The 72,089-nt window shown below is 41.4% G+C and overlaps 2 protein-coding genes and 1 long non-coding RNA gene across 12 annotated transcripts; 2 read left to right on the forward strand and 1 right to left on the reverse strand.

Annotated features, from left to right (window-relative positions):
- Positions 1 to 2,321: 2,321 nt before the first annotated feature.
- Positions 2,322 to 36,894, reverse strand: ZC3H12B (zinc finger CCCH-type containing 12B). 10 transcript variants are annotated; one of them, XR_015702802.1, is made up of 7 exons: positions 36,513 to 36,894; positions 13,799 to 14,569; positions 10,085 to 10,224; positions 9,087 to 9,321; positions 8,890 to 8,996; positions 6,810 to 8,320; positions 2,322 to 6,164 (listed from the first exon to the last, which is right to left on the reverse strand). XR_015702802.1 is itself a non-coding variant. In XM_087749285.1 (7 exons), exons 2-7 carry the CDS (start codon positions 14,407 to 14,409, stop codon positions 4,153 to 4,155), a joined length of 1,200 nt encoding a protein of 399 aa, XP_087605411.1. In that variant the 5' UTR covers positions 14,410 to 14,569; positions 36,513 to 36,894; the 3' UTR covers positions 2,322 to 4,152. The 10 variants fall into 10 exon arrangements, 8 of the variants coding, with proteins under 8 accessions (XP_087605411.1, XP_087605407.1, XP_087605404.1 ...); XR_015702803.1 differs by having other exon boundaries at positions 2,322 to 4,192; positions 5,818 to 8,320; XM_087749285.1 differs by having other exon boundaries at positions 2,322 to 4,192; positions 8,254 to 8,320.
- A 194-nt stretch (positions 36,895 to 37,088) lies between these two features.
- LOC148056773 (uncharacterized) lies at positions 37,089 to 40,648 on the forward strand. Its single transcript, XR_015702679.1, has 3 exons — positions 37,089 to 37,464; positions 38,415 to 38,609; positions 39,479 to 40,648. It is a non-coding gene; the product is annotated as an uncharacterized LOC148056773 (long non-coding RNA).
- An 8,248-nt stretch (positions 40,649 to 48,896) lies between these two features.
- On the forward strand, positions 48,897 to 69,899 carry ZC4H2 (zinc finger C4H2-type containing). Its single transcript, XM_009465233.2, has 5 exons — positions 48,897 to 49,082; positions 54,950 to 55,121; positions 56,414 to 56,586; positions 57,745 to 57,907; positions 59,075 to 69,899. Exons 1-5 carry the CDS (start codon positions 49,030 to 49,032, stop codon positions 59,186 to 59,188), a joined length of 675 nt encoding a protein of 224 aa, XP_009463508.1. The 5' UTR covers positions 48,897 to 49,029; the 3' UTR covers positions 59,189 to 69,899.
- Positions 69,900 to 72,089: the final 2,190 nt, after the last annotated feature.

A 72,089-nucleotide genomic window follows, 5' to 3' on the forward strand; every position in this document is an offset into this window, starting at 1 on the left:
GGCTTAGCTAAATGTCCATAATGTAAGTATTACTTAGTTGTTCTAATTTTTGTCATCCTGTTCTGCTGCGGTTACTCTGTACCAGACAGCCAAAAGTTGTTTAAAATGGATGACACCTTGTACATTTCCTTCTCTAAAAACAAGCAGTGCTAATGCAAAAGAAAACAAACTTCTCTTTCCCTTAGGAGGGATTTTTCATGTAAGCCCTTCCCCTTTCTAGTATTTTTAGAAATTTCTCCTTTTACCCAGCAGTTCCTCAAGCTTATTTAGGAAATTTTGAGTGAAGAGGATTTGTTCTTTCATTAACGTATTTGGTAGAGTATGAAATTACTTAAATTATTGTATGCGGTACTTCTGAGGTCTGTCAGTGCAAGCAAGCGTAACAGTTCAAAAAGGAAAGTGTGATGCTGGCGAATACTGTGCTATATGTAACCTTTTTGCCCTTTGGTAAAGGTTTACGTGGTAGCATCGTGCTATTACAGTTTCTTCGTCAGCTGTAATTACTGCCCTGTGTATCTGCCATTACCCCACCTAGCAAATTATAGAATAAAAATCCTGATCTCTGATCTAATTGCAGAGTCAAATAAAATAGGTAAATCCAGTGCTATGGATGACTTGTAGAAAAGCACAAAACTGCCAGATGCTTTAAAAAAAGAATACCAAGACGTGAGGAGAAGCCATAGTAATGGCATGAATTTTAAACAAAGTGCTACTCGGGGTGGGCAGGCTTGAAAGGTAGCGGGGGGGGAAAGTTGGGAATGGCTGGAGAAAAGAAACATAAATGTTTTGATTTTTAAAAAGTGAAGAAGGGGCTTCTACTAAAACAACAGAAGTGTAAAACCTAGACAATTATGTACTGCTCTGTTCAGGATTACGAAACTTGGTGTTTGTTTGGTCTGGTTAATTCAGGGGAGGAACAATTTTGCAGCTGCTTTCCCAAGGACCTGGGAAATTACATCATCACTATGAATAATACATAATAAATGGATAGATAACCTTAACGTGTAAAGCCAGCCAATTCAAATGACTTAAAAAGCAAGTAAGTAAACACTTACTCTGTTTGGTACTTCTGAGGTCTGTCAACGCAAATGTAACAGTTCAAAAAGGAAAGGGTGATGCTGGCAAAATACTGTGCTACATATAATTTTTTTCCCCTTTGGTAAAAGTTTACTTGGTAAAATTTGTTTTCAACCTGCTACTTACTTTCTTCGCTAGAAGCATGTTCTGAGCGGGGATAGGAAAGGCAAGGGCGATGTATTCCTAAATTACTTGATTTTTCCTTTGCATTGGGCAGGCCTTCTTGAGGCTGCTTTCTCCCTGTGAATTAATCTCTCCAGACAGATCTTTACTGTCCGAAAAAACGTCTCCGAAGGGAAGCTGTAGACAGGATTGGAGATAGAAGCTGGGACTGTATGGAATACACCATGCAAATAGGAATTGCTGAGGAAGTTAAGGCCTGGGTCCGCTGCTTTTGTGGCCTTTTGGCTTTTCGAATTTCTTTTCAATGTAAGTAATTGGACAGAGTAGTGGAACCTTATTAGGATAATTTGCTCCTGGCTGTTCAAGTCTTTAATATTCTGTTTTCTCATTCCCAAAGGCAGCTACTTGGACAAGGACTTCAGCTCTACGCAGGGGTTACAGTTTGGGGGAGAAAACTGGCACAGTAGGAATATCCTGGGGAATCTAATTAGTACTTGTTTTCAGGAGTGGTATACTTGAGGATGCAAATAAAGCACAAAGGGCCTGGGATTAGGAACAAGCAACTTTGTAATACAGGTATTTTATTTGATCGGTTTTGTGCTGTCTTCTGAATCACCGGGTTCCTGGCCATTGTGAGAGCAGACATGGTAACGGTGAGAAGTTCAGGCAAATCCAGACAGAGATGATCTTTGTATGTCATTTTCCTTTCGTTAGCTTTACTCCCCCTCACCTCCCAACAAGTCAAAGCAGGTAGTAAATGACATTGTATCACCTCCCTCGTAGTAAGGGAAATGCTTAAGTGTTTAAATAGTGGAAGAAAACTTGTGTAATACAGAGATTGACAAAAGATGTTATTCTGACAAGACAGCAGGACGTAAATAGTACTTTTTCATCTGCTTTTTAAACAAAAGTAACACTCTTATCCTGTTCCTTCATAGATTTAAGCACAGATGGAAAATCTGAGCGTTACGTATGATGTCAGAATCTGGGTATTTTTCAGTAAATCAGCTAAAAATATTGAGAAATAATTTGGACAGCCTGCAACAGTTCTTTTGGACAAAACAGCTTTTTGGGGCTCTCACCTGAAGAGGGTTACAAAATAAAAAGCTAGAAACAAATAATCCAATGGCTCTCAGTTTTATTAAATAAGCAAATCTTTTTATATATATATATATAAAGTATAACGTTTCATATTATTAAATAATTGTGCAAACCTTTTATACAGAGCAGGGGGGGGGAAACGGGTAATAGCCTGTATTTCTTCTAGATTCTTCTCTCAGTTCTTCTAATACATTTACAAACTTTAAATACCACAGACCAAAATCATAGATATTGTATAATGGCTCTTCGAAGGCTAACCGAACACTGGCATGAGAATAATTTAAGTGACGGTGCACTTGTATTTTTCCAGTTGGAATATTGCAAGAAATACAGTTAACAAGAGCTCTGTCACACGGACAAGCTGTGGGTACGTAAGAAAGAGGAGTATTAAAGCTGAACACTCGCCATAGAAATAACAGTGACAGACCTAATGATCCGGCTACTGTGAGTCCTGCAGAGCAGAGTCTCACAGAAACGATGCATGTTCCTTCTCTTTACCGTGGGGTCTTAAAAATTACCTTAGTCAAAATACGTCCCTTGAAATGCTCCCGTTCGTCGCTTGGTATACATCACAGGTACACATGCATGTCACCAAGTATTTTTAACTGAATTATTTGGACAGATTCTTTGCATGTTCTGATTTTATCATTAAGAACTTCAAAATGCCAAAATTCATGATTTGAGGCAAACTGGCATTAAAAGTATGTAGGGGGAACTCGCCCAGATAGATGGTTTGGTTTTGTTTGGTTTTTTAATGAGGATCCTTCTGCTTGTTCTAAGCAACCATACCCACGCCTTCTGGTTTTAAGTTTACAGTTTAAAGCATTTTTACAGAAGCTAAACAGACTCACACCAGTGAATGAATTACATGCAGCAGCAACTAGAGCAGTGCAGGCTTATTACTAGAGATTTACGAATACCACATACTGGTTGAACATCCATTTTCACTCATTTTGTCATTAAGACTTACATTATATTTGGGTCACCCAAAAAAACCCAAAGAGATTTATAAAATTTTACAACAATTAAACAGTAATGTTTAATTCTACGAATGAATAAAGCCAACTACTGCAGCTCAGTACGACAACAACAGGACCAACAGTAGTGAAATCATGTATATGTACAATTTAATATATTCCTGACATGTAATTCTTACAAAAAACATTAAATAACTTAGACTGACATCCCATAAAGCATTTGATTTTTGATTCATGAATTTAAGGTTACACACTTTTAAGTGACAAATTATGTGAAAGTAATGTAGCTGAAGATGAAAGCCCAGTAAATCACAACGCCCAGAGACCGCTCTGGCCCCAGTAAAGCACTGAAGTCTACTGCTTCACTCTTGCTGATTGCAGTAGGCCAGGATTTTACCTTCCCACTTTTTTTCTTCTCATCTAGGATTGTAATTTCATGGGTTTTATTAAAATATAGTTTCTAGATCTGTTCTCTTACAGTCTTAAAAACATTTAAATACCATGCTCTCAAAAAGAGCATTTATACAAAGTCTTATATTTACAATATAGACAGTTATGATCGGGTGTCAATAAGATCAACTCTTCCACGTAAGAAGAAATCTAAGCTTATGCGCTGAAGATTAATGAATGTGTCAGTGTTTTGAATTGGCTTGTAAACATATCTGAAAACAGATGTGGATGACTGAATTACCACTTAAAGTAGTTGATTAGAAAAGACTACGTCACGTACAAAAGTTTCATTACCTCTAAGGAGGACTAAACAAGCACAAAATTTGCAGATTATTTCCACAAGGCCGCGCTGCGCGTTCTGTAACTCCGTGCATGATAGATGCTAACAGCTTCTTAGAAAAGGACAGTTTGCCTTCAAAGTGCCTTAGGGAAATAGTATGCTGGGCTGTATTGGCATCGCATTCCTGTTGTTTAAAAAGGAATTTTTCTATCAGTAAGACAAAAGTTAGTGAAAATTAAAATGACTAGACAAATCCTACAAAAATCGAGTATCTCCATAAACCACCCAACACTTCATACAGAAATTTCTGCTTAGTTTTCCACGTTAGAAAACATCAAAAACACCTACTAAACCTCTCTTAAAATAGCTTATCGTTATAACTGGAGAAAATGGGAACGAACATTTTTCTACATACAAATATTTAATTCCATGCAAGATGGAAAACATGAGTGCACAATAAACTTCATTTTATACCTAAATAATTCATAAATTAATCCGTTAAGAATAAAGCTGGGTCTATAGCAATTATAGTGTTACATTTTAAACACATGCAGATGAGTTAACAGCAACATTTTACATAAAGTTTAGTGCAAGAATGTATCTGCTTAATAAATAGAGTGAAGATAACTATGTAATGCTTTGAGGTGTACACACAGTATCTGTGCACGTAATAAACTGGTTCTGAAAAGTTGTCCTTGTTTGTCTATAAAGTGCCCACTTTAAATAAAAAAGATCCATAATTACTCATGGGCTACTTCCCTGTGACACATGGTGTCACAAACAGTGTGGTGAAAATGTAATACTGAAGTTAATCTAGAGATTTTTTTTTTATACACAGTTTTTATACAATCAAGAAAAAGAGATACAATTTGTATCAACAAACAAAAGGTCATTTCTGGTTATTTGAGGCATTGCTCTCAGCTGCTTATACCATGCAAGAGAAGAGAATAAGAATTAATTGCAAATTAAAAATATAAAATGCTGGTTAGCGAGAAATGCTTTTGAAAACTGATCAAGAGTTAAATCTGTTTTCCCCGCCTATTGTAAATGTCTGAAGATTTCTTTTTTCCCATTAACAGAAACGATAGCCAACTAATTAAAACGTAAGTTATTTTTAAACACCAAGTGTAAATACAGAATCGCCTTCAAGTTAACTCATTTTAAATACATAATGACATGGTCATTATATATGTTACTGTACCAACACAAGAATATTTATCCTGTGTGAAATGATACGGTTATCAAATACCAGTAAATTAACTGTAGTTGCACCTGTAATTGTGGTTTGTTGTCGGTTTGGTTGTTTGTTTTTTATGTGACAGGAACGTAGTTTGCACGTGATAAAGAGCGCACAAGGTATTTTGAATCAAACCAACCATTACAGTAACGCAAGCGGAGGAAATGATATAAAACTTTGTTCCTCAGACAAACAGATAACTAGAAAGCAGCATGCAAGCCATTATCAAACCACCAGAAACAACCCTGACTGCAGCCTCACGTTCCGTGTGTTTCACAGTAAGAAACATTTAGGCAGTGTCACACCTTCTCATGAAGAAACAAAAGGCCGTAAACCAGGCCTTCTCAACTTTCATGAAAAAAACTACAGTAGAAGTCAACAAGTCCTAGCTCGAGACGTATCGAGTTAGTAATGGTTTGAAATGCTGAAATATACAACGGATTCGAAAAAGGGCGTCCAGTCAGTGCAGCTTAAAAAACAATAAACGCCTCTTTTGGAGACATTTAGCTACAAAGGTTCCCACCCTGAGCAAGATACCATTGCGCAAACAATGCCACACAAAATTATCTCACCTGTTGAAACAGGAACTCTAAAAGCCTTCATGAGGCAAATGCACACCTTTGCGTGGATCTGAAGAGCAAAAACCAGGCCGGCTTTGCCACAAGCCCAAACTGTAGCCTCTCTTCTCAAGAAGCAGCCTTCCCCCTCCACCCCCTTCTCAAGCTGATCTTGTACAGGCTCCCGCAAACACCATCCTCGTCCCCAGAGGAAGGGCTGTAGTTACCGATGAACTTCCATCTTAACATCGTTTCTGCTGCTTCAGGTCGAGTAATCCAATTTACATAAAACTGACCGTTCACTTTCAGCTTGTCTACTCATCTGGGCCAGCAGCTGCTTGCTACACAGTTGAGAGGCGATTCTGAAGAGAGAGGCTACAGTTAAACAACTTCTGGTTTACTGGATGGCGCTCACGCCGTCACACTCCTTAATGTTTTGGTCCTTAATTTAATAAAGTACTTGGCTTCTGTTGGATTGAGCCAAAGTATTGGACAATGTAACAGATACTCAGACTCTTGGGGAACAGTTTTGAAATTTAAGTACCAACAACAATATTGACATTCGAAAGCTGAGCTCAGTTTTTCCTTTTACAAATGGAGTGTTTTAATTTTTGTCAAGTTTACTTTTTCTTCAATATTTAACATGCCAGTAGGCAGTGTCAAATGACAAAGCTGAAACCCTAGAAGTCATCCGGGTGTGTACAGAGCATACTTTTAAAGGCCGATTAGGTATTTATAAGCAAATTGAAAGTGTACACTAATACATGCAATATAATTGCTAATAATAATTTTGTAGTAACAGCTTTTGTAGACGCTGAATGTGCCACTGTAGTTCTTAATGAGCTATCCATGCAGCAAGGTATGCATTTCCTATAAAATACTATTAAAAATCCCTACATTTAAAATCTTAAAATTTACAATACAATCAACTCTTATGTAGTGCCTCAGCATATATGTGATTGCTACTGTGTACAGAATTTTATACTATCTTAGTAGAAATTATTTACAATAGCTTGGCCCCTTCCTTCTTCGTTTAAGCTTTCCTCCAGGTCCTATATGCTCTATAGTTTCAGTTATCCAAAAGAGGCTGTAATGCTTTAACGCCCTGTTCTTAATTTGGCAACAATCATAGCTGCCAGCTGTTGTGCATCTGTCATGTGGGGATTCTTTTCCATCACAGAGAGGACAATGCTTGGAGGGAAAATATTGCAGAGGTTCTTGTACGTTTGATACTGGTGTTCTGGGATGATATGTGGTTCCCGTGGCTCCCCACATATCCCAATCCAGGGATTCCTCCAGAGTTGCTCCATCTTCTCAGGCATGCTTCTTACCATTACAGGTTCATAACACGGCTGCATGAGGTTGTTACTCAGTGGATAGGAGTGATAAGTGTAAGAGTCTGACGCACATGGTAATGGGTCCCAACTAGCATGCTGCTCTCGACAGAGAGGTGGTCTCCTCTGCCTTGTAGGGTTACTTTCATAAAGCCGTGAGTCAGAAATACTGTCCATTCTCGTCATGACCAAGGCACGGCTTGGTTGTGCAGTTGATGGATCAACGTTTTGAGGCACAGGGTATTCGCCTGGACAACTGGACCGTGCTCCAACAACGGGATGCTGGGCATGTAGGCCTAAGTGGGAAACTGACTGTTTGCGAAGGGATTGCTTAGGCTCTTCAGTTCCGTAACTCTGAACTCTATTTAAGGCTTCATGGTAACCATGGGAAAAAGGCTGAAGACGATTTTGCGATGGCAGTCTGTGGATCTTCACATTGTCTTCTGGACTGGCATCTGCTACACCCAGATACAAGTCATTGTAAGAGGAATAAGAATCATTACTTGTATGGCTTAAGCAATTGTCAGGACAGGGGCTTGAGTTTCTAGAATACATCCCCTGGTCCATATCAGCCCCGTAATAATCTGTGTTACGGATACTACTTATGCTCAGGTTGGAGAAATCACTGAGTAAGGAATAATAGCCATGGTCCCCCAATGATTCATATTTGGGATACTGGTCAGTATAGCTAACTGAGGTGCCGTGGCTATTGGTGACTAGTATAGGAGGATATTGCACACTGGACATATGTTCCAGTGAGGATTTCTGATGCATGAACTGTGAGGAACCTGGCACCGGACTGCTTGCAGAACGAGTATTTAATGCACCAGCTGCATGGCTTTTTGGTGGAGGGAGCGTTGGTACACTTAATGCAGAAACCAGAGACGGGACAGAGCTGGCCTCGGCCTTCCGGGCTACTGATAACTTTTCCTCAGGCTCCACAGCTACTGATCTAATGCTTGGATCTGACTGGCGTTTTGGGGCAATGCGTTTCACTTCAGAACTGATTTCTCCTTTGGAGCTGGATGGCCCTGTGCCACATTTGGCCAAGGCTCCCTCACTCATAGTTTTCACAGCAGATAATTTGGCACTTATTCGAAGCTCATCCGCTACTGACCTTTGAGGCTGGTTTGCCCGTTCTGGGTGGTAATATTTACATTTGTGCCCATAGGTGCACTTTTTACCTGGAAAAAAAGTGTTTTCAGGTTAAATAAACCAAAAACTAATCAATACCACCAGTTGCTATCTTTTTCTTCTTTAATATCTTTCACCACTCCTCAACAGTAATCTTTCTGTATTAACCCCCTAAGGAATAATTATATATATTGTATATACAGGCAGCCACAGACTCTGCTACCTGTATCCACATACATAGCTGCGTCAAGGACAAGACACATCACTTCTCTTCCTACTGGCTCATGATTCCAATATTGAGAATAATCAATGCTTTATAAAACAAAACAGCTCTAACACAGTTCGTATAGTTATGACTCTCCTTCCTTGAATACAAACCAGAAGAAAATAGCAAAAAGCTGTGTTATCCACATGCTATATCTGGTAATCCTTAATTTTCTGCTACATCGCTGTTATTAATATGTGTATGAAGGGTATAAAAATGGACATGGTGCTTGGATGGCAACACGAAAAATGGCCCTTTTTTCCGCCCCCTCCAGTAATGACAGGATGTTAATTAATTGCTTGCTCCACCTACCTTTGGATACAACTAATCAATCTGACTTACTTAAGCACTTACCATAAGGACACGGTTGTTTCTTATGTTCAGGAATAACTGGCCTTTTCCTTAAGAAATTTTCAAGGCTTGGACCGTGGCGCCCTAAGGGATCATCAGGAGGCATAAACCTAAGGGGAAAGAAATGAAATGTGTATTTCGGTTTTTACTGAGGATTCCGAATTAGCAAATTCCCTTACTTTTGAAGAAAAAAACCATACTTGTCATTCACAAAAGAATACATCAGCAGCCGCTCCTCTATGAACTTCTTCCACTCTGGTTTTTCATTTTGAAGATCCCGATAGTTGTCGTTTGATACAATGATGCCATCTGAGTCGAAAGCAAGTTTTACTATGAATCGATCATCATAGCAAACTACTCTTCTTCCCTGAACTCTTCGAGACGGGGTGAAAACGAGAATTTTTTCTTTCTCCAATTTGCGTAAGATTTCTTGATCTGTAAAATAATTTTAGTTGAGCAGCTTTTTAAAACATTTTAAAAAAAAAAAAAGAAATGCAGCCTTTGAAATATGAAACTTCTTGCCCTCTTTTCTGACAAAGTGTTTTGCAGTTATGTTCATATACAGTCCCTGTTATCGTTACAAAATACCTAGATGCAGAGTGCCATTTTATTTCTGAGGTTTCACAGCACCGGGTCAGTACTCGATATTTAAGCTTCATAACCACTCTACTCCTCTGTAAACAACCATGTACCTTTATTCAGTCTTCCCGAACACGTCAAGAACTTGGTTGTTACAGTGTTACAACAGCCTTCTTGTTAGCCTAGATTAAAACAGAAGTACTTTCTAGGGGTCAAAACACATGCTGCCTCTTCAGTGTTCAAGATAATCCTACAAAATGAGTCCCTGCCCCGATACCACTTACTTTATACTCCCCCGGCAACTAAGAATCGGTTCCTATATGCTTAACAGTGTTTGCTAATGGGAAAACTATGACTACTACTTCTTAAAAGCGTTGAAATGATCCAGCAATGTTACAAAAAACCAGCGTTGTTTACAGGTGCAGATACTTAAATGCTGGTTTCCTCACCAGTGAAAGTGGTGTGTTTTCAAACGAACAGTTGAGTGCAACGTCATCATGCAACATCTCATCGACAGCCCAGTAGGTAGTATTCATCAGAAGGATGACATGGCTGTGTCTTAATGCAATACTTTTTTTTCTTTTTAACCAAGGGGTCAAAGAAAATCTTGATCTGTTACCTGTAATAGGTGCATCAGGTCGAGACTGTTCTTTTCTCCATGCAGGTACAAACACAGTGATATCTTTATGTCCTTTTTCCAGAAACCAATCAACAGCTAGTTGAATTCCCCGACAGGAAAATCCTTCTTTATTCCCATGGCTGAAGAACATGCAAAGGTTTTAGAAACAGCAAGGACAACAATTACATTTGGTTTTGGGTTTTGTTGTGGTGGTGGTTTTGTGTTTGGTTCCCCCCCCTTCTCAAGCTGCCATAGTCTAAGGACATAAGGGAAACAAAGCCTGTAAAGACAGGTAAACCTTGTATTAGACCAGCTTACAGAAGTGGAAGAAGCCAATTGTCCAGAGCTATTCAGCCATCAGATTACAGCAACGCTGCTACTTAAAACTCGAGAAATGGTGAAATTTCACTATCCCACAAACAAAGTTTTTCCACTTTTTCATTTTATTACTTGAGCTAATGAAAAATATCACTTTCCCCAAAAAAATGAGCTTACTATTTAAATAGTACCATCAAAAGTTATGAATAACAAAAAAGGAATGAACCAATGATGCTGGTTGTCATGGGTGACAGGTGCTTTTAAACATCTAGATTAAAAAAATATGTGTCTCTAATACTAGATGTTCTGCATTTTTCATTAGGACTTTCCAAGGGAAAGAAATAACTCTCTCAAAGTTGTTTAAGCCCTGCCCCCATCAAAAATTTGTTTTCTGGAACACACAGGAGTCTCTAAAACAGCACAGAATTCAGATAAAGGGGTTTAATGTTTAAAATGGCCTAAGAAGTTTCTGCAAAGGAAAAAGGAAATTCTTTAGAGGTTTAACAGAAACTAAGTAGAATCTTAATTATCAGCCCTATTCAGCCTACTTCACGGGGGCACCTGTCTTGATTTGCTAAACAGAGGGTGAACTAAAGAATCAGGTTTTAAATCCTCTCAGGAAATAGTTTAGGAATGCCTGAATAATACATAAGCACATATGTAAGAGAAGAAGGTGACATTTAATTATAATATCCTTAGTAGTTAGCCTACACAGGTAAGAAGCAGACACAGATCTTTGCTTTACGGATGGATTTCATATTTAGAGTCAAGCCAACATTTTCTTTGTCTGAATAACAGAGCGCATATATTACTGCTACACCATATAATTGAATAACAAAAACTAAGGGTTCTGGTTCTTTTCAATTAATGTTGTAATTACTTAAGAAAAAAAAAATGGTCTGCCCTTTTTACTAAAAACCAACCAACCAAACAAAACCAAACAAAAAACCCAAAAGCAACCCTCTTTGTTACACTTCAGTTTGGCTAGCAAAGTGAACTACTTCCAAAATTGCATTTGAAAAGGGTGGACTAGTAAGCCAGTGCTATGCTCCCTTATACACACACTCTTCAAAATGTATTAATTCCATTTCCCCCACCCCTTTCTCAACACAGCTGCAATTTTTCATCAATTGCGGTAGGAGCGATCCTGCCCAGTTAGTTTGGCACCTACCAGTCATTATTTCTGAGGAGACTTGTCTATTAATTTGTGAAGAAAAGTAATTAATTTCTCAAAATCATTCCATCCATTGCGAAAGGTGCTAACTGAATCACATCAGTGACGCCGTATTGAGGAGCGAGATCCTCCCCACGAAGAAGTGGCTGAGCGGCCAGGCCAGGGAGGGTTACAGAGAGCTGTAAGGGCAGGGGAGGCCACGCGCGCCAGTGACGCTCCCTGTTAGAAAAAAACCACAAGGGGCCTAGGTAGCAATGCTGGGCAGAAAGCCAGGAGAGGCCTCTGCTATAGCAGCCCTGAAGTGCGCGGGCCGTCCACGCAGCTGGCTGTGATTAAGGAGGCTTTGTGGCACTGTGCGACACTAGGAACACCTCCCAGTACTTAAAGCAGCTGGCATTTGACTGTACACAAAGTGGCATCCAGGAGCTGCACCATCCTGTTCCAAGGTGTTAGTTCTGTGTAGCATCCCGCAGAACTGTTTACTTGAAGAAAATTTCAATACTGAAAATGGAAATGGTTCCATTTTCCAAGAACATATACATCTTACCGTAAAGGCAAGGCCTCCATTTCATCAATAATGCCAGTATTTTTAAGCATGAGAAGTGTATAACCCTTGCACTTTTCAGATATTCTCAGGCTGTAGAGCAGATGCTGCATAATTAAGAGACTTGCATCTCATTCAAATTGTCTTTAGCATTATTCTATGGATTATCATTCAAAATTTTACTTCAATGTCGTTGTTATTATTATTATTATAGAACAACATCACAGATTACTGGACCCTAGCAGGATGCATGCTCTTCCTGGGCTCAAAATGTTGCATAAAGCAGCACTGTAACAGACCAAAGGCAGACAGATCTAATACCATCTGTTTAACTAAGGCCTAGGGATCACCAGCATAGTCCAAATCCTTGCAACTTAAATAACGAATACAGAAGCCACAATGTTGCCAAAGCATTTTGCTTTAGATTTTTGTACACTTCAGATTTGACAGAATTTAATATCCTTTTAAATTTTCAGATGCATATGCATTTTGTTATGAGTTGGACTCGATAATCCCGATGGGTCCCTTCCAACTTGAGATATTCTACGATTCTATAAAGAGAGCATCAGTTCTAAGCTATGCAATAGTAAGAGCACACACACACACTTTTCTCCAGTTGCTGCCACATTACGCTCGGGCGTAACTCAAGCACTACAGAGACTGCAAATGCAACAGGCACAGAAAAAAAAGGAAAGGAAAAAGTTAAATCCAATATTGGTGATGTTGCTTTACAGCAACATCTTTTGGATTGATGTAACCACAACTTGGGACTGGAAAATCCTGTATATAAAATATTCTTATAGGATTTGGGCAGCTTATGTATTTAAAAACTCAGAGTACTCGACACACCTATAAAAATCTGCATTTTCTTAATACATTGAAAAAAAAATTCAGATCACACATTCTCTTAGAGCAGAAAGCTGATACTAAAGGAAATCTATTGTGCAAACACTACCTGAAGAAATCTTGGTATCACTGATCACTAAACAGACCGTTTAAAGAAATCCCTCATAGAAAATCATACTTTCTCAACGATAAACAAATCATCGGCTAGCTGAACTGCGTACTCCACAGACATGCTCGAAAGCAGCATGGGACAGATACCTCTCGAGTTAACATTGAGCCAAGCGCACGTGTGTACGCACGTCTGAACGTACAAGCACCGTAGCTGTGTGAGTCGGCACGTTTAGCTCGTGCATGTCCCTGTACCGACACAGCTAAATTGCTTTGACTTCTGAGCAGGCTTCATCAGCAGGAGCTCAAACACCCTGAAGCCCACTGAGTATCATCAGCATACGCTGCATGTCATTTTAGAAAGAACCAAGTTTTCCTCCCCTATTTGGTGGCCTCTGGACATTAAAGAAAAATAATTTTCGACATTGTTCAAGGACTTGAAAAAATTAAACCCATCCACACAAAAGCACACTCCAGCTAGATTGCTAGAACAAAAGATCCGAGGGAGAACTTGCTTTGAAAAGGGGAGGAGGGGAACTGGAATACAGATTACATATAAAGGAGTAACAGCATAATTAAAAGCCTGGACTAGAGTCCATAAAAAAGATGTGTTATCACTGTAAATATACTACATGACTTAAAATGATTTTGCCATCAATACTGATTTTTCTCATAAATATTTTAGTGATGAATTCTTTTCAAATGTTGTGACAGGGAGACCCACCTCATAGCCACATTGCTTCCATCGATGACAATTGGCCTCAAGTTATCACTGTTATCCACAACTTCATCTTCAAGTGACAATTCAGGGCTTGCTATTTCCTTTGGGCAAGGGCCTCTTGGCACCAGAGTACTAGTGGTACTGCTGGCACTGCTTTGTCCCTCTGATTCACTTTTGTTGCCAAGTCTCACAAGCTCTGCCAGAACATCATTGATGAGCGCATCTGCTCCCAATTTATTCAGTACAGCCTGGATCTGATCTCCTGCGTACCCAAGCTTTAAAGCAAAATCCATTTTAGCTTGGTATTCCTTGTCCAAATTTGTTTTGCATTCATCTAGCTTCAAGTCTTGTGTGATACTGCTCTGTGAAAAACTTGGGCGATCCAAACAAGGGGACCGACAGAGTGGCCGATGCGGTTTAGTGGAAACCTCCTTTTCTCTCCACTGAGTATTGCTACAGCTGCTTCTGAAGTATGGTTGCTCAGGTTCACTTTCTGAGCTTGTCCATTCCTCAGATTCAGCGCTGCATTCCCCAGCATCTTGTTCCACATTTCTGTCTTCTCTGGAGTGCCTCTTCTCCATTTTCAGCTTCCCTACCATAGACCAGGCCGTCATCACGTTCAGCTTCCAGCCAGAGAGCTCAGTTCTCTTTCATTTCCAAAGACACCCGGAATTCATAATTGCATCGTGTCAGCCAATTAAAAGTTTACATGAGGCTGGAGTTAATTTGCCTTGCTTACTATGTTCTGGCATAAACACCACCAACATGAAGTTCCTTAAAAAAAAAAAAAAAAAATTAGCTTTTGACAAATTCTGCTAAATACTCAACTACAATGATTTTGTTTACAAGTCAGTAGAGGTCCCTAGTCATTCATATTTCTGTGTAAAAATTTATCATAATAAAGCATATAATTACGTTGTCTCTTTAATCACAAATTAAACTCTCTTTCCCTCCCCCAGTTACTCCACGTACAAAAAAAAAATTACACTTCCCACACAGCTGGAATTAATGGAGTATCTCAGTAATATTTAAAGATAATAAAACAGAAAAGGGTGACCCACCACTTTCACTAGAAACCTGTCTTTACAGCCTTCTACTGCAGGAACAGCCTGCCTACATCAGGAACCACTGCATGGAGTTCCAGTATGCATAAAATTTAACACAATCCATTTCAGCCTCTTTCAGGAAGGGTTTACTATCAGAAGCGACAAGTTAAGTTCGCTGCAAGCTGGCTGCTAGACACGTACAAGTCAATAACAAGATGCACAAGAGTTCTACATGACGATCATCTTGTGTCTATTTACTGTACCTACTGCACGGAAAATTCCAAAATCAAGGATGGATGTTACTGCATTTTGTCAGAAAGTCAGGACAGACACTCATCATTCTTGTCTTATACCAGAAGAAAAATTGTTCAAGGAATTCTAGTGAGAGGTCTGACAAACTAGAAGATTCAAGGGACCTGTGAAGGCCTGAACATGGTCAGGCTCCATGAAGGAGGCTCCATGGAAAATGGCTCCATGAAGGTCACGGAGCCTTTGAAAAACAGTTTTTAACACGAATTGCACCTACAGCAGTGCATGTTTTAGATAAAATGGTAAACTAAGACCTACATATAAATGCAGGTAACTGGAGAAAACTGATTACCAAAGTAATTAGCTAGAGGCCTACTTTCGGAAAGCTCCAAGTCCCACTTTCCTCTCCTCTGTAAAACAGCAGACTTGAGAATGCAGGATCCAGTGTCAGTAACGAAAAATAATGATGTAATAGTCTTGAAGAAACCATTTATTTTAAATCCACTTCCTCGTTTTGATAAATCTTGCTTTTGTCAAAGTCACCTCTTTTAGATGTAACTACAGACAAAGAGAAGAAAGACTGAAAGACAGAAAAATGAAAAGGGACCAAACTTCTGAAAGAGCACAGTTTTAAAGCTACATCTATTGCAGAGACTTCTGTCAGCAAAGGTGTAGTCCGAAGAGGCATGAGAAGCGTGATCCCAGATTTAAACAGCAATCACAGAAGAAAGACTTAGTATTGACATCAGTTTTCCAATATACCTTTGCTTGTAACAGTACAGCCAGTTACCTTTGTGTTCTGACGAACTTTGTAGATACAAGCTGTGGATGCATGAAAAGCTCTTTCCCAGGATTCCTATGAGAATTGTGGTGACACAAAATAGGCACGAATTTGGCACTGGAATAGAGATTGGTCAAAGATGTCCTTTCCTAATAAGCTCCTCATGCACCCAAAAAGAAGTAAAAAAAAATCAAAAGTATAACTCATGGTTTTTTGAGGGGTTATTGGTCACTAGTGTAACTAAGAATAAATTTATCTCTCTTTCATGCGCCTTTTTCATCTCCTCTCATGTCTCTTCCACTCCTTCAGGCTATGAGCAAACATTAAAAGACGACAAAATTTTCCTCAAAAGAGCACTCAACCAAGTACATGAATTATTTCTATATAGGACATTATCAAATATACTTGTATTCAAAAGCGTTTGGATTCCTATCTCCCCAAGAGACCACTGTAGCTCTTATTTATTTACTGTGGTCTACCAAAACAGCCAATGATAGGACAAATACTCCCTTAACGTACAGTGGTGTAACTCTCGATGTACAGTAATGCAAAATCTAGGGACTAAAAATAAGTATTGGAATCTGTCTTGGGGGGAAAGTTGTGTCTAGTGTTGCTAGAAAAAGAGCATCTCTGACATTGTTCACTTTATTATTTATTTCATTTTCTTCCCTAAAAATAGAACTTTAAATTTTTCACAGAACGAAGTTCAGTAGATAGTGAAATCAAGAGAATAATAACGGAAATGCTGACATGCATGAATATATTCATTTAGTGACGTAACACAAATATAATCAACATGAAAACAAAATCTTACATAGTAAAAGTATCTTTAAAATTAAAAACTGATCTTTTTTTCTGAAAAACAGTACGGACATTTTACAAAGCACTATAAGCCACAAAAGAAAAATGAAAGAACCACCAGTGTGCACATAAGTCAAAGTTTATTCGTTCTGAGTTTTCATATCCTTTCATTTTTAGGTAATAAGATGCTTAAAATCATAGCCCCCGATATACCACTCGTCTCAGAAAGCCACCTTCCTTGACTGTTTCCCTACATTAAATGGTGGTTTTCTGTTGCCTCTGGGAGTATTTCAGAGAACAACAGGTCTAGAAGAGTGACAAAATTTGATAATCAAAACCTTGAAAATGTAAAAGGATCTCTAAGACAGGTCCCTATTGGCCCAACAACAACAAAACCCTAAAATTGTCTCAAAGTGAAACAAAGATTATTAATCTGCGAAACATTTACACGGTAATATATAATTACCTTAAACAGGCCCAACAGTAACATTCTACAAGAATGAACTCTAATTTATGCTCTTTAGTTATACATCTCACTTCGCTGTGGTAAATTTACATACTGGTGGAGATGATAGATATATATATCCAGAATACAATGAACTTCAACCCGCATTTCCAGTGACACTGGGAAGTACCCACCTAGTAAAGGCAGGTATTTTAAGAATACGTATGTTTACAAATGAGCAATTTTGGGTAAATATCTTAGATTGAAATTTTACTTATTTGTGTGCTTTGTTTGCTTTGGGGATAAAGATCTTTCATATTCTGTTCAATTCACTTGTGACCTCTTAAGAGTGGCTAAGAGGGAATTACTCCCATCATTAACTGTACAGTGGAAAAAAAAAGGTTTAGAAGCAAAAAATAGAGTATTCTAAAATATAGTCCTAGCTCTCATATCGTGTGAAGCACAGTCTGAGTGAAAATTTCTTTTGATGAATACGAACAGCAAGATTTTCAGCTACAACTGGGTGGTTCTAAGTAACAAGAAAAGTACACAGCAAAGGTAGCTAGCTTGACCGATAACCATTAATGTCTCAAAATTACTCCAAACAGTGCCAAATGTAACGACTCTCACTTGTTCGTGCTCTTTTTGTGATGCACATACACGCAAACACAAACACACACGCGTGCAGAGAGGGCTGCTCAAAAATCTAGTTTCCTTAGGAAATCAAGCTAATTAAAGAAAATGCTAATCCCTGATACCTGAAAAAACCTAAAGTGACAAGTTTTGAGTCAACCAACACTATTTTTTAATAAAGAAGAACCATATTCTAAGTCCTTTAGGCAATATGGAATAAAAACACAGCTCCCTTGCATTTGAATGGAAATTCCAATGCTGATTATTTAGATTTAGGTTAGACTTAGATTAGGTTAGATTTAGATATTTGCTCTTCTTTGATATTATGCATTCAAAGAGTATCCCTCTAAATATTTAGACACTATTATTACAGTACTCTCTATTTTCATTTGAGGTGATTTTCTCACATAGCGCTAATAGCAGTATATTTACAACCCAAGTAATTGCCAACATAGATATATTAATCAGCTTAATCTGGAATGGATTTTAATTAGGTCTCATGTATAACGTTGTACCTTGCCAAAACTAAAACAAAGGCTATAAAAATTTATTATAAAGGAAGATTAAAAAAAAACAAACAGGTTATCAACACACTGAACTCTCAGCTTACAAAATACTGCAACTAAGGAACACTTTACAATACCTGCGGTAAGGCTCATTTTTTCAGATTTATGACACTGTACTGCTTTGGCACTGCACAAAGAACAGTGTGATTCTGTTGGTCCAAGTTTAAAGATTTCCATTCTTTTTCCCAAGTTGTCATCATTTCTTTAAGAGTAACGTCACAAGAATGTGTTTGGCTTTCGTTAAACTTATCATGCCTGTTTTTCCACCTCTAGTAAATAATTCTAACCCCTTTGCCAGTGGAAATCTCATAAGAATGATCAGTCAGAGGTTCTTAAGACTGGAAATAACCTTGAAAGCATGATGAAGGGAAAGGAGGTTGTTTAGGTTTTCAAATTTACTATTAACTTCTCTATGGGGTTTATTTCAACAAATGATTTTCCAGAAGTAATCCCTTTAAACCAATTTTTAGAGGACCAAATTTCCATTCTCTTCTAAACACTTAAATATTAATCTAAACTACAAGCAAAATATATGTTCCTTCCCAACTGGAAATTAAATCAACGGGACTCACTCAAAGAGACTATGATTTTTTTTTTTTTATAGTGATAAAATAATCTGGGTAACACTATTATTTCCACATTTAGATTTTTCATCTTTTTTTTTTTTTTTTTTGGTAAATGACAACTATACAAGTTTTGCTCTTTTTTTTTTTTTTTCTCTTTCTTAGCTGGAAAATAACATTTCTTATCTGCATATAAACTGATTTCACCATTTTGTTGCATTGTCCCAGTTCCACATACATATCTCTAGTTTTCTGTTACTTAACATCATATAAGCAATTTATCATAAATTTCCTCTGTCCTTCCCTGAAAGTAAGATCTTATTTTAACAAGAAGATAGTTTGATCATAGTCAGATCTAAATAATCCTGAATTCAAAAATTATTTAAAATATAATCAAATTTAATTCTAAGAACAATTTCTGTCACTGCTGCTGGCATACTCACTTCTGTCAGGCTTACGAGGAAGCGGCTCAGATACAATCCGTGTAAGGAAGCAGTACTGCATATCTGGAAGGACCGCTCTCTGCCAGTCCTGTGCTGCGCTTTACTATTCTTTGGTCACTAGTGACAGATTGGGAGATCTGTTACGAAATCTCGCTTTATGGAAACGCCCACTTCTATGACTCATCTTGGAGTTTCTTGCCTTTTTTTTCATTCATGTCAGCCTTTGGTTGAAAGCCACTAACCAGGGAAATTTTAGCTGTCTCATCCCCCTCTTGCGTAGCAGTGGAAAGCATTTGCTCTGTGACGTAATCATCACCGTTATCTTTGAAATATTTGAGATGGGAATTAAAAATCTGCTAAAAAGGAAGTAAATCTCTAGTTATCTTCAAACTATTTAAAAACTAAATCACTGTTTTATAAAAATCTCCTCTTCATGTCCATCTAGGATCTTGTGAGGGAAGTACTAAAAGTCAAAAGGTCCTGCCTGTACCAGCTGTAGTCATTTCTACCAAGATATAGCACAGATCTTCCACAAAAAAAAAAGATACAATATGTAGACATTGCAACTTCTGGAAAAGTAAGGAGTTTTCCCCCATTTCCTTTAAACACCCAGCACACAAAGCCAATTTCTGAAGAGGCAACTTTTGCCAAATTGTTTAGATAAACTGTTTTAGCATCAACTGCCATACTGACAGAAAATGAGGCAGGCAGTCTCCAGAGCCCATCTCTACAACCCCGTACACTTCTGTACAAAGAGCTCCCAGGAGACAAGCCAGCTTGCACCGAAGCCTCTCCACTCTTAGCCAGTTGCTCCATCTGTGCAACTTAACTGTTCCGCTGCATCCACAGACTTGGGACGTTGTAGGATTTGTTCCCAAAGGCACAAGGTTAAGATCCTCAAACAATGAGGATCATCTCATTGTTGGGCCAGCAGCACCAAAACAACCGACAAAAAATCCAACACCAAAAACACCACCAAAATTATTACAGCACAGGACCAAGTTTTCCCACGGACCACAGAGAGGGCACCTAGGAAGGAAGAAGTGTTGTGCTGCTCCTAAGCCAGCAACCATAGTGGAATGAAGAACTGAGCAAGAGAAAGCAGCAGCAGCAGCGCCTACCACTACTTTAACACAGCACCCTTCTTGACACCCTCCAGATTAGAAATCAGACTTGTAACACCATCATTCAGCTATAAAAACAGCACTATGGTCTCTCCCTCATTTCTTCACAGCCCTGAATAGTCCAGTCTATACCCTATTGCAGCCCCTGGAACCTACCTATAGCCCCACAGTTATCACTATAGATTTACTACGTGTGTTCACAGACTATGATCCAGACCCTCGTCCCTGAGCAAGCCAGCTCTCAACAGTGAGAAAAGGCATAGCTACAGAAACTGATTACTACTTGTCCTCAGAATGCAGTCGTGTTTTTTTTTTAGAAAAGTCTGCAATCCAATTCTGGAGCCCAGGATCACTACAGCGCAGATAGTACCTCTTTTCAGTCAGTCAGTATTGTGATCTAACAAGCCCGTCAGCCACTGCCTTTGTCAACACCAGCAATCCAGAAGGAATCAGCACCACCGCTCCAAAAAGGCTCAGATGCCCTGTGCTTGGAAAGCTGAGGTCTCTGCTCTGTACTGCTCTATGTCTGAAACCATATTTGGTCTCAGTTTATTTCTGACTTCCAGTTAAGCACCTCTACTTGCTATCATTACCTCTCTACCTACAGTGTAGCAAGCATTTAGTATATTATCCCTTCCTAGTGGACCACATCATTCTCCTTCAAATAAAGGCGTCATCTATTATATAGGCACATCAGGGAAATGAGTTTTCTGTATGTTCAAAGCATCTAAGTTCAGTGACTTGAATTCACCACCTATCTCAACTGTACAACTGTTTCCTTTGCAACAGTCAAACTAAAGACATCGCTGATTAAAAACTGTAAGTAGGAACTTATGAAGTTCCTTTAAAAGAAGCTTGATGCTGCCGGGAAATCAAGAGCGAATGAGATACTGACTAGATTCTACCTTGCTATCTCAAATACAAGAAGGGCCCAGTTGTGGGCACTGCTCTTTACAGCCTCTCACGGGAAAGGTGAAATGGTGTTAAGCAGATAAAAGATTAACATTTTATCTTGACATTAAGTCAAGTCCAAGTCCTCTGTTTTTTACTGCTCTTACAATTTCTAATACATTTTTGAGCAAGTTTTGGATTTTTTTATTAAGCTTTTCATAAGTAGATTGTTTTGCCTTCCCCTCACTACCTCTTCAACTGAGTTCCTTGCTTCACTATTTGTATCCGTTGCTATTGAAGCCTAACCTAATAAAGAATTTTAAAACACATTTATAGTTGCTAGCATTGTTTCCTGCTTCCCATGCTGCTTATAGATTATTAAGTATCACTTGTCAAATACATCCCATGTACTGTACCAAATAACTACGGTTTCTGTTCAGGAAACCCTGAGCAGCTGCATACCCCCAGTTCCAGCCATTAGCAAGGCCGAGCACGTAATCCCAGGTTACACACACACACACACACACGTATACACAGCACGCACGCGTGGCCAGCCACAGAGATGGACACAGACACAAACACTCAGCACTCACACAAACACAAGCAGTACCAATGGCCTCATCTTGTTCCCTTCTCTGGCTGATGAAGATGAAGGTCCGTTAGTGGGGAATACATATATACATACGTATGGGGTTTACGTGGCAAGATTTTGGTAGCAGGGCTGCTGCGGGGGTGGCTTCTGTGCGAAGAGACCAGGAGCTGCCCCCATGTTGGACAGAGCCAGTTTCAGCCGGCTCCAAGACGGACTCATCGCTGGCCAAAGCTGAGCCCATCAGCAACGCTGGTGGCCCCTGTCTCCCTCAGTCTCCCCTGTTACATCCTCCAAAGATACACACCCAGAACCAGCACTCCATGTTGATCCCCAGACCTTACAGTCTCTCCAGCAGTTGGCCTGGACCTGCTGGTCCCTCCAGTAGCCAGCTCGTCCAGTTGTTTCATTCCAGAGATATACATGGCTTCCTAGCCACTTAAACTTCTTGCCAGCTAGTTCAGCTTGATATTTGCTAGCTATCATGCACCAACATGCATATCCTCCACTTGCTGGTAGCACAGACACACAGGCCCCTAGGGAGCCCTTCACCCACAAAACTAGCTAGAAATGGAGTTCAATGTGAAGACAGGACAGAGTGTGCTGACCAGGTTCATGACACGGCCTGACAAGCATACGGATCAACAACCCCTTTACAGGCAATCCGTCCCTTTCATCCCCTTATCCCTCTATTTTCCCATGATGGCTCCTTCACAAATCATCCTGAAATCTCCATTCTCTCCCCTGACCCCTACGATGCCCTTGGTTCCTCCCGCAGACTGCCCAAGTCGTAGGCAATCACAAAACGCTCTTTCCTTGCATCCCCTAACTGGGTCCCGCACCCCCTCGGTCTGCGAGATGGTCCAGACGGTCCCTACCATTAGTCGACCCCTCGTGCGGGGTGTGACCTCCAGAGCACAGGGCTGACGGCTCTCCTGTGACAGCCCCCGGAGAAGCCTGGGCCACCGTTTCTCTGACTGTGTTATCGGGGTCCCCTGGCCTGCCACTGTGACCCCATGCTCCTTTGTGGTTGTGGAGACAAGCTTTTTAGTGCACGCTGTATCAGTTTATTTCAAACATTTCAGGCAAGATGCATTTTTTATTATTATGTGTATATAAATATCTACATTTTTGCTACTTGAGCTTTCTAAGTAATTTGTTACAAGTATTTCTGTTAGAACGTCTTCCGTACAGCTGAATGACCCCTGACGGAGAGGACAATCGAATTATATTCTAGCATCATAATAAACAAAAGGTTAGAAAAGGTTCAAACTGCAAAAGCTAAATCTAGTACTAAACTCTTAATATACATAATACCATTTACATCACAGTTCTTAAATATGAAGTTAAATATTACTTGAATATTACATGTTTCTCTCAACTTAAATATCATGTTTTGTCCTAACAGTGTAATTTTGCCTTTAAATTCTTTTTAAAAAGGATTTAATAAAGTAAAAAATGCGAAAATACAATGCAAAGAACTTAATATCTGAATTAACATACCTTTGTTACTGAGTTAGAAGCCTATCTTTGTTACTAGGAGCTGTACAAAGCACCCATCTCATGTGGTGTACTTAAACCTTCAAACTTCCATGTTTTTTAAAGGAAACAGCTAAAGCCGTATATATTCAACTTCTTTTCTAATGGCATCAGGTCCCACATGATTCATTTTTTGAATTGGCCAAGTCACCACTAAATTTTCCTACAATAAAAGAGACGGAGTAAAGATAATACCCAAACTTTAAAGTGACAGCCTGGATGTAATATGCATAATTTGTATACATATAGCCTAAAAAAAAGTATGTGCAAAAATATAATTTTTTTTTTTTTTTTTTAAATAAAAGATAATTTGGTAGTTCACGTTTTCCACATCCATATGAAAACAACTCCTGGCTATTAATCTTCCTCCTGCTTCCCACTTTAAGTGACAAAGTTCATAATTTCTTTGATACACGTAAAAACAACCACAATCAGCAGCACATCTCCGAGAGAACTTCCAGTCAGCAGCAACATATGTATGCAATTAACTCACTGGCATTTAGACTAAAAAACCTCAAAGCTGCAATAGTATTGTTTGTTTGTTTGTTTTTCCACGCTGCACTTCTCAGAAATTCAAACACGTCATCTTGCAGAGTACTGACAATAATGAAGAATTTCTTTTCTTTCTGGTTTACATTATCTAGCAGTGGCACTACAGCCGTACCTAGGGACCTCAACCAATTCCTATTCCAGGCGAACTCTATAGTCCCTGCCCAAAAGAAAATACAATCTAGAATTATGACGACAGGCTATGGATGAATTAAACAAGTGATAACTGGAATATCAGAAAGACTACATGAAACATTTTGGTATTGTTTCCGTTCACTGTTTGTCCAGAAGGTAGTACTTTGCGGGCACACTAAGGGAGTTTATGGAGAGGTTTTAAAGCGGCAAATGGAAAGAAATTCTGTGTTTAATATGCACATTTGCAAACATAAACATACACATCAAAATAAGCAGCTTAGGAAAGGATCTCAGTATGAAGTGAGAGCCTGGATAAATGTTTTGGTGGATTAACAGAAATGGAAGACCATCTCAGCCATTTCTCCCACTGAGAAATCTCAGTAGTCTGGCTGCATGGCTCTAAGACGACAGCCAAGTCTAAGAGGACTCCTAGATTTCAGGACCACATATCCAGGACAAATGAAAGCAGTGGTTCAACCATTTTCAGTTTAAATTAGAATCTGAACATTTAGGATGAATTTTAGAATTTATTCAAGCCAGAAGTTTGAGCAAAAGGAGAGAAGATCTGTAGATGAGAAATTTGTGAAGCAAATAAACAGTTCAAGCCATTTGAATTAATTCCCCAATAACATGGTGTAGAATAAAGACTGAAAGGAAACAGTGATTAGACTCTGGGACCCTGTACAGAAGGAAGAAGGATGGGAGGAGGAGGATAAAGTGAAGAGACAAAGTGATAATCTCAACTCTGCATACAAAGTTAGCCTGCAAACACGGTGTATCTTTATCAGGGTAGTATCAGACTGAATACTACAAGAGTGAACTATGGGTTACATTTAATCTAGTGCAAGCAATTCACGCATCACACAGAATAAAACGACAGCTTTCAGGCAAAGTCTTTGGACAGGGATATCTTAGTTGAGCTCTATTTCTGGAAGCAATAGGTGATCCTTTGAGAATTCTCTATTATCTCATTGCCTTTACGCTCCCTTTGCCCTTACACGCACAGAAAAAAGCACTAATAATCAGTTTACAGAACTATCCTTGCAGATGATTTTCTACTTTTTTGTTTTGTTATTGCTTATACTGTACACTTTTTAAAGTTAGTATAGACGCATTAAGGAGTTACCACACAGGGATAAATTTAAAAAAAAAAAAAAAATCCACTTACAAGCGAAAATAGAACAAACATTAAAAAACATAAATAATTTGAGTAACGCTTGATTTTGCTGATAACTACAAAATTGAGAAATGAGTCAGCGTGCCTCAAAATTTTCTCAAAGATGGAATAAAATCCCATCTCACGGATCATAAACAATAACGTTGTATCACTGAAATTTTAGTGTTTGTTTAGTATGAGTTACATTCTCTCCAAAGACAGCCGAATATGAACACACCCTTAAAAAGAAAAAAAATAAAGCTATTACCAATTTCTGATTTGAAGATATTATAACTCAGAAATATATATACTGCAGCTTTAAAATTTTAATTTTCGGGATGTTCACTGCTAAGCAACCAAGTTTTCTTACTAAACACCTCTTTCAGCACAGTCACGACTGACTAGTAGAATGTGATTCAGAAAAAAGAGTGAGGCAAAATTATCTATATTTTGTTCATAAAGGACCAAACTGAAAGCATCTATTTACTGGTATTAAAACAGAAGGAAAATGTCTGCTCATTAATAAAGTACTGTAATATTTATGAAAAACACTTGGGAATTATTTAAGAATTAATATTCAAATGACAATGACTATTAAAGAGCTGGTGCTAGACACACTCTATTCGAAGCCTGTTCATTTCAGCAGGACCAACAGAAACAGAAAAGACAGGGTGAGAGAATGGATCAACCAACCCCTTTTGGTTCCTTATGACACTATCCTTCCACTGTCTCAGTGTGCTCCGAGCCACGCCCTTCGAAAGGGCAATTATACAATGCACACATCTGTTATGAGGAACAACCTTTAAAGGAAAAATATTTTATTAATTAACTTCATCAACTTTTCATCAGCTTTTAAGTAGCTTTACTTGTTTTCTGTCATTGCCGATACTAAAACGCAAAATTAAAAAAAAAAAACCCACAGCCAAAACAACCCAAGTATTTTCTCAAATGTCTCTCTCACCTGGATAATAAATACATATGACAATGATTCTATAGGATTTATTTTAAGGAGAAGGAGGATTGTTTGTATATTTTTGAGATACATGTAGTTAACAAGTGATTTTTTTTTTTATAACACTCCAAGGGAAAAAAAAACCAACACAAATAAAGGAATAAATATCGCAAGTTTCTCCTTTTATATTTCTTAAACTGTCAAATAAACACCTTCACTAGAATTTAAAAACCTGGCATGTTTTTTGTTCAGAAAATTAAGTTATTCTCTCCATGGCTTCAGCATGAATTTTAATGTCTTGGTATCTCTCTCTACTCTCCATTTCACTAACTTATCATTAGCGTGCTCCTCTGTAGAGATTCTTCCCTGTAAGACAGGCATACAGGAAGAGGCATCTTTCTGGAAGAAGCCTGTTGTAAACAAGAGCCAAGTCTTTGATTACTGTGGCTATTTCTACATCATCAGAAGCTGACTGAAGTACACAAAGACATATATCCGAATTGATTTTCCTGTAGCTAGCTCAGGCACTCAGAGCAACCAAATCACAACACCACGGACTTCAACACAAACTGTATAAACCCAGCATGATCCCATGTTACTTGTTCTACAACGCATGAATGAATGAATGAAACCCACTCTATCACCCTCACGACTAAACAACAGGTAGGGCTGGTATACTATATATCTATACATACACTATATACTATCTATCTACTACAACTACGCCCCGCCATGACAGTGTAGACAGCGTACAAGCCTACTAACACAAAAGCTGACAACTTCCCGGTTACACACACACCGATTATGGTAAATTAAGAGTCTAAAACCATGGAAACAATCTGAGTAGAGACAAAGAGAAAGAGAAGTCGTTTTAAAAACAATTCAGTGTTCAGAGACGCTAGATCCCACAGAATCTTCGACGCTGCAGTGTGCTGTAGCACGGACTAGTGGTCACTCTCACGACACGCTCTCGAGGACGCTTTTGCGATCTTTAAACACTTCCCCAGCGCATGACTAATTCTCATTTTAAAGACATTACAACTTGGGCCTGCAGCACAAAAAAAAAAACAACCAAAGAAACAACCAACCAAAAAACCGACATGCACTGCTCTAGTCTTCAGGAATGGGACAAAACCGTATTTATTGGGCAGCAGTTACTGTCAGAGGACAGAGACAAAGAGCAGCTCAGGATGCACAGACTTTGGATTAGCCCTTAATTTTGCAAACCGCATTTCTACAGTGCTCATGAAAAAAGTGACACAACTCAACACTGGTGTTTTCACGGCACTGAAGACACAACCTTCTTACTGTATTCTTATTTCAGGAGCAGTACAGATATTACACATTACTGCTTGCTGTTCTCAATATTTTCTGAGGTAGTGAACTATTTTATCTACTGAGAAAGAAGTGCTTAAAGCTGACAAAGTATATGAGTCACAAATAAAAATTGTAGCTTTTTCTCATTCTAATTATACACTTAGGTGGTATACATCTGCTGGGACAGATTCACAACTGAAGAAAAGCAGAAAATATTCTAAAATTAACACTTGGGTATTTCAGAATGGATTAAAAAAATTGGAAGAGTTGTGCTGCGTGACATTACGTGCAATTCTCTTTTGTCCCTAATAAAAAGAAAAAGGGTTGGTGATTTGTAGCACTTTGCCTGTGTGTTTATACGCCTTGAACCACTAGATTTCCATATTTATCATTATTTTAAACAGAGATAACAGGAATACATTACAGTTTATACATGCATACCGTAATAATACATATGTTTTAATTCAACAGGAATTAATCACTTCCACCAATTTATTTTTGAACCTTAGAATGAATTATTTTCAGCATGTAACAAATGTGGTAGCTTAGTATATTTAATTTTCATTTACTGTGTCAAGTGTTGCAAGACTGTAGGAAAACAGGGTAAAATAGGCTTTGTACAAAATTTTCCTATTGAAGTTGGCCATTTTGAAATTAAAGTGACTCCAAAATGTGATGCTTTCGCAAAAATATAATATTCATAATTTGTAGTCACAGTTTCAAGTGCACCTCTCAGTAATGTCAGTAAGATCATATGACCAAGCACTCTGAATTTCTCTAGCAGGACCTGGAATAAAGAATTCTGCCCTTTTATTCCTCTTTAAACTGTACTTTACACAGTTTTATTAAGACTGTCCTACGAGATTTTGTACTTCGCAGACAACTCTCATAGAAGCGTCAAATCACTGACAGATGTATAGCATACATATTCTGATATAGCTTCCATAAAAGATCCAAAATACATACAAGTCACTCATTGAAGGAAAACAAGTATATCGGGCTTTAACCAAGACAAAAGCAGCTGGCTTTTGATGCAAATATCTGGCATTAACATCACTTACAGTACTTTGCTCACTGAGGAGCAAAGAATCTTCCTTATTTAAAAGGAATACTCTTAAGATACTTAAAATGAACATATCGTCAAATACTTTTTGTACTTTTTAATCTAATAAATTAAACCACCGCTCTTCTCTGTTCTAGAAGAGATGGTCTAAACCAAAGACCTGAGCACAGATCTGCAGCTCATTTATACATTGAGAGACATGTATAATCAGTATTCCCAGAGTATGCACTAAAAAAATAGCGTTTTTAACAGAAGCAGTAAAATGGCAGATCAGAGTTTTTAGTCCCTTGATAATTAGAGCCATATAAATGACAGCATTTTGATTCAGTTTAATGGATTTTTCTTACGTTACTATGCAATGTCAGTCTCAACACGTTAATGGGAAGTTTCAACACTGTCATTTTGATGAACAGAGAAACCTTAAATTTACACAAATCAAAGGCCTAATATGGTATAGTCTTTTATCAAGCCAAACTCAGAACAACATCAAGAAAAAGTATTTTACTTTTTCTACTCATTATGACTTCTCTGAAATAAAACACTGATATACATTAAATCTGAAGTAAAGTACTAGCAGGTAACACCAGCAGTGAACACCTTGTCCTTAAAATTAATATTGAAACCACAACTGAAAAAATAGCCTGCTGGCTATGGTTAGGAATGGTTTTTATTTAGAAGCTTCCTTCTTTCTGAGTCAAATCAGATGTAGTATTTTAAAAGAACAGCAAATTTGCCGTTTCTGTTTTGCATCTGCCTCGCTCCCTTAACCACCTTTGGAGTAGAACAATAAGGAATGTGACTTAGCGCGCTTCTGTTACAGAGGCAAAAAGCAAAGGAAGATTTTCAGCGTTGACTCACCAGCTAAGACGACTGTAATCATCATCACCACCCAACCTTGAAGGGGATATTCTTTCTTAACAAATGCTGGGGGAACACTTGTAATGGTAGAAGAGGTTCAGCTGTGCAGAAAGGACTGAATTTGAGGAATCCACACACCAGAATATATAGAACTAGTAATGACTTCAGAAATACCACTGAGCTTTACCTTTCTGATCTTCTGTGTCTCTTTTGTGCCTACATTTGTCCTGTCTATACAGAACAGTGACGGAAAAACAACCACCATACACACGCAAACATAGATAGATAGATAGATATGCCCATATATATACACAAGTTCTGAATCTGTCAATGTATCACTTGATACATTTCGCAGCCCAATTTAGGAAAGTGAAATAGAGTTTTTCCTTCCCAAATGCTGTAAAAACATAAGCCACACAGTTGTTCTTCCTCACCAACTTCTAGCCCACTGTCCCTGAAATCCCTTTATCACAGTTGGCTCAGTTTAAAACAAATGATGAATGCTACGCTAGAACTATGGAAATTCAGGATCACTGCCAATGATGTAAGGTAAGCCACTGAGCTAGCAGATCGGTTAATTTTCAAATTCGATAAGAATATCTGTGGGTATGAAAACCTAGATTCATGCCATCTTGCCATAGACTCTTAAACAAAACACCTAAGCTATGAACCTACCTGTCCATGACACTCCCTACAGTATGAAGAGGCTGATGGGCTCATGCATGCCAGCTGGAAAAGGGACTGGGTGAGGGTTTTTTCGAGGGGGGAGTTAGAGGAGAAATGTTTGTTTTTAAACACAGATCAAGTTTACAGTGCATCTCAAAAAAAATAATTGCACCTGTGCAAAGGGGAACAACATCCTGCAACACAAAGGCAAGAAAGAACGATCACGGTATGGTTCTTATAGTATCTTATACTAGCATTGTCACACAAGAAAGTAATTGTGCAACTGCCCCCCTAAGGAGCTCAGTTTCTCACTTTCCATTTCAACATTGCTGAACGCAAGCAATTGGTGTTTGGCTGGACTACTGAACAAGGTATCAGGGAGTGACAGTGTCATTCGGCAACGACAAGACATTCAGCTGAATTACATCCAAGAGCCACTACTTACTTCGCAGACTGTGAAAGTTAATGAGCACAACTCTGCCTTTTTATAGTCTCTTTATTTGAGCAAAATTAGATTAAACGCTACAACAATTCTAGTGATCAAGACTTAAAAAAAAAAAAAAAAAAAAAAAAAAAAGCAGAACTTCCCATATCTGCCACCGAGTTCCAGCAGGTTTCAAAGTTACAGACCTTTTTTTGGCTGACCTTGATGAAAACTTCCTTGTTCAGCTTAGCGGAAATGGTACCGAGTTACGATGCTATTAGCTCAACCTGCCCATAACAAGCAAGACACTAAACAGAAAAGCATAGCACTTTGCTGCATCAGTAATAAGACCTCAAAGAGGTGCTCAGAACTCTGTTTTTCTAACTGTGCTCAAACTGTGGTATTGTACATCACAAACATTAGGTATCTGCCCTGCAGGATTGTCTGACAAGTTTAAAGAGCACGACTAAACATCTGTGGCACTTTTCCATAGCTAACCTTTCTAAAGGATTCAGAAATTAACCTAGAGACCATTTCAGACAATGCCAGGAAAAGAAAAACGTGATCCTGTTAACAGACAACAGGGAAAGAAGTAAAAGCATTTCGATTAGCTGGAAGTTTGAGAAACCATGGCCACTTCTGAAGATCCAAAATAAAACCTATTAAACACTAACATCACAGTAGATTTGGAACATTAAATAAAACAATGTATCCTTTGCTGTGCAAATATGCAACGAATCCCTAGGCCTAAATCTACAGCCTTTACCAAGCCTGAACTTGCAAAGAAGTCATTTTGCTTTGGTGATGACTACAGGATTTAATTCAAAACATACGGCAGAAACAATATCATAGAATAGAAAACCTGGTAGGAAGGTACCCATTTTCACCTCATTCTTAGCATACTGTGGAGTTCTGTTACACTGAAAAGTTGTACTAGGAAACTACCATACTACCTCCATGTTTGAGGTACTTCAAATTTGTTTCAGTAAATACTTCAAACGATCACTGACATCAGTTTTAGACTATACATAAAAGCAAGCCGTGTCTAGCATGTCACACAAATAGCGGACTTGAAAGCGCTTGTGAAGGAGTCAACTACAAATCAAGTGTGAACTGAAGAGATACACAAAGGTAGTATAGAATTTAAGCATCTTACCTCAAACTTCATTCATTTTGTCACAGTCATAAGTACGAACTCAAAGGGACAGGACGGACATAGTTGGAATTATAAATAGAGGAAGTGGCATTTTAGCTGTTTCTTAAGATCTATGATTTGCATATGGAGTTAACCGATTCCTTGACCTAGGAAGAACAGGTAGTTCGGAGCACAAGACAAGTACAAAGTACAGGCCAGACTTCTGAAGGGAACGAAATGGAATATTTCTATTGCATTAGGTATTCAACCATACTTCCTAAGACAGGAAAAAACAAAGAAAGTAGACAGTAAACACGTATTCAAAAAAGGTGTTCTAGCAATATTATAATTATATTATATTAATTATATTAATAGTACCTCTTTCTACCAATCTTCTCTTTCTAAGAATCTTAAGCAGTTACAACTAGCATTATTGCTACTCAAAAAGTCTGTTGTCCCTACCAAGGCAACATTTACACTTCAGCTGACGACATTAGGTAAAATAGGAGCAGGAGCGTAACCCCTTAAAAGGTTACTTTTTAGCAGTTCCTTATAAACTGAGATCATGTATTCAGATCTAAAACCAAAGCAATACACTGATTCTCCCAATCCACGTTCTGATAGGAGGCTGTTTAGTACTACCTACTCTGCAGATCTAAATGACTCATTAATGCTCTGGGAAGGAAAAAAAGAAGCTGTGATTGCAGCTAAGTCAAAGACACATCAAGGATGTGATGCATCACATCATCTTAACTTACACTAATTCTAATTTTGTAATTGAATCTTTAGAACACTACTTTGATAGACTAAACCAAATGGTTTTTAACCAAAAATCTCAATATACTGGGTGGACCCTCACATGCTATGCCATCGCAAGAGGCAGGATGTACTCAGCCGTCAGGACATACGCTTTCTGATAAACCGAAACAACCACTTCAGAAGCTACTAAAAAAATGGCAGAAGCCAGACACCTTGCTCAGTAAGCATCAAACAGTACCTTTAGGGAAAGCAGCAATAGGAGCTTAAAGGCATCCTGTGACTTTAGATTTTCACACCTGTTACCTTTCTTTTGCAAAAACAAAGTCGGTCCGTCGCTAATTAGGTCTGCTTTGAGCAAGTTGTTGAGCTAGGTGACCTCCTGAGGTCCAACCCAAACTAATTATTCTTTTACTTTAAGATTCCTTCGTTCTTATCATGACAACACTGCTCATTTCCAAGGTGAAGAAGCTGGAAAGTCATCTTCAAGAAGACAAGAGAAAAAGCCTACTGCTTTGCTTTCGAAAATGAAAACAGCAAATTCCTATGCTCCAGCAACTTCATCTCTCCCTTTCTAAAGGGAGATCTATGTATGGACTAGGCCGCAGAGAGGAAGGGTTTTTTTGTCTGGTGGGTTATTTTGTTTTGGGGGGTGGGTTTTTGTTCATTTTTTAAATCAGGACAACCTAGAAAACAGAAAAGGAAAAGACTTGGCAAAGAGTCTGAAATTAGTGTTCGATCTTAAAAAAAAAAAAAAAAAGCAGGGGGTCAGAGGGGGCAATTGCATGTGGTTTTTCATTTAAAATTCTCAGACTTAGTTCTGACTTTATGTGATTTGGCCGAGGTGTCTGTGGGCTCATTAAAGGAGCATATATGTTAAATTTCTTGTGGATGTCCTTACTGAAAATAATTAGAGTCTAAACTTTTGGCTTTAGCCTAAGGTTGATACTCTGTCCCGGTTATAGCATTCCTCTCCAGACAACTGAAACAGAAGTTGACTCAGACAATCAGAACAGATATTAATCTTGATGAGGGTACTCTCTCCAGATGGACTGAACGTGGAAAAGGAGCTCTTATATTTCAACTATGTAACCAACAAGCACCTTGGCCTATGCTAGGATTTGTAAAAGGTTTTAGTTACACTGTACCATGATACCCTAATGAAATTCTAGAAGAGGCCCACAACAAACCATGTAAAGCCTAGGTTTTATTTTGACATGGTGATTCAACCTGCTTTGCTAGCAAGCAATGTCAAAAATAACTCGTGTAAGAAAATTAAATACAATAGCTACCTTTAAAACTCAAAGACACTTAGCTGAAGTACTTGTTTAAATATAGAAAGAACATATATATTTGAATCAAAACTGCCATCTAATGAAGAGTTTTTCTTATCATGGCCAATGTCATGAATAAATTGTTCACCTCAGAACAATAAAACTACCTCTTAGGAGATGCTATACTGCTTAGTTCTGCACTTCCAAATATGTTTCCTAAATCTGAAATATATCAAATGCAATACTACATATCACGGCATCAGAAAGCCTAGATCTGTAAAGGTGGTCATGGTATTCTTACTTCCAGATGAATTATCTGTGTTACCATGAACATATTGTATCAAATATAGCTTATTGACAAAAAGGGACAATTCACAGGGAATAAAACACATTAAAAGAGGTAAAAATTTTTTTAAATACCAGTATTATTACTCAAACACGCTTTTCATTTATAATGCCTAGAAAAAAATAGCCTTTTACAATAAACTTACAAAAAATATAAGCTTATATATACAAAAATACATACTTGTCCAGCCATGTACACATGGCTCTTCAAAGCCCTTTATGTCTAGCAGAATCCATGATCAAAAGAGCATAGCATGAGGTGTGTGAGGTCTAGGTAGCATCACAGCCATTTGTATTTTTTTTTTTTACATTATGAGATGGACAAATCAATCTATCAAACTACTTTACAACGTGGCACCACCTGGAAACTTCTTCTGAGTTTATAAATTACATTCCTTCACCTTTCCAAGCCCTGCTTCCATAACTGAACTTACCTGCTGCCTTCCTTATTCCCAAAAGTTCCAATGCTTCTGCTCTTGATGTAAACAGTAAGAGTGCAAGTGACAGAAGCAATTTGTTTTATTTCTATTATTCACAGATTTATAGTAGAATTATAAGTGTTTAACAAAATGACATTTCAGTTGCAAACTGTAAAGTGCCTAGGAAAGTCAAAACCAGTAGATGTCTACAGCGGAATAATTTGCATTGGAAAAGGCATCCAGAAAGATCAAAGAACAGGAAGCCAGAACTTACCTTATTCATAGCAGTTGACAGTAAGATTTTACTTTCTTACTAGTTCATCTGCATATAAAGTGTCATTGGTATCCACTCACCCTCTTAACACCTTTTGTTTCCATTCTTTCTGAATAGTGAGTTTGGATGCTGATAGATTATTTTTTTTTAAATACATCTTAAAGAGGTCATTCAAATTAACTTGACTTAGGAAGCTTTATAGATTGCTTCTATTAAAACTCACTAAGCATTAGATCATTTTAGAAGACAAACAGATCGCAGGTCTAGAAAACATCAACAGCCACAGGATCGATATATAGAAAACATATGACAGTGAAGAAAAGACATATTCCAACGGCAGTTAAATCATTCTAAATTTGACGATGACCTTGACGTTCCCACTAACCTATTTTTCCTGCAAGAAGCAAAGATAATTTTGTAAGTGACATTAGCTACACTTGTGAAATACACCTTTCAGTTCTACACGCCATAGTCCATTTATAACATCTGGCAAGCAAAAGACACATCTCATCAAGAAAGGATACCTCCTATACAAAAATGACTACTTGACAGACACATCCGTTTCAATAAATGGACATACCAAGCATAAGAAATCAGATGGATCTGGAATGCTGCACACTCCCAGGCACTCAAAACTACTGATATGCATAATGGAAGTTCATAAGTGACCAGTATTTTAATTTTCCTCCTATTCCTACTTCCCATTTATGGCAATACACACTAATCACTGAAACACACTGCAAGATTTAAAAAAAAAAAAAAAAAAAAAAGTAAAAAAGTATCACGTATCTCTCAATAAACCCAAATTAATTTAGATCCACATTTATCAACTTAAGACACAATATAGCTTTTGATTCAATTTTACTGTTTGCTAACTTGCAAAGGAAATACACAGCACTTGTGAAATATAATCTCCAAAGGATTAAGCGGCAATCAGAGAAGCAGACAGCTACGAAAAATAACATTTTTAAATGAACAGATTAGAAAAAGTATCTCAAACCTCACGCATACTGCAGCAAGCAACCAGTTCCTTATTCACATTTGGACTATAAAGCAAAATGGAAGGATGCGAGAAGTGATCCTCAGGTACCCTCTACAAAAGTAATTCCCTTATTTCATTCACCGCCTTGCTTTCGTGAATGCCAGTTTCGTGAATGCTACCCTTCTCGTGTTCGGGCTCCGCACGCCTTCTCGAACAGCGCGCTAACGCAGCCTTCGCCACCCCTCCTCGGCACTCACCACTGCTAAATGTCACCAGCCCCGTTTCCCGGCTCCGTACCCCGCGGCCTAGGCCCTTCCAGCCGCCCCGCCACAACCGCCTCCGGGCCCAACGCGGGCTCCTGCGGGCGGCCGCCAGCGCGCCCCCGGCAGCTCCGCGCGGAGGCCCCGGGCCCAGGCAGCCGCCGAGGCGGGGCGGCCCGCAGCACGCAGCGGACGGCGGCCGCGCCGCGGGGAGGGAGACGCCAGGCCGAGCCGCCGGCCCTCCCCGTGCGCGCGGGGCGGCGGCTCTCGGCGGAGCCGGGCCGGGGGGCGGCAGGAGGCCGCGGCTCGGCTGCCGCCAGGCCCGGACGCCGCCCGGCGGGGCGGCAGGGGGCGTCCTGCCGGCCTCTCCCCGCGCGCAGGCCCCCGCCGCCGGCTGCCGGGGCGCAGCGCTGGCGCCGCCGCCGCCGCCCCCCGCCCCCGGCCCCCCCTCGCCACCCCCCTTCTCCCAGCCGGGGCCTCACCCGCTGTCGTCGCTGCAGACACCGCCCGCGGCTCCCTGCGGGACCTGGCGGCGGGGGGGCGAGGGACGGCGGGCCTCGGCGCGGCCGCGGCACGGGCCCCACTCCGGCCGCTGCCGCCGCATGGAGGGGGAAGGGCAGGCCGGAGCGGGGGGAGGTGGAGGAGCGAAGCCAGGGCGGGACGGGAGCGGGGCTCAGCGCCGGCGGGAGCCCGGGGGCCGCTGCCTGCGCCTCATCGCTGCCTGCGCCTCATCGCTGCCTGCGCCTCGGCCGGGCCAACGCCGCTGCCCGGGCGCCGTCGCCTAGCAACCGCGCCCAGCCCCCGCCGCTGCAGGCGCCCGGCTTCTCGCGGCGCCCCGCGCGCTCCCGGGGGCGGCGGCGCGCGCCAGCCTTCCCCCTCCCTCCGGGCGCGGGGGCGGTGCAGGCGCCTCCCCGCCCCCCCCGCCCGCGGGGCGCTGTGCGCGTGCGGGGGGCGGGGCCGCGCCGGCGGCAGCCGCCCGCCGAGCCCGGGGCGCGAGCGGGCGCGAGCGCGCGGCCGGGCGCCGCGCGGGGCGCGCGGTGGGGAGCGGCGGCGCGCGCGCTAGCGCTTTGCAGGGCCGTTCTTGCGCGCGAGGCCGCTCTTAACGCCTTTCCTTGCTCGTAAGCAACCTCCCGCCGCGCGGGAGTACCGTCTCTTGGAAACAAGCGATCAGGCGGCTTGCGTGCACAGGCTCCAGGAGCGAATGGGAAAAGGGAGACGGTTTCTCTCTGCCTTGTCCCCGGTGACATCCAGCCCCCTTCCCGAGGCACGGTGGGGAGGGCCAGGGAGGGCCGAGGGGCGGCAGGCAGTATGGGTGAAAACACCACGTCTTCCTCGTCGTGCACATTACGGCAACGGAGGATGAAATAAAGGGCGTGACTGAATTCAGATCTGTTTAGGCCCACCTTTGGAATGGGCCAAGATCAACATACGCAGGTACTTGAACCTTTAGCTGGCTGGGGTGCTAATGGGTGCTCTTACACACGGGATATGTTGAAGGATTAACAAAACAAATTGCAAATACTTGAGGCTTTGCATAAATTTGACATTTAAAGACTAGATGCTCTTCATCTCTCAGGGCTAGCATGTAGTTGCCTCCTATCAGTCTCAGCGTTGCTGATGACTGCCTTCAGCTTCCCAAAGCTTCCTGAAACCAGCATCGGCTTTCCCACAAAATGTGAAGTGGGCCGGTACAATTGGGGTGGTCCGGTTGTAGGAAAAAAGTCTCGCAAATGTGACTCGAGTACATTTTGAATGCTCAAAACCCCAATGGGATACAGAAAGAACCCGTTTCCGTTTTAAAAAACTCAGGAATTTAAAGCAAATTTCACAACTTAAGATGCGCCATTTTGACTCATCCATTTTCTGATGTTTAGGTTTAACAACATTGCTACCCATTCTACTCACGGTGACTTGTACTTAATCCAGCCGTACATTAGCCGAAGTTCAGTCCTGTCGTATGTTTTACTGGGGGCTCTTCTCCATTAGTCTTTATTCTCTATTATTTCTTTAAATGCTATTTGTTTCATAAAACATGTTGCACACAGTTTTTTGTAATAGATCAGTTCAGTTGGGAGGGATCTACAACGATCCTCTGGTCCAACTGCCCGACCCCTTCAGGGCCGACCAAAAGTTCAAGCACGTTATTCAGGGCATTGGCCAAATGCCTCTCCAGCACTGACGGGCTTGGGGCATCGGCCACCTCCCCGGGAAGCCCGCTGCAGTGTTTGACCACCCTCTGGGTAAAGAAGTGTTTCCTCACGTCAAGGCTGACCCTCCCCTGACGGAGGCAGCTTGGAGCCCTTCCCAGGCTCAAAGGATCCCGGGGAGATCCTGGATCCCAGGGAGAAGAGCTCAGCCCCTCCCTCTCCACCTCTGCCCCTCAGGAAGCTGCAGGGAGCAATGAGGTCGCTGCTCAGCCTCCTTTTCTCCAGACGAGACAAACCCAGAGCCCTCAGCCGCTCCTCGCAGGCCGTGCCTTCCAGCCCTGTCACCAGCTGCGTTGCCCGCCTCTGGACGTGTTCAAGCACCTTAGCATCCTTTTGAAATTGTGGGGCCCAGAACTGCACACAGTACTCCAGGTATTTTAACGTCAATCCTTACAAATTTTCACCTGCCCTCATGTCTCCAAGTTTCCCCTGCCAGCTGGGCAACCTTATGAAATACTAAATGTCTGAGTCTTATCATCTGCAAGAAAGAAATGATACAGATTGGCTGCTTTAACTCGCTGATATTTGTCTGTAAAGATGTTTCAGACACTCTGATGAAAAAAATGCAGAAGTTGACAAAATATACAATGTTACTATATGTGTAATTTTTATTATCTAAATCAGTCATACTCATTTTGAATAAACTCTGATGATAGTTTGTTATATCAGGGCGCTCTTTACAACATGTGTCAAGTTTTCTATAAATAATAGTGAAGAAATGTCCAAATTAAACATCAGTATACTTTTGGTAGGCTCATTTCTTCTGTACCCAGATTTTTTTCTTTTTTAAAGAAAATAGTGAAGAATTTTTTAAAAAAGAATCTACATTAACGTGTTATACCTAGCATATACTAAGAAAAGGAAGAAAAATTTTCATTACATCTAGTCTTGTAGAATTGATTGCTCTAGCTGGGGTGATTACCTGGGGGGGGGGGGGGGGAATCATTCTTGCGGCTGGAATTGTTCTGTACCGGATTTGTTGTCACAGTGATAAGGCTGTGTGGACTGACATTAGACTGTTGAATGGAAGCGGCTAATTTTTTTCAAGCAACAAAATTCAGTCCTCTGCTCAATGGAGTAGGGGAGTATTTTAGCATTGATTTCATTCTGCATAACACTGCAACTTGTTTTGAAAGGTATCTGCCTATTAGCTTTTGGGTTAGAAAGGATCAAATAGAAACAAGGTTGAATTTTTCAGGGTCAGCTGAAAGATTTTTTTCAATGGCAGTTCTGTGCTTAAGTCCCTTAGCTCTCTTTGAAGAATCTAATCCGCGTGCTGGGAAAAACTGACCGTTATTTGGATCCCACACATCAAAGTTTATAAATAGCAGCAGAATAGACATTAAACATCAGGGCAGTGATTTCAGCTCGTATAAAGAACTGTCAGACCCATTTTGTATACAAGGAAAAGTGCAACACAGACACATTAAGACACTTGACCAAAGCCATGAAGCAAAAGCTGAATGCTACCAGTCGGAATGTGCTCGAACTGCAAGTATGCGCATCAGAGCTGAAAGAGCAATCCTGATGTCCAGACCCCTGGCCTTCTGCTCTACCCTCAAAGCAACATGCCTCACGAAGTACTGATTCTTGACTTTGCGATCTGGAAAAGGATTTTCATCTCTAGAAACACTAGGGATCTCAGAGTGTACATCTATCGGAATACTGACAGATCTCTCCAGGGTACATTGTGCCTTTTCCCCACCTTGATTCTTCAGCTGATAACAGTGGTGAAAGGACGTACTTCCCTCTTCTTCCTCTATCACTTTGTCTGCTGAAAGTTACACTGAAAAAATACTCAGAAATTTGGCAGCAATAGCAGAAGCAGCATGTAAAGGACTGTATTCTTCGATGGTGGGGAGAAAAAATGCCACTACATTACCAAAACCAGGGAGAGTTGAGAGGATACAGACAGCAAAGAAGATTCACAGTACTTCAAAGGCAGCACAGGGAAGAGAGCACGAGAAAACAGACATGCTGATTCCACAGCTGAGAGAAGCACAGGATGTGTTACCACAGCAGACGCTGATTTTCTGTGGATGCTGAGCTCGAGCTAATTGCATTCTCCAGAAGACTGCTATTTATCTAGAGTCTGATTTAAAACCTGCTGAAAGCAATGGGAATCTACCTACTGATACGAAATACAGTTCACCTCAAGCCTTCGTTTCTTTTGAATGCTTTTAAGTATTGTTTCTTCCCCTCATTATTCTGCACAACTAATTATTTGTAGTTTTGTACAAATGATGAAGTTTGTATTCCTATGTTTTTAATTACTTTATGTGAGACCTAACACACCTCAGACCCAGCTGGTTTTCGACCCTTATGCATATTAAGCACAAGTGGTACGTCTTTGACCTTGCTGTTATATAAACAGATGGGTATTGTATAAATAAAGCAAAAATTAAACTATACCAAAACCTTTAAAGTCTCATTCTTCTGGGGAAATGAAGGGGAAAGACGGGCTTGCATAAAGCACCTGCTAGTCCCAAGAGACTATCTTAAGTATGCTCCAATAATGTTTTGATGGGTGTGGTGGGTTGACCTTGGCTGGCCACCAGGTGCCCACCCAGCCACTCTATCACTCCTCCTCCTCAACTGGACAGGGAGGGGAAAATATGATGAAAGGCTCGTGGGTCAAGATAAGGACAGGGAGAGATCAGTCACCAATTAGTGTCATGGGCAAAATAGACTCGACTCAGGGAAATTAATTTAATTTATTACCAATCTAAATCAGAGCAAGATAATGAGAAATAAGAACAAATCTTAAATCACTGTCCCCTTACCCCTCCCTTCTTCCATAGGCTCAGCTTCACTCCTGACTTCTCTACCTCCTCCCCCCAAGCGGCGCAGGGAGACAGGGAATGGGGGTTGCAGTCAGTTCATCACTCGTTGTCTCTGCCGCTCCTTCCTCCTCACACTCTTCCCCTGCTCCAGTGTGGGGTACCTCCCATGGGAGACAGTCCTCCAGGAACTTCTCCAACATGGGTCCTTCCCATGGGCTGCAGTTCTTCATTAACTGCTCCAGCATGGGTCCCTTCCACAGGGCACAGTCCTTCAGGAACGGACTGCTCCAGCTTGGGTCCTCCATGGCGCCACAGGTCCTGCCAGAAAACCTGCTCCAGTGTGGGCTCCTCTCCATGGGTCCACAGGTCCTTCCAGGAGCCTGCTCCAGCACGGGCTCTCTGCAGGGTGAGAGAGGAGAGGAGAGGAGAGGAGAGGAGAGGAGAGGAGAGGAGAGGAGAGGAGAGGAGAGGAGAGGAGAGGAGAGGAGAGGAGAGGAGAATATTTTCAGTTGGACGGGACCTACTGTTGTAGAAAATGTTCGTCGAAACTTAGAGCTAGCAGCTTAAATATTAACAGCTAGAGTAGACAAAGCCCATAGATCATGGTATATGAACTGTAACAACTGTATTACAACATGCCAAATAGCTAACTACAGAATCAGCTGAAACCTACTTAAGAGGATGTGCTATTGTAGAAGAAGATGACCACTTAGCAACCACTTAGTAACGAAACAGCAAACAAATCAAACTAATAAAAATCAAGAAGCCCCCAGACATTGGTATTACTATTGGTCCAAACTATCGTGTGATGAATGGGGAACTTAGATTGTAAGGGTATAATTGCCCAGGGATTTCTTTGTTCAGGGTCCCTTTTCAGAGGCACCCAGCTCGAGCTGTAGCGCTATTAATAAAAAGTACATTCATAAAGGAATCTATCTTTCGGCTTATGCGGAAACCTAGAGCTGAACCCTGTTATGGTGGCTGGCACGCGTAACTTCCATAACACCTACAATGATCATCTAGTCCAGCTGTCCAAAGCTTCCTTCAGGGCGCGTGCACCTGCTCTGGCATGGGGTACTGCATGGACTGCAGGGTGGATCTGTGCTCTACCGTGGACCTCCATGGGCTGCAGAGGGACAACCTGTGTCACCATGGTCTTCACCAAAGGCTGCAGGGGAATCTCCGCTCTGGCGCCTGGAGCGCCTCCTCCCCCTCCTTCTGCACTGACCTGGGTGTCTGCAGCGCTGTTTCTCTCACACGTTCTCACTCCTCTCTTCCAGCTGCTGTTGTGCAACAGTTTTTACCCCTTCTTAAATCTGCTATCCCAGAGGCAGTACCACCATTGCTGATTGCCTCAGCTTTGGCCAGCAGCGGGTCCATCGTGGAGCCAGCTGGAACTGACTCCGTCTGACATGGAGAAAGCTTCTGGCATCTTCTCACAGAAGCCACCCCTGCAGCCCCTCCGCTACCAAAACCTTGCCAAACAAACACAATACAATGGGTGAAGTATTAGAATCACAGAACAGCCCAGGTTGGAAGGGACCTCGAAAGATCATCCAGTCCAACCTTTCTTGGGAAAAGGAGCCTAGGCAACATTATCTATCACCGTGTCCAATTGCATCTTGAAAACCTCCAGTGACGGGGACTCTACCACATCCCTGGGGAGGTTGTTACAGTCAATGACTGTTCTCACTGTAAAAAATGTCTTTCTTACATCAAGATGAAAACTCTCCTGATGCAACTTGTACCCGTTGCCCCTTGTCTTCTCCATGTGGCTCCTTGTGAAGAGAGAGCCTCCATCCTCTCTATTAAAACAAGAACAGCCCAAACAGATAAGTGACCTGAATTTTAGCAATGCAGGAGTGGACTGGAAGATTCTATCCCAGAGGTAAGGAAGAAAGGTGATAGGAATTGTTCCTCAGCTATTGTTTACATAACATTAAAAGCATCCCTACACCTGTATTACATCATTAAAAGTATTCCTAAATCCATATAACAGACCATAAGTATCGAACTTTATGACCACTTTGAAGTACTTTGAAATATGTAGATGTAGTCTTTTCTGTCCCTTTTTTAAACATGGCAAGAAAAATGACTGCTAATACTTGTGGGTAGGCTCACTTCCTGGCTAAGAACTTCCAAATATTTTCTAACACTTTGTGAAGTGGTTTTCTTTATGTCATTCAAAGCAGAGTAAAGTAACAAGTTGAACATCTGCATTTTCATTTTCTGTCCTCGACCTTTTAGTTTAGCTTGTAAAATCAGAAATGAAAAATAGGGTAAGCATTGCCAATGTTGGCTGGAACACTCATCACTCCTGTTAGAGGGGACTTTCCTTCTCTTCCTCTCATATCCTCACCCTGCATGCTCTCACTCCCTCAGTGTCTTAGCAACAAGATTCACTGGCCCACTGTAGCTAACTTGTCTCCTACCCCCTCAAATCAATTAGTTAATCTATTTAAATCATGCATCAAAGAAGCCTGCCCCCTTTGAGCACACAGCTCACTTAGGGCTCAATCCTAGAGTCTTCAATTTTTAAGGCAGCAAGAGTTTGCAATTGACTCAAATTATATCAGGATCAGACCTTGCACGTTCTAATTTCTTTACAAAAGCTGTGAGATGATGAAGGGGATGCTGATGCCTATCACTGTTTTCCTTCATCTTCTTTTTTCTTTAATTGAAGAACAAAACATCATAGGAAAAAGTCCTTAAATAATGCAAAAAGTAACTAAAACATCTCCCCATTCACAACTGCTGCTTATAAATTATCAGTTCCAGAAACACATCTTCTGCAACACCAGCAAGAGTGCTTTTGCAAAAATTGCATTTGTATAATACAGATAAATCCTCAAAATCATTACTTGGAAGATTCATAAGAGACTCAAATAATTTTTATAATGCTTGAAACCTTCAATTTATTTCTTAATTTATTGTCTAGTGGAATTGATAGAAGAAGAAGGTAGATGTTCTGTGCAAGTCATCTGAGTTTTTAACTCTCTTTAACTATTGATTATTAATTATAATTAGTGATAAATAGATTATCAACACTAATAATCTTCTGTCTGAGGGGAATGTTTGATCACTACTCTCACTTGCTCAGGCATTAGGTGAACCTCAGCCACTGCTTCTCATGATGTCCAGTGCTCTCATCTTTTTCTATTCATTCTCTCTTTTTATTTCTTGCCTTATATTTAGGTAAATTATTTGGAACAGAAACCACCAGCTTTTGTCCTTGGATTTCTGCAGTGCTAATTATGAAAGGATCCTGCTCCATAGCTTAAGACTGTAGACACTAACGTGATGAAATTCATGACAGGGAAGATCTCACTGTTCAGAGATACCAACTACCTACAACTCGCATGGTCTCAGAGCTGACACCTCTACTCTCATGGGAACCATCTCTCGAAAAGCAAATACCAATTTGCTAATGAAGTTGTCATGGTTTAACCCCAGCCGGCAACTAAGCCCCACACAGCCGCTCACTCACTCTCCCCTGGTGGGATGGGGGCGAGAATCGAAAGAGTAGAAGCAAGAAAACTTGTGGGTTGAGATAAAGACAGCTTAATAGGTAAAGCAAAAGCTGTGCGTGCAAGCAAAGCAAAACAAGGAATTCATTCACTGCTTCCCATCGGCAGGCGGGTGTGCAGCCATCCCCAGGCACGCAGGGCTCCATCACGCGTAACGGTCACTTGGGAAGACAAAACTTTGTACCTCCAAACGTCCCCCCTTCCTTCTTCTTCCCCCAGCTTTACATGCTGTGGTGTGGGGTATCCCCGTGGTCAGTGGGGGCAGCTGTTCCAGCCGTGTCCCCTCCCAGCTCCTTGTGCCCCCAGCCTGCTCGCTGGGGGGTGGGGTGAGGAGCAGAGAAGGCCTTGACTGTGTGTAAGCACTGCTCAGCAATAACAAAAACATCCCTGTGCTGGCAACAGTGTATCCAGCGCAAATCCAAAACATAGCCTTATACTAGCTTCTTTGAAGAAAATTAACTCTATCCCAGCCAAAACCAGCACAGAAGTGTAAAAAAGTAATCAAACTCTCCGCTATTAATCCTTCAGAGAGTGTAACTTTCTTCACATCCTGAATCAACACAGGTGCTTCAGTGACTGGTCAAAAGCAATCCATCAAGGGATTTATCTTTGTTATGGTTACGATTACAAGAGAGTGAAAGGCATGACATACAAATATCAATTCAGCTATTTTCCCTAACTACGGCTATTTAGGGATCTCAGTTTGGGGCTGTTTGCTCCAGCTATTAGGAACTTCCCTGTCTCAGACTGAGGACAAACCTCAGTCCCAACAGCTCAGCTCTGAAGCCTGTTTTCTGGCTTTTTATTTCTTCCAACTCCAGCACCCTCATCCAAGCCTCTCCACAGCTTCAGTTTACAACTTCCCTGGGAAAAAAAAAAAACAAAAAAAAACACAACAAAAAAACCAAACCCACGTGGGTACAAAATTGATAGGGGTGATGCCCAACATGTCGAGTGCATTATACTGCACACATCTTCCATGTGAAATGCTGGGGACTGTGGCATGTGAAGGGTTTCCAAGAACAATTTGTAGCTCAGAACCAGCTATTTTACGTAGACTATGTGAGTTCCATTACCAAGTACTGCAGTAATACATGGCTTTAGTTTCTGAGATTTATGTTGGCTTCATAACTTCATGCAAATTTGTATTACTTCACAGGTGTATACAAAAATGGGGTCCCTGCTCCAAAGCAGCACAAGGGACAAGAGTGGTAAATAGAAGTAGCAGGAAAAGCACTTAGAGAAAAGAGACTGCCACAGAGAACAAGAGAATAGTAAAGAGCAGGTTGCAGAACACAGGTAAACCAAAGGGTACACAAGCACGCGCACACACACACAGAGCTTCTCTGTGCTTAATGGAAACTAATAATTTTTGCTATTAAAACACCCAATTTTTAAAATAAATGAGGGTCTGATACTGGAGTCTGCATTCATTCCAAATTCCCATTTATTTCACTAGGAATTAAAAGCCTTTAAAATGATGACTAAAGCTAATATTATCAGGGAAAAATGAGCAGAAAGCTGCAGCACACTGGTTCGGATGTCATCCCTGAGTGCTGAAGAGTTTCTATGGCTGACCTGATTTCCTGGATCATTCATTTCCACGGATCAGTGAAAGCAGAAAAAAAGGGTCAAACTGCATCTCTGGGGAGCTTCAGCTTCTCACACTGCCTGGGACAGGGTCTGATCCACATTACATTTTACTGATGACTCGGTGTAATTTGTGTAGGAAAAAGAAAATCCCACTGATAAACATTTGCTGCCTCAGTTACAAAAGGTTTGCTTAAACGTCATCGTTAGGCAAGCGGGGCAGGGCAGAGAGGGTATATACTAGCAAGAGTCCTTTGGAGGCTGGCCTGGTATCAGAATTCAGGAGTTTAAGCCTTTTCTTCCTTCTTGACAAGAACTCAAGAGAAGGTAGAGGGAATGTTAGCCTGTCACATTCCCTTCTACAGGCCTACATCTCTTCTGTTACACAGAACATTTTGCATTTTTCTTTTTTGCTTTCATTTTTGTGCCCGGTTTCTCAGTAGGTTTTCTGTATTTGTTTCAGACTATGCATGTAGTTTCCAAAGATAACAAGTGATATTTTTATTGTAGTTTTAGTTTTAGCTCAGCTGAGTGCACAAGAGAAGACTGTGTGATTCCTCATCGTGACACTTAATAAATGGGAAAGTTCCGGACAATATTTGGTATAAATGCATCAGCAACTGAATGAGAACACACCTCAGTTTCTTTAAAATAAATGAGCAGGAGTAGAATATTTACAGATAAGTAGGAGTTACTACTTTGAAGCTTTGAACAGACAAAAATTCCAAATTAGCTTTTTTTTCAGATCTGTTTGCCTGCCTTCCTCCCAGCTGCCACTCCAGTCTCAGGCCCCATCCCTTCTCCAGACAAACCCTCCTGGTTGCCTATCCTTTTTCATTCCCAGTGACTCCTGGTGACAGGTCCTCCTCTGCCAGGACACATTCTTTCATTTTTCAGCCCTCTCAAGAGTGCACTCTCTGACTTGAGAACTTAATGCAGACACTTAAATCCATGCTCACGCGTGACAACTCATCCAGTCCCCAGGGCCCTGGCCATGTCGAGAGGTCACTAAAGAAGGAGGAGCAGGTCATTGCAGTGGCAGGCTATATGCCACATTTCTAAGGGTAACTCAACCTTGATCAGGTCAAAACCCCTACCTCAAAGCAGGGATCTGCAGCACTTGGATTAGTATGGAGACACCTTTATCTAAGTAGTTCTTAAAAGCAATACGGAGACTTCTCCACCTCCCAGATGGCCTTTCCTAGTGAAGCACTCTGTAGTTGGACATTTTACTGAAATCTGCCCTAAACTTTCTGTATTGCTCATTAAATGGATTACTTTTTAGACTTCTCTCTCAGCTGACCTAGTGGATTATTTGCCATGATGGCTCTTCTAACACCTTTTTCACACTGAAAGACTATTATTATTATGAGCGACCTCTATACCATCCTATTTGCTCAGTGCTGGCGCCAGAGCACAACACCCCAATGGCTCACACTGGCTGCTTATTACCTCTTACTCTAGTTTGCTGGCTTTCCGTGCACAGATATTCATACATGAAGGGGACCGCTTGCCTTTTAGTCTGCAACTGTAGATGCAACTGGCTCAAGACGTTCAGTTCTGTGACCATAAGCCCTAACTCAAGCAGATCTACCACATGCCGTGTAAATATGGCCACACTGTCTTGCATTCAGCCGTCTTTCGTGTTCCCCAAAACGCTTGTCATTTTCTTTGCTCCTCTGCATTCTGTCCATTTTTATTTTTTCACCTCCTTTTCAGAGCCCCAGACCAGACGCCCGCAAGTTTGAACAGTGCTGAGTGGAGGTTAATTACTTCCAGTGCCTTCCACATAACATTTCTGTAATGTATTCCAGAATAATTGCCCTGTTCTCATCAGCCTCACACTACTGACTGATGAGTGGATTCACTAAGACTATGGTACTGCCGCTCGTACATTTGTAACACACAGAAGTTTATGTTTGCAGAATCCGATTTCCCTACTGACTGTCTAGACCTTAAGCTTAACATTCATTCTAATGTGCTGACCCTTCAGCCCAGCATGACCATCAGAGCTGGTAAACCCCAGGGTAAATGCTTGGGCATACAGGTGAAGGATCATGGATTTACACTGTGGATCCCTTAGGACATATCCTGGAAGAGACCTTCCGAAGTGTTGAGATATAACTCTTGTCTTCACAACTTACAACACAGCGCGCAGTACATTACAGAAGCCGAAGGAAAAGAATTACCTGGCTGAGGAAAGACTGGGAGTCTATTCCTCAGTCCCTGTAAAGTGTTCTGATATTCTTGGCTAGAATGCCCATAGAAAGACAAATGCTCACTTTCCTCAATCCAACAGTTTTATTCTGTTTTTCTTTTCCATAGTTACAAGTGCTATGCGTAGTAGCAGAAATAAAAAAAGAAAAACCTAAAGAACAAAGTGTGTCTTTTCTGAACTCCAGGCACAGTCCCATCACTCAGAGCATCTAGTAGAAAACAGCATGGTAGTAATAATGGCTACAGCATGCCTTTGTGTCAAAAAAAGTTTTTAATCAAAATCGCGAACTCGGTCAACAGTCTCTTAGTGTATATTCGATAATTTTAATGAAATGCTAAACATGGCACAGGAGGAAGCCTTCTGCTCTTTTTGCACTCCTAACAACCTTTGACATAATGAGGTGTGACAAATTGATTTAAAATGTAGCTGCAGGAAGCAGGGCAGGAAAGCCCTGCTCTGCCTTGTGGGTGTTGTAGTCTTTCTGCCGCCTCTCTGCCTGGGCAGCAATGGGAAGCTGGACTCTAAGTCCCATAGCTCCCACTAGAGCCTGCCGCACAGGCTCAGAGACCGTATGCTCGGAGGGGGTGACTACATTGTGTCTATTGTATGTTTTTTCTTTTTTTCCCCTGACATTTTGTACGTTTCACGGGAGGTTTAAATCGGGAGCGAAAAGCATGGCAGATGAGCAAGAAATTATGTGCAAACTCGAGAGCATCAAGGAGATCAGGTATGTGTGCTTTGTGCCGCATCAGTTACGCGAAGCACCTTTTTCCTCGGAGGAGTTGCATCGATCTGAAAGTAGCTATTGTGCTACTGAGGGAAAGCAAACCGCCGCTGGGCTTCCTGATAAGAGCTGAAAATACATTTTTCGAAGTAGGGAAGGAGCATCTGCTGCTGGGAGTCGCTGCTGGAGTGCGCAGTGAAGGGCGGCAATGGTCGCGCCTTTCCAGGGAATTAGCCCCGAGCGAGAACGGGAGAAGCAGGGGTGCGCGGGTGGGAAGGACGCAGCAGCCCCACGCAGCTGGGGGAGCGGTGCCGGGCTGCGGGTGGGGTTTTTTAAGCCCTTCCAATTATTATTTCTTGTTCTTCAGGCTCTCTGTCATAAATCTATTCTTTTGCCCCACTCGCTCCCCGGCAGGAGCCTTGACGGGCTGGGAAAGGAGCGGGGTGGCGCGGCAGGCAGCGTACGACACGGAACGCGGCGGACGGCACGGCCGAGCGGGGCGCGGGCACCCGAGCGCGGCGGGGCCGGCGGCAGCGGGCGGAGCCCAGCCGCAGGGCACGGGGCTCCCGGGCGGCCAGGCCGGGGGTCCGGCTCCGCCTTGCTCCGGGGCCGTGGCCGGGGGGGGGGGAGGGGAGCAGATGAGCTGGGGAGCAGCCAGCGCTCCGCCGGCTCCTTCCTGCCCGGCCTTCCCGCTCGCCCGAGGGCGGAGAGGCGGCGGAGGCGGGCGAGGAAACCCGCGGCGGCCCCCCCCCCCCACCTGCTGTTTCTGGCCACCACCCCGAAGCGGCGAGCAGGGCGGCGAGTGGCGGGGTGGCAGCGTGGGAGGGATGGGGACACCGGCACGGGGCTTCTCCTGCCCTCCCCGCCAGGACCCGCCCAGGGCAAGCAGCTGGCTCTCTGCTGCTCCGTGCGGGGCGGTGCAGCCCGGATTCCTGCGCGGCGTCCCCCGTAGGCTGAACCGCAGGGTGCCTTGGAAGAGGGGGCTGGTAAGCAGCAAGGCAGGGCACCGTGCCTGCTCGCACCGGGGGCGTGCCCTAGCTTTAGGTAGGGCATTTTCAGTCTTCGGCTGCGAGCACCGAGTTTCGGGATGAGGCCTGAGCTGCCTGCATTCAGTAGGAATTCACGCACCCAAAAGCCAAAACACGTTACAAAGAAAGTGAGGGCAGTGATTTTGGATGTAGCTGGGAGGCGCAAGGCATGCTGACAGCGGGTAACCCCAGAGCGATGAGAAGTGTTTTGGGACAGGAGAGCTGGAGAGGGGCGATCGGGGAGAGGGGACAGAGGCGCTGCCACCAGCAGTGCGTGCAGGTGGCCACAGAGCCTGCTGCTAGTAACAGCACCTCCAAGAAGCGCATTTTACCCATGGAAGAGGTGAATTGGGCAGCAGCGTATGGGCCTCAGCCTTCTTCACGCAATACTGCAAAGGAGAACAAAGATCAGGCAAAAATGTTTGTGTGTCTAGCATCCCAAAACTATTTGTAGAAAGAGATGGGACAGCACATACTTTGCAGAGTAGGAACAATGCTTTTCTACTCAACTGTTAGGCAGGCTCTGTTTTAAAATACAGTTCTAAATATGGCCTACTACAGTTTGTGGTCCAATTACTATAACACTTAATTTAAATATCTCATTAAATTACCTTTTCGGAGAGAGTGGTATCCTGTATTTGGAAATGTATGGTGAATTCAGTTTTCTGATAATATATTCAAAGGCGATCTATAAACTGTAATTAAGACATTTTTGCTATTAGGTTGTGGCATAAGGTACTGTAAAGGTGATGCTACTGGCTTTAGTGTACAATGAAGTATCAAGAAAGTTGCTTGAATGTATTTTAAATTAAAAAAAAATCAACATCAAAAAGTCTATCCTACCTGCAACATTGATGTCAATTTTGAGTCGCCTTTAACAAAATCTGATCAAATAAACCTATTTTTTCATCCCCAAATCTTTTACAAGGAGCTTGCATTCTATGAAGAGTTTCCTTCAAAATAAACATGAGAATTTCTTATGTTCACAGACGCACCTTTGATAGATTTGGCAGGCTTTATTTTAACCTCCATTCCATGTACTATTCTACAGCAGAGAGCAAAAACCCCTCACAATCAAAATCAAAGAAATTGCCCACTCCTGTAGTTGATCTCTGTCACTTATTAAAGGCAGCTCAGCTGGGTTTTTGAAGGGATTCTGGAATGTGATTTTGAAGACCTGTATCTATATCTATAGATACACACATACAATTTGTAGTCAATGGAATACTGCTGTCAGCAAACGTATGTGTATGCCCAGAATCCAAACATACCTGCACGTGCTCATTTATATGCATCAAGTAGTTCTACAGAAATAACCCCAGTCATAAAATTAAGCAAATGCCTAAAGACTGGACCTCAGTGTTCTGACTGGGCGGAGGTAAAAGAGAATGAGAGTGAACGTACTGATGACAGATGCTAGTTTCACTGCTTAATGTCCTATTGGGACGCACTTGGAGACTACTGTCAACAATGCGGTGTAAGAACTTAAATAGAAGGGGAAAGAATATGAAGGCAGAATTCATTAGGCAGTCTAGTAATCACACTTACGGTTTCTGTTTTAAAACATTACTGCATGTTGCCTGATGCTAACAGGGAGAGTTCTAATTTGTGTGCACTTTTTCTTTCCTAATGTCAAAAGCTAATCATTTGGACTGAAACAATCCCCTGCAACTCATCTGTTGTAGCAGTTTGGCAGAGCATGGCAGCCAGTGACTAGTAACAGCGAGGAAACTGATCTATTTCCATTGCCTGAGGTGAACACATGCCATAAATACACGGGAGGTAACAGGGAGGAAATTGGGGACAAATACTCCCAGTTTCAGTAATCAAAGCTGCCGTTACTAAATAAATGTTTTAAGTCAATGGGAACAATGAGACTTGCTGAAAACAGGGTAGGCGGTTGGATGGTACTTTTTAGTGGGATATTGCCACATTTAAAATGGAAGGCAGAGAGGATCTCCTCTACTGGTTGAAGTCCAATATTTACATTCAGACCGGTATATGCCATTGTGTAGTAAATGACAGAACACCTCCAATGACATTAAAGATTACAATGTTGTAGCTACATACTTGAATTCTGCCTACATCCAGGCTCCTTCTGCACTTCATTCATAGAACTTTTACTAGCTGACTTATTATTCCAACAGCTATTTTTTACTCTAATGGTGAGACACGGACTTTTCAGAACTGGAATGACTGTGTACCTTTTAAAATAAATGTACGCCCACAGGTACACAGTTTATATTTTCTATAATAAACATACTATCTGAAGCTCGGTGAGCTCTATGGTGAGCTACAGTACAGATATAATAATCATACTTACCGAGTGAATTTTATCAAATTTGGTTTTAAATATGTCTTCCACAATATCTGTAAACGTCTCTGAGTGACCTCTGACATGTCCGTATTTGTCATTGGCATTTTCTGTATCTCTCTTTGGTCTGGCATTTCTATTCTTAACAGCCATGATGGGTTGCCATCACTGGGAATAATAATCCGTATCTCCTATGACTTATTTATATAGAGGAAAGAACTTTACTGTTACAATTATTTCTGAACTACCAATGCAAGGCAGAATTTTGTCTTAGTTTGTTCTAAGGAAACAAGCAGCAGTCCCTCTGGCCTTCAGTTTTTTAATTGTTCCATTTTAAATCTCATTCATTCATATTATCCCTACCAGGCAGCCCATTTCTGAATACATACCGGAGAAGTTATTTATGATACCATTTTTATCTCTTGCAGCTTTATAAACTCCTGAAGTGAGAGAGGGAGGAACCCTGGTCACATTACTAGCTATAGTACTTGGAATAAATAGCCATAATCCGTTGTCCCAGGGACTGACTCTGCTTTCTGCCACGCTCTTCAGCAAATGGTGGAAGCCCGTTGTGCCAGTGATGTCTCACACACTCAGGAAAAGGTTACCAAAACTAGGTGCATAAGCAGACACTGAACTCACAAAGTCTGATTTGGAAGCAGAAACAAAGGGGCTGAGAGGAGGATTCACAGATACAATGTCAGAGCCTCCCCAAGAGGGATGGTGACAGAGGGTGAGCTTCGGTCAAAGGAAAGCAAGAATGAAATCTATACAGACACCTGCCATATACTTTAAAGAAGAGTCCTCAGGCTAGCTTTAAAATTTCTTTGGGAATTTTGGTTGGAGTGAGAGAAAACAGTAACTCTGTTAAAGCCCAGGATATATATATTCTCCTGTTCTTACAGGTATGATATAGAATAACACTGAGATAAACCACTCATTCCTCAGCGCTGTGGGAGCAGTTTCAGAAAGGGCCCTTGGGGTCCTTCCAACTGGGTATGGAAACAGTTTGTAAAGGGAACAAGTGCCCCACAGAGGTTTAGGAATCCCCTTTCCTAGAAATAGGTGATAGACCAGCTCCCTCCAGGGGGCCCAGTGCCTTCTGCTTCCATTAAAAACATCAGACCTGTGTTGCTTGCGTCAATGGGAGCAAGTCTGGGCCTAGTGGGAAGGGAAGTCACACACCCTGTTCCAGGATCGGGGTGGAATCCCTGTTCTGGGACTTTGTTGCTAATCTGACAGGCAGCTTCCTATAATCTACAGACTGCATTCTGTACTCAGCTTTGCTGCTTATGGTGAATTTGAAGCAAACATCCCACTTTGCACTGGGATAGGAATAGGATATGTAAATATGAATGCAAACCTCTTCTTCCCCAGCCCCGTCTTACATCATGCTTGTAGGAGGTCTACTGTGTTATTCAGTAGTGCACTTGGAAACCAATCTGGACCTAGTTGTACCAGGTGTTAGGTGACTAAAAAGGAATGCTACATTCCTGTCTGCTTCACACAAGGTAAAGCAAGGAGTCCTGGAACTCTTGATTACATGCCTGAAAGGTGACATTGCAGCCTCTTGCCAGAAACATTTCAGTGTTGTTGACGCATTGGTTACCCAGTATCATATTCTAACTAACAATACAGGAAAAATAACTAAGGCCTCGTCATTAACTAAATCACAGGAACAAGAACAGTTTGTTTGTTCCGTTCAACAGCTTGGACAAGTGTTGAATCACAACAGCAGTAGGCTGTTCTGCCACTTAAAACTGTCTGATGACTGAAACTCACACTCTTTGATTATTAGCTTTGAAGAGAGAGATAAGGACTGAGTATCTAAATATTTTTGCTATGGAATTACAGATTGGCACAAATGAAAAAAAAAAATCAGAATGCAGGATATGGGCAGAAACGCTTACAAATACGTGACAGGTACTAGATCTTAGCAAAGAACCAGCAGAATGCAGAGTTACTTGCAAGTGGGATGTTGACAGCCAGTGTCATCTGAGTTTTTACTATTCTGATACGTCATTGCTCTGGAATTTTCTTTAACCTGAAGCTGGAGTTAGTATTTTAGCAGTTCAAATTACTGTCTACATAGTTTTAGTCAGTGTATACGACACTATAATCACCTCCAATTCATTTTACATTTCTCAGAATCCTGTGCTAAACCTCCCAGATTTTCTGTATTTCTCTGTTTTGGAACTAGGATTTAATCTGAGTTAACTGATGCAGTAGAACTCTATTGGTACAAATTCTCTGAATCTGCAGTAACTTTTAAAGTCTGACAACGTTCTGTTGATTTCATAATTCAGTATAAGAATTCCCATAGCACAGAAAAGCTCAGCAAAAGAGCTGGGATTAGAATTCGGTTCCTCGTTGCACCTCATCCTTTCTCAGACTCATTTAGTCTCACCCTTGTCTATTACTGCTATCACCTTCTTCCATCTATTCACATATAAAGTGACACCTCGGACAAATATGTTGCAGCGACTCACTGTTGTCTCTCTGTATTTTTAATTATCACTGGGATCCAGGAATAAGACTTTGCAGATGGAAAAAATAAAGGCACGACTGAAAGCAGAATTTGAAGCCCTGGAGTCTGAGGAGAGGCATCTGAAAGAATACAAACAGGAAATGGACCTGCTGCTGCAAGAGAAGATGGCCCATGTGGAGGAGCTGCGGCTGATCCATGCTGATATCAATGTGGTATGCAACAGTCCAGCTGCGGACAGCCTGACTAAGACACGGTTGTATATGAATCATGCCACAGGTTGTGGAATTGTGCACATCAGTGAACTATCACTGGTTCAATAATCTGGACTTTACAACACCATCCTAGGATCCTACAAAGAGTGCAAAGTAAATTTACCTCGGGGTAATTGTTTTTCCCTGTCTTGGGCAGGATATTTTGTAATGTTGGCGTAGTAAGCATTTGCACCAAGAGGATAGATAACCAAGCCCATTCTGGCTACAGCTTTACCAGTAGCCACAGTAACATCAGTCTGGCAGTCCCATAGAAACTGTTCTTCCTGGTAGTCTTTCCCCATTTAGCACCTAGAAACAGAGAAACTTTGGCAGCAAGGTGGGACTTTTGATTGGAGGTTTTTGGAAGAAAAGAGATTTTGGGAAAATATATGGTATTTGTGAGGTTCTTGGTAAGAGCTGACCTTCATCACTGAGGGGAACCACCAAACATTAAGAAGCACCAGCCTGAAGGGAATTAATACAAATAAGAGAAAAACAGTTTATAAACAAGGAAGATTAGCCAATTAGAGGGGCTAAATGGGGAATATATTTTTAAACCTGCAGTTTTTATGCCATGTTAGGGCACTTACATGACTCTGCAGTGGTTTCTAGCTCTGAAGGTATCGGTGCTTTGCACCTGAAGAAAAAAGCTCCCACATTGTAAGCAAGTACAAGCTACGTACTGGATGTGCAGACTGCATTTATTTATCACTTGAAATGTCTGTTCCCCTGCCCAGCTGCATAACCTCAGTCTCTGTTTCATCCTCCCCTCTCTTTCCTGGCAGATTGTCTTTTTCTCTGCTGCTTTTCCCACTTACTGCAGGAAGAGAAGGAGGAACCTTTCCTTAGCTTGTTTGTTAACTTCTAAGCATCAGTGTTGAGGTATCTTAGAAACACAGAAAATTAGTTTATTCTAATTTGATTTCTTTTTTAATGTTCCTTGAGAGTTTTCCATAGCTCCTCACTTGCTGACTTATCTGTAGCCTGTCTACCTGCTTTTTTCTGTTGTTCAGAAGGTCATATGGGTTGAAGGCACCTTTTTTAAATGAAAATGCATCTCAAATGTCATTTTCAGTTGCTTCTTCCTTGCCCAGTTTTCATCCTCCCAGTATCTTAACTCTGTTTTACTACTGCGTTGTCTCCAATCTCTTCCGTCTTGAGTAAGAAAAATCTTTCTGATACAGTCTCTTGCTCAATCAGAGTTCTATTAAAGGAACAGTTCTTTAAAAACCATGCCCATCCTCCTGTTTCAGATGGAGAATACTATCAAGCAGTCTGAGAACGATCTCAACAAGCTCTTGGAATCTACTCGTCGCCTGCATGAGGAGTACAAACCCCTGAAGGAGCATGTAGATGCTCTGCGGATGACTCTCGGATTGCAGAGGTTGCCAGATCTATGTGAGGAGGAAGAGAAACTGTCCCTTGAGTAAGTTTCCAAAGCAAATATTATCTGGTTTTGTACCTTCTCTCGATTCTATGGGTTGTTTTGTCATTTTACCTTTGTTGGTAGGTGGAAAAAAGAACTTAAGAGGTAAGCATGAAAAACAAAAGTTAACAAAAAAGGGATGTGGGAGCACACGTATTTGATAACATTCAGTCTGAATTTGTTGGAAATTAAATTTAGATTATTCCAAGCTGCAGACTCTACACATGACATGCAAAAATTCAAGGGTGGTTGGTTCTCTAGATTTTTATACCATATGCTGCTTTTTCTAGCAAGACTTTTTTTTCCTGAAAATAATTTTTTTTTTCACTTGTTTAGCAAGCAGAGGTAGGAGGCAATGCAAGAAAGGGATACAAAACAAGTATTCTTCAGTTGGTTTGTGCTACTGCTAGTCAGAATTTTACTTTTTGCTGCATGGCACTGCATCCAGTGTCACACGGCAGTGACATTTAGCCTTATATCTACAACTGTCAACAAGTAAGTTTACCCTAGATATGGAATAGATTTGGATAATAAATTATAGTTTCATTTTTAGGTATAACCTAGGTGGGGGAGGGTGACAGAATTAGCTGCTATTCAAAGAACAGTGTCCTTTGTTTAACAGATCAGTTTTAAATGCAAGTCATGTTTTAAGAAACTTACGTTTCTCAACATCCAGCACATTTGGCATCATTTTCACAGACACGGAGTTTTCAAGATGTCTTTTGCATTTCTTCAGAAATGGTCTTTTCCATTTCAAGCACCTTGACACTACAAAGAATGTATTAATCTATTTCATACAAAAGTTTTTCATTTTAACAGAATGAAATACAAAAACTAAGTTCGACAGAGGTGCATCTAAAGCTGTTAAAGATTAAATATACATGTTGTCTATTTTAGATTTATATCCAGTTGTCCATCAAGATACCTTAGAAGCTGACAATCTGGAATCTGGCTGAAGTGTACAAATGCAGAGGACATTACCGCTAATTCTATTTGTGAACTAGCCCAAGTGGTGTCTAAGTGTAGGCAATTTGACTCTAGTGGAGGAACATGATAGGGAAATGTGATCCATTATAATTTAACACAAAATACCCCTTACAAACTAATGGAATGCTCCAGGAGGTGGTTATATTTTTCATTTGTTTCCCTTTTGTCTAGCTACTTTGAAAAGCAGAAAGCGGAATGGCAGACAGAACCACAGGAGCCTCCCATCCCAGAGTCTCTGGCTGCAGCTGCAGCGGCTGCCCAACAGCTGCAAGTGGCTAGGAAACAAGATACCAGACAGACAGCAACTTTCAGACAACAGCCACCTCCAATGAAGGTCAGGAGATGGAATGTGATGGGTTTTCTTTTTTGTCATTGGAACGTATTATGCTTATAAAGTTGATCAATACTTACAAAAAGGAAAAATGATGTGTTCTGATCCAGATTTTTCCTGCGGTGGTTCAAAATAAGAGCAAGCCCAGCAGACATAAAGTAGTAGCACCGGTCATCAAGGGTTAAGCACAAGGCTCTGTATTATTTGACTCCTTTATGACTTAAGAGTCTCCATCAGCAGAGATGTAGGCAATTCCCACTCCTCTTGTGTTTCATGTGGGAGAAAGGCATGTAGAAACAAAAAATGCTGGGCAAAAGAAAGACTAATAGCTGGGAGTTAATCTCAAATGGATCCATATTAGATGCAATGCACATATTTTATGAGGGAGAGTAACTATTGATGGTACAAATTACCAGGAAAGGTGATTGTTTCTGCACTTCTTGGGATCTTCAGGTCAAGACTAACATATGGATTAATTTAACCTAACCACAGGCACTTAAGTGACAGTTTTACCTAGCTCCTTCTATAGTTGGTAAAAAGAGCTAAGTAATTCCATAAGAGTATTCATCCCACCCAAGTTCCAAAGATTCACTGACTAAGTAGGCAAACTCATGCGGGTACACTCTGTAGTTAAGTACTTACTATCTGGAGTTAGGCCATCAGAAAGCCTTTCTGAAAGTAATGCGCTTCAGTCAAATGCAAGTTAAAGGGCTCAGTGTGGAGCAAAGGGGCAGAGTTCTGTATCTTGTGTTAAATATGTGGAATTCATCTAATCACCCACTCCTGCCTTGAAATCTGTGACATCATGGTTGGCCTTTACTGTAACTTCTCTGACTCAGTGAGCTATTACGCATGTAAACACCTTCAAAACATGCAGAACGTTTAACACAAAATAGAATTCAATGTTAAAGTTATTGATACATGCCTGAACCGTGTATCTGCTGAGCTGTAGTTTCAATTCAATCAGATACTCTAGTTTTCCAGTTGGCCTGAAGTTACTGTACAGTCCAGAGACCTGGATTGTATAGCATGTAGCACTGGTTTGCCTTTGAAGGCAAGAAGCCTTACTTATTTTTTTCCTGTACTGTAACTTAGAATATGATACTCAATAAGCCATGTAACACCACCACTTAAATGTTTGTAACAAGAGGCTGCAATGTCGCATTTCAGGCATGTTTATCGTGTCACCAACAAATTCATCGGAATGCGCCCATATGTCCACTCTGCAAAGCAAAGAGCCGATCTCGGAATCCCAAAAAGCCCAAGAGGAAACAGGACGAATGAAACCCAGAAGACTGACAAGCCAACACGTGACCTGTTCCAGTACTCTTCCAGTAGAACTGCAGATGTGGCCAGACTTCACTGAAGTGCAGACTCAAGTATGACCAACCCATTGTTTTCTATTTAATGCAATGTAAGCACAATGTTCCTGTTCTGTCTTAATTTCCTTCCAGTCCTTAGGATTTGGTTTTAGGAAAGTAAGTATTACCGGTGCTACAGTTTAATATTTCAATCATTCCATCTTTTGGACTCCTAAACAAAGTAGAATTCTTATGCAAGTATCCTAAATGCCAGGCTCTTCCTATTGGCCAAATGTGATTACCACAAATGCTTTTATGTTCTCTTTTTAAAAACAAATGTTACTAAAAGATTATTCTGTTTTCTCCTGATAACAGGAGACTATTTGAAGTGCTGAAATAGCAGACTGTCTGTTTGTTTCACTAAAGAACCATTTGTTTTCCAAGCTAGTAGGACTGCATGGGTTTGGGTATCCAGCAGAGTTCTTTTTATACAGGAAATGTTCAGGGAAAAAAATAAATTTGTTATACAGGATATCAGTGCATTAAGGACATACGTGAGTTTTGATTTACTGGAGTTTGATTGTACCATTCCCTCAGACTTGACTTAAAATTTGGAAGGGGGATCAAGTTGCCTGTGTGTACGAATTTCTAAAAATGACGTAATTTGTGATGCTTTAACATTTGAATATGCTATTATTTTCAGCAGTCAGAAGACTGATTGACTTAAGTACGAGGCTCAAATGAACTGTATTAGTGGTCCTCCTAGGCTCTATGGCCAACCAGTTCACTGTGGTTCTCTAGGAAACATGGGTGAAATATCCCAAATCTCTATGCGCACAGACTGCAACATCAGCCATTCTGCCCATCTTCTGTTCCTGGTTTCTACAGCCAAAATCCTCCTTGGCAGACATATGCTCCACTGGAGCACAGGGAAGTTCAGTAACATGCACCAGAAACAGTGTCAACTAAAAACGATGTATTTCACCATAACTGCTTGGCTTTGGTGTCATCGTCCTCCCTCAACCAAAACTTCTTATTTTTGTATCTTTTAACAGGTCATTCTCAAGCAAGCTTTATTTCAGCCCAGGTTTTCTCTTGCTCTGTATGTGTGCCAAAAGAACCCTGACTAAACGATCCTTTAGACCCTCCCGGTATCCGTGTCTTCCCTTTGTTTCACCTAATGTGACAACAGTTCCTCCAACGGGGAGGATGGCAGTGAGCCAACTACAGAACCAGGGCTTAAAACTTACTCATTTCTAATCCCAGTTTTGTCACCACCTTTGTTGTCTAAATTGTTCTAAAGTATTAAATATTCTTTTCACTAACTTCAGGAGGCAGGGACTGCCTGTTTACATTCTTCTCTCTTTAGCCCAGGTTTTCCTCTACTGTTACGCTAGAGCAGTTATCTTGAGAACTTTGCTTGTTAAATAGGAAGAACAGGGAAGCCCCAAGTCTCTGGTGAGAACTTTGCCAAACGCTGGGGACTGTACAAATCCACATAAACCAATTTTGCTGGCCAAATCACATACATTGCCATTAATTTCCCAAGTCTGCCATAAAGTACGTGAGTATTTTATTGAATATAGTCCTATAATTTATGCCAAGTTCAGTTGGTATTCTCCCATTTTAATGTTTCATAGCCAAATAAACATCTGTCAACAGCAGAGACAGAATGTGGACCACGTGCCCCTGAAAAAATGTGAAGAGCAGATTCTGCTAGCTGAATTACTGAGATTCAGTCTCTGTGACATAGCAATAATGGAGGATAGTCTGACCCCAAGCTCCAAATGGCAGTAGTGCGCTACCTCTATCATTATGCATGTTTCCTAACACAAATACGAGATTCTACTTTTAAATGTCAGAGCAGCCACATGCTGTGTGCCCAGTTCAGAGCAATTCCTATTGAGTTTAAGGGAAAATGCACACAGAGTTAAAGGACAGTATATGGACTCCCCCAAAGTGCATGCATGAGAGCAGCATACTTTGATGACAGTTGTACATAAACTTAAGAAATCGTGACAATGGAGAATGGGCGAATGGTCTGCAATGAAGTAGTGCAAATAGAAGGATAGATTTGTAGAAACTTTGACTTACAGTTCTGAAATAGATAGGGTTAGTCATAGCTGCTCTCATTTCACTGTTACTTTGCCAGGTTCTTTCTTTCTTGGGAGATCTGTAGAGCCCTAAACTGAAGTATGCTTAAGGATGCACTGTTTACTAATTTAGTATGGCAGTTATGTATTTTTAATTTTTTAAACTAGTCTCTTGTGCCCTCGTGTTTAACAAGGTTTGTTTTTTTAAAAAAAGAAAAAAATGCTAATATGACATACTGTGTTTGTATCAATCATGTACTAGTGTTTACAAATCTGTTTTCACGTCCTTTACGAACTTCTGCCATATGAATAGCATGTGTCGCTAAGAATTAGTCTAACTGAATATGAGTCAACAGTGTGCCCTGGCAGCCAAAAGGGCCAGTTGTGTCCTGGGGTGCATCAAGCACAGCATCGTTAGCCGGCCGAGGGAGGTGATTGTCCCACTCTACGCTGCACCGGTGCGGCCTCGAGTACTGTGTGCAGTTTTGGACGCCTCAGTGTAAGAAGGACATCAGACTATTAGAGTGTGCCCAGAGGAGGGCAACCAAGATGGTGAACGGTCTCAAGGGTAAGACTTATGAGGAGCGGCTGAGGTCATTTGGTTTGTTCACCTTGGAGAAGAGAAAGCTGAGGGGTGTCCTCATCACAGTCTATGCTTTCCTTAAGGGGGGAAGCGGCGGGGGGAGGTGCTGATCTCTCTCTGGTGACCAGCAATAGGACACGTGGAAAGGGAATGAAGCTGCATCAGGGGAAGTTCAGATTGGACATAGGAAAAGGTTCTTCATTGAGACGGTGGTCGGTCACTGGAACAGACTCCCCAGGGAAGTGGTCATGGCACCAAGCCCATCAGAGTTCAAGGAGCATCTGGACAACCCTTCTAGTCACCTGGTTTAGTCTTAGGTAGTCCTGCAAGGAGCAGGGAGTTGGACTCGATCCTTACGGGTCCCTTTCAACTTGAGATATTCTATGATTCTAGCTATTTAAAGGAGGCAAAATCTATATTATGTATTAAGGGATCCTGGGGGTGGGAGGAGGGAGGGAAGCAGTATCTTTCATAGGGAACCAGTATTCTCCTTTTCCCTAACAGATTAATTAAGGAAGTTTAACTGAAGAGCTCTTCTCGTGGCAGCCCCGGGCCCTTTTCTCCCAGGCACCTTTCTCAAGAGACTATAGGGATAATTATGAAATGTTGATTTCTTGGTTTTTAGTCAGAGGAGGAAGCTGTCTGAAGTACAGTTCTTACCACAAGTCTACTGCATTTTTGCTCCGTGAAGCAACAATAGCCTCTTCCTTTGTACCTAAGGTTCTTTGACGATACTTCTTTACTTGGCTTAAATTCATTCTTATTTGGGTTAAATTCTCTTAATAGCCACAAAGAGACCCTTCTCAAAGCTTACAAGACTTTTATATTACTAAAGTCTGGTTTAACCCTTGCTTTGTCATTCCCTTTTCAATGGGTATTCAAGCGACAACAAAATCACTGGATTCTTTTGTTATAGATGGTTTCCAGGGTCTTTTCCTGGTTCCTCACTTGCCTCAAAGGACAGTCCTGTTGTTCTGCAGCCAAACGGCAAAAAAATCACAAGCCTCTCCCCCTGCCCCCCACCTTAAGCTCACGCTAAAAGGATGCGAACACTCTACTGTGTCTAAAGGCTTCGCCACAGAAATTTTCATACCCAAGCTGGGGTAGATCGGTTGTTCAAACTTTAGTGCTGAGGACCCCATTAACTACAGAGAAAATGTAATCCAAACTTTAATACTTGTACTTCCTGAATTCAACTTTAGCTTTCAGAACAGGACACTGACTGAGTGAACCTGCCAGTGGCTTCAAGTTACAGAACCTAATTTTTAAAGAATAGCCATTGATGTGTTACTCTAAATAGCAGACTATTCAAGAAATTAGGACTTTACTAGCACTTTAAATAAGTAAAAGTGCTTTCCTTTATTTTACAGTTTTCTAATTCCTCCGACATAGGTTTTCATTTTAGCAATATCTGGCATTTTCACTGGCTTCTGTGTTTTAACTATTTTACTCCTGTGCCCAGTAGGAGTAACAGTGTGCTACCTGTTTTATTTGTCTGTACAGACCTTTTTAATAAATGTTTGTTTCATGTCATGCTTTCTTCCTGCAGAATATTTTCACATCTGTTATTTGCTTATTCTACTGAGAAGCAGCCATATCCTGAAAGGTAAAACCCAGCTCTCTAATTTTACGGGATGCAATTAGCCACAATTCTGTTACACCTTTATAGAAACTTTATGGAGATAAATATGGGGAAAGAAATATCCGTTCTAATGAGCTTTAGAAAATAGAAAGGAAAAGGAGATCGCAAGACAGGTTTTAACCTAGCCAAACTTCTCAGTCACGTTTCTGGAACACAAACCACTGTGTGCTTAAGCTCCAAAATTTCTGCATCTGCGTAAGAGTCACTGAAACAGTGTGTAATTCCCCAGACAAACTCCCCTGAAACAAACCTATCCTCTGCTGCCACTGGCTACTAACACTGGAACTGGATAGTTTGCATGCATAAAAATGCCTAATTTGCACTTGCAGGTGTCCAGTTAACAAAACTCAAGCAGACCCAGAAAAATAACACGGAGATCATGTCCCTCTGCTGCAGTTCAAACACTGGAAGCTCCTACTGGGGCATTTATTTCAGTTTGTGACTGATTCACAGAGCTTCAGCTTGAACTAGTTCCCCGTCAATTTAAACCAATTCAAAACAAACCACTCTTAGGTGGGAACAAGTCTTGCTCAGACAGGTTTCAGTTAAAAAAGAGTCATATCCAACACCTTCTGCCAGGTGCTAGATTGCCAAGAGGCCAAAACCCAGATGTATTCTTCACGGTTCTTTACTACTGAGGAACCTCCTGTTTTGTTTTGCTTTCTAAAGCAGGAAGAGACATGATTCCCTCTCTGATTTAAGGTAGGGGATAACCGTCTTCCAGAGAGTCCTGCTTTGCTGTTAGGAGATTCTGCTAGTGCTTTCTGGAAGTTACTTCTCTCAACAAACTGGTGACTGAGGAGCTTATGGGAGCACTCCCTAACCCAGCTCTGTCAGGAAAGCCCACATATGATGTTCACTGCTAGCAAAGGAGGTAACCTACTGCATGGTAATGAAAGCAGTTCTGAGAAATAACCTACTCCGTTGGCATGCCTGGATTCAGAGAAGAGTGTCTGTCCCAGCCCTCACAGAGCTGAGAACCTGACCTTGGTTAAATATAAGAAGCATGATTTTTTCCATAGGTACTGTCTTCAAACACACATAAACCACAAAACCTAATGACTGCCCTAAACTTCCTTTGTACCATGACAGCCCTTCCAAGAGAAATTATTTTGACTTCTGTTCATTTTGTTTACTGCCATCTGTATTGTTTAAACTTTGAAACATCCTGCACTATTCTCTGTTCATCCACCTGCTCTTTCCAGTTCCTTAATCCTAACCCCAGCTGTAACATTACTTATAACGTTAGTCACAAAGCTAATGCACTGACTCATGCCTTCCTAAGAACTGCCAGGGGAGGTTTAGGTTGGATATTACGAAAAATTTCTTCACCGAAAGGGCTGTCAGGCACTGGACCAGGCTGCCCAGGGAAGCGGTTGAGTGCCCATCCCTGGAGGGATTTAAAAGATGTGTGGATGTGGTGCTTAGGGACATGGTTTAGTGGTGGACTTGGCAATGCTAGGTTAATGGTTGGACTTGATGAGCTTAAAGGTCTTTTCCAACCTAAATGATTGATTCTATGATGCTATGATTCTATGATTCTCTTCAAGTGTCCTCCTTTGGAGGATTATCCTGCAAAACAAAGCAAAAAGAATGCTGAGACCAATGAGGCTATCATACTTTCAGAGCACTTTTCCAAAGCTTTAACTGTGATTGATGGAATAACTTCCCATTACACAAAGCCACACAATTCTGTTAGTGAAGCCTAAAGAGTTTGCTTTAGGTTAACTGCTTGGCATGTTCTGTTGTTCTTGTATGGGTTTTTTTTGTTGTTTATTTGCTTGGTTTTAAAGCCATATTAAAACAAAATAAATAGACAAACAGTCCCACTTGCCCACCCCCTCCAAAAGAAAATAACCGAAGTACATAGATAAGCTTGGTAAAAGAATGGGAAAACAAATGCGTGCTGTGCATGACACTTGGAACGCCCGATCTTTAAAGTCAGCAGAGAAACTCCAAAGTAGATGACCTCCCCAAAGGCATACCTTCTTTGTGCCACAATGTTGCCTGCACCTCAGTAGGCTGCCTCGCCCTGCTATAATGGCATCCAACACCAGCAAGGACATGGTGAAACATTTAGGAAACTACAGTATTTACCAGAAACATTTCCAACACGCTGAGAAAACGATTGCAGGTGAGGATCACAGAGTGTGCAACTAGAATGAATACTCTGCACAAAGGCTTGAGCTGACCAGGGTCTCTTGGGCACAGCACATACTTACTGACCGTGAAGCCTATTTTCAGAGCGTAAGTTCTCATGGCCTGACTGAACATAATCGCTGCTTGTGGAATACAGTACAGCACAGAAATACTGAGCTCTGGGTGTAAGTCTAGAGCAGGAGTGAAAGAAAAACATGCATTGAAGACAAATAAGAAGGTAGAAGCCATATGGAGTTCAGCCACATTCTTCTTGATTTACTGCCTATTTAAGTACACAAACTCTGGAATTCTCTACTATTTTATTTTTCCAATATCTTGCTGATGCAAGAATAAAATGCATATCAAAAAGATGCAGCACAACTGCTCTGGTCTATAAATTATTGGCATGCAATGCTGCATAGTTACAGTGCTACATTCTTGTTTAGAATTCATGTCAAAGCAGCGTTATAAAGTAGATTATAGTTCTGAAACTGGGTATAAGAGATCCTGGTTTGCCATCAGGAGTTGAAATGCAGCATTCTGGCCAATAACCCATTGCAGGGATTGGCAGCTATACAGCGGCTTCCACACTTGTTGCGGGTTAACTCCCATAGGCAGCTAAGCCCCACGCAGCCGGTCGCTTACCCCCTCACCTCAGCAGGAGGGGGGGAAGAATCGGAAGGGTAAAAGTGAGAAAACTTGTGGGTTGAGATAAAAACAGTTTAATAAGTGAAGGAAAGCAGTGTGTGCAAGAAAAGCAGAATAAGGAATTCATTCACTACTTCCCATGAGCACGGATGATGATGATGATGATGTTGTTTAGCCATTTCCAGGAAAGTGGAGCTTCGTCACATGTAACTGTTACTTGGGAAGACAAACGCTGTAGCCCCACAGAATCAAATCACAGAATGGTTGAGTTGAGAAGGGACCTCTGGAAGTCATTTGATTCAGCCCCCCTGCTCAAGAAGGGCCTATAGCACATTGCCCAGGACTGTATCCAGACGGCTTTTGTATATCTTAAAGGACGGAGGCTCCATAAGGTCCCTGGGCAACCTGTTCCTGTGTTCAGTCACCCTCACTCACCCTTCCTCCTTGTTTTCCTGAGCTTTTATTGCTGTGCACAATGCCATATGGTATAGAATATCCCTTTGGCCAGTTTGGGTCAGCTGTCTTGGTTGGGTCCCCTCCCAGCTTCTTGTGCGACCCCCAGTCTACTTGCTGGTGGGGGGCAGTGTCAGAAACAGAGAAGTCCTTGACGCTGTGCGAGCACTGTTCAGCAATAGCTAAAACATTGGTGTGTTGTCACACTGTTTTGGTCACAGATCCATACAAGGTGCTGCGAAGAAAATTAACTTCATCCCATCCAAAACCAGTGCAATACTACACAAAACCCAGTAAGCGCCATGCTCTGGGCACAGAAGTAGATTTGAACACACAACCTTAGAAAAATGCCTGTGGTGTACCAGAGATCAACTGATTTTTTAGGTTTACCAGATATTACTTCTTCTCGGTGAACACACTGTCTTTATTTGGTAGCTGACAGACACTCTGCAAGGAAGCAAAGAAAGCAAGAAATTCAAAATGAAATCAAACAGACTTGAGGTAGTTTCATACGGTTTGATTGATGCCCCGTCACATCAAAACCACCTCTAGAAATACACATCTCTGAATACATGCAGTTCTGCCAGGACACGCATTCTTGAGAAACTAATTATAGATAATGCTTGTCAAACAGGAATTAAATTGTAACACAGAAGTTTAACAGTTTCAAAGGGATTTACGACACATACACGGTATAATAAAACAAAAAGCAAAATCAAAACACTTTGAAGAAAGCCTTGAAGCTTTCAACAACAGCATGTTGCTATAGCTTATCTGTACCTTAATTTGGACTTTGAGTGTAGGTCAGCATTTAGCAAGTTACTGAAATCCACATTCATTAATTAATGGCGATGTATGTCTGGACACAGAGCTGCTTGCCAGTCATCCTGAAGATCAAAGTGAAATCCCTGCTGCACCGATTAGATACGTATTCCATCAGAACATCCAGATGACATACAGTACTGTGAAACACTGTTTTATACTACTATGAGTAGTGTTGTTCACCTTAGTGTATACCTGAAGTGATATTAGAGCAGGAAGGACCATAAGACTTCCTACTTTCCGTTCCTCAGCCCTAATCATTATCAGGCTGCTCACCATGCAACAGTGTGAACAAGTCACAGCAGCCTAAGAAAAATGCAGATAAAGCTTGTGCTTTTACAGATGCAAGAAAGCAAACCTCTTTCTGCAGACCTCTTCTCCCACTTTTCCTATCAAACTGTTTTGTAATCTCTACAAAACTCACTTTTCAGCTTTGTTGTTTTATGTCTAGTCTGTCATCACCTAAAATGATAATGCAGTAAATGGGGGGGAATGAACCATAATGATTAGACATATTTAGACAGTATACAGTCTCATAAATGTATCCTCCAGCTTCATGCTTCCCCTTCTATTCTTAGCTTTATTTTGAAAGCTCAATATCACCTATCCTTTGAAAGTTATGTGGTCTGTCTCCATACTGAGACATGCTCCTCTCAGATTCTCAGCCGCAATCACATTTCCAGTTCTTGCAACATTCCTTTCTTACCTTCCACTTTGAAGACAAGGACTATTACAGAACAATTTCTTAAACCAGACAGGGTTACACAGATAAAATGGTCACATTATAATGAGCTTGCAGAACTGTGAATGCAAACTAAGATCTACACATCCCACACGAATAAATCACAACCTAAGGCATTATTTTTCAGTTTGCCCAGCTAAGCCATGATTTCAGATCTGGCTGCATTACACGTAGGTTTTTCTAGCAAGTAATTTTTATGAGGATGGTCATAATCCCTTAAGTCCGACTCTCCTAATCTTCTACACATTCAAGACAGTTTTGAACTTGATGCTCACGGTCCCACCATGGCCACTTGAGTTCTTCTCTAACTGCTATCTTTGAGCTCTGTAACATAAATGAAATTGCAGTCCAAAACTCCTAAGAAGCCACCTTGCACACACCCCTCATCCAGATCTGTTAAAAGTTACCACCAGAACCAACCCAAGACAATGCACAGTCCATGTTTAAGAAAACCAACAGAAGTTGTGCTGTAAGTAAAGGACCTAACAAAATGTAATGCCATCACCTCCTATAATCTGCTACTCTCACTAGCCACCTCCCACATTCTGTATTATATCCCCAGTCTACCAGCATCCTCTAACTCTGCTCTGCAACAACACCTACAGAAAAGGAGACAAAAGTGAATTGTGCGTTAGCCAAAACACAGTAAAGATGCAACTGAAATCAGTAATCAAGATCAAGATGGTTAGGACACAGGAATGAGAGGGCAATGATGTGGCTTAAGAAATGATGAGGTAGTGCCAAGCTTATGGGAAACATTAGGCAAAACAGAGACATGGTCAACAAGATTTCAGTGGGTTTCAACTACAAAACATACAGGAAGAACCACAAAAGTATCTGTAGATTTTCTAATACTGAAACCCTTAGAAAAGATTCACTAGGCAACAACTGCCAAAATCTATAAACAACATATTTTGTAAATACATCCAAACTTCTGTCATGAGATAGAACCTCCCCCATATCCCTCACCTCCAAAAAGCCTTTACCATGAATTTGTTTTCACCTTTAGACAGCATATCTGTGGCAAAGTAGATTTTTTCCTAGTTGTTCTACAACTTGATGCAATAGCTTTGGCTAGGAATGGTGACAACACACAAAAAAAAGGAATTTACAAATCACAAGTATCTTACTTGTTCAGGAATGACTTGCATTAGCACTGTACATCACTGTTTCTACATGAAACCTGAACACAGAAATATGTTGTGATAATTTTGAGAACACTGACGTTTTAGTCATTGCTAAGCAGTGCTTACACCGGTCAAGGACTTTTCAGCTTCCCATGTTCTGCCCGGTGCACAAGAAGCCAGAAGGGAGCGCAGCCGGGACAGCTGACCCAGACTGGCCCAAGGGCTATTGCGTACCATATGGCGTCGTGCCCAGTATAGAAACTGGGCTTTATATAGTTGGCCAGGGAGCAGCGATCGCTGCTTAGGGACGGGCTGGGTGTCAGTCAGCGGGTGGTGAGCAATTGCATTGTGCATCACTTGTTTTGTATACCTTTGTTTTGTATACCTTTGCATCACTTGTTTTGTATACCTTTTATCATTATTATTGTTATTATCTCTTCCTCTGCTGTCCTATTAAACTGCCTTTACCTTAACCCGCGGGTTTTACTTTTTTCCCCGATTCTCTCCCCCTTCCCACCAGGGGCAGGGGGGAAGGGTGAGCAAGCAGCTGTGTGATGCTTAGATGCTGACTGGGGTTAAACTACCACAGGTATAATCAATTTGCCATCTAGACCATAAAGTTTTCCCTTCATTGATATGTAAAGGTGATGCTTTAGCAGGATGATCTGCTTGTAATTTCAATCTATACTGGGGACATTCCGTAAGAATAGTTTCACAAGTTTTTCTGTTTATTGGTCAGCCTTCACTCTGTGCAGCAAAGTGAAGTGCTTCTTTACCTGTGTGGCCTAGGTTTTGATGTAACCATTCTCCCAATCGATACCACTCAGGATTTAAGGTGATTTTCCTAATTTTAGTTAGCTCATCTACCTTTTGATTCCACTTTGTGGCTGGTTGATTATCCTTAGCATGAGCTTTTACCCGTCCCATCTTGAAAGGTGTTTTCCTGGCTATATCTAGTAATAATTGCCGATTTTTGTTTCTCCAATCTGGGGATCTATTTACTTCCCAGTTCAAGGTTTCCCATTGACAGAGCCACTGTGTGGCACCAGCCCACACAGCATAAGAGTCCACATACATCATTTTTGCTCCATTTTGTGCTGCCAAAACAACTGCTTTTATTTCTTGTACTTGTGCGCTGCCTTCACCATCCTCTATTGTTTGCCAGTGGTCGTATCTAATGCAACGGCCTTATATTGCCATTTAGCATTTACCTTTTTTTGCTGAAGCATCTGTAAACCAAATGTTTTCTGTTGGTGTACCCTCAGTGAGGGGCGGTGCATCTAGAATGGGTGAAGGTTTAAAAGGTTGTTGTAACGCTACAGGGTCTGTGTTTACGGGCAACTGCAATTTGGAAACCTTAGTGTGTCCTTCAGTTAATTGCATATTTTCTGCAACTCCTGTTAGGTAAGCATACCATTTTCCAATAGTGGGCTTTTGTGCAACTCCTCCTGGGGGGGCAGTCCCCTTTAGGATTGCTTCTAGTAAATTAAATGGTCGTCTAGTTTGCACAGGTTGTCCCTGATTTATTTTCTCAACTTGTTTAACTGCTCAACTAAGAAAAAAGTCCCTTTTCCCATTCAGAGTATTGTTGTTCTGTTTCTTTGAATGCAGTTGAGCTAAACAATAGAGGTCTTACTGGCCCATCAGGGCCAGTTTGGAACAGGTTACAGTAAGTAGCATGTTCAGCAAACCCCCATTCGGCTGTAATAGGGCCGTGGGGGTGTACTGGTCCCAGTGACTGATATGTTTTTAATTCTTCAATTAAGAGTTTTGACCGCCTTTTCATGCTCTAACTTCCACTCCCAGGGTTTGCCTTTCTGTAAGAGTGAGTATAATGGATGGGCAACGATAGAAAATCCAGGTACATGCTTCCTCCAATATCCTAAAGTTCCCATTAGTTGTTTTAACTCCTTCCTTGACTGGGGCATTTGCAGCTCTTCGATTTTTCTTAAGGTGTCTGGAGGAATCACTGCACTGCCTGCTATCCAAGTACCTAAAAATTTTATCTCTCTACTTGGTCCTTGACATTTTCCGCGTGGAATCTCAATTTCTGCTTTATTTAGTGCTTGCCATGCTGCTGCTGTCGCCTCCCTCACCTTCTCAGGGGAAGTTCCTCCAGTCAGGATATCATCTATATATTGGTACAGTTTCACATCTTGGGGGAGCGAGACTGTCTATAAAAGTTCAGCAAATGCAGCATGAGCAATTGTGTCTGAACGTTTATACCCCTGTGGGAGTCTGCTGAAGGTACATTGTATTCCCTCCCAAGTGAAAGCAAACTTTTCTTTCTCCTCCTCCTTTAAGGGAACCATAAAGAACATATCTCATACACCTAGCGCTGCCACCCGCGGGTGTGCAGCTGCTTGCGGTGCTCGGTACAGCAGCTGGTAGCTGGGCTGCACCGGCATCAGGCGCCGATCACCGGCTGCTAAGCGCCACCTCCCGTCCGGTCCGGGCAGGTGAGCCCTACGGGGAGGGGGGTCTGGAGATCATTTGTCGTCTCTCCAAATCGGCTGTGACTGCAGAAGTGCCATGTCGTGCTGCAGCAGCACCGGGGTGTTGCGGCCCGTCAGTGATTTTTGACTCGGGGAGCGCCGGGGCTGCGCCGAGCGGCCGCACTGGAGCCTCCCGGTGT

This window comes from Nipponia nippon, unplaced genomic scaffold (assembly GCF_047370975.1).
Source record: "Nipponia nippon isolate SJK-2023a ecotype South Korea unplaced genomic scaffold, ASM4737097v1 scaffold_12, whole genome shotgun sequence".
In the NCBI taxonomy this organism is placed as follows: Eukaryota; Metazoa; Chordata; class Aves; order Pelecaniformes; family Threskiornithidae; genus Nipponia; species Nipponia nippon.

What these genes read in the sequence shown, in the direction of transcription:
- ZC3H12B (XM_087749277.1), bottom strand. Translation starts at nt 14,409, where the DNA reads ATGACGGCCTGGTCTATGGTAGGGAAGCTGAAAATGGAGAAGAGGCAC. An exon ending in ACCTGATGCACCTATTACAG is followed by an intron (nt 9,322 to 10,084) that starts GTAACAGATCAA and finishes ATTATTTTACAG; the next exon opens with ATCAAGAAATCTTACGCAAA. An exon ending in TATTCTTTTGTGAATGACAA is followed by an intron (nt 8,997 to 9,086) that starts GTATGGTTTTTT and finishes CTTTCCCCTTAG; the next exon opens with GTTTATGCCTCCTGATGATC.
- ZC4H2 (XM_009465233.2), top strand. Translation starts at nt 49,030, where the DNA reads ATGGCAGATGAGCAAGAAATTATGTGCAAACTCGAGAGCATCAAGGAG. An exon ending in GAGAGCATCAAGGAGATCAG is followed by an intron (nt 49,083 to 54,949) that starts GTATGTGTGCTT and finishes ACTGGGATCCAG; the next exon opens with GAATAAGACTTTGCAGATGG. An exon ending in AACAGCCACCTCCAATGAAG is followed by an intron (nt 57,908 to 59,074) that starts GTCAGGAGATGG and finishes GTCGCATTTCAG; the next exon opens with GCATGTTTATCGTGTCACCA.